At 32.2% G+C, this 72089-nt stretch overlaps 1 protein-coding gene across 1 annotated transcript; it reads right to left on the bottom strand.

Annotated features, from left to right (window-relative positions):
* Positions 1 to 20484: 20484 nt before the first annotated feature.
* On the bottom strand, positions 20485 to 71612 carry mbd2 (methyl-CpG binding domain protein 2). Its single transcript, XM_073840697.1, has 7 exons — positions 71234 to 71612; positions 57660 to 57819; positions 50051 to 50188; positions 44070 to 44160; positions 43820 to 43997; positions 36989 to 37116; positions 20485 to 20694 (listed from the first exon to the last, which is right to left on the bottom strand). Exons 1-6 carry the CDS (start codon positions 71347 to 71349, stop codon positions 37002 to 37004), a joined length of 798 nt encoding a protein of 265 aa, XP_073696798.1. The 5' UTR covers positions 71350 to 71612; the 3' UTR covers positions 20485 to 20694; positions 36989 to 37001.
* Between the last annotated feature and the right edge of the window lie 477 nt (positions 71613 to 72089).

Genomic DNA, 72089 nt, shown 5'->3' with positions numbered 1-72089 from the left:
CATGGAAGAATCAAAGAAATTCTAAATGAAGAAAAGGAGACATACATACAACATTGGAAAGAACAGACCAAAGACCAAAGTCGTCTCCAATGTTATGTGAAACTCAACAGAGAGTACAGTCTAGCTGAGTATCTGGTCTCAGTCAGGAATATAACACACAGACATTTACTGACCAAATACAGACTGAGTGACCACCAGCTAGCCATAGAAAGAGGACGGCATAAAAAGACATGGTTACCTAAAGAAGAGCGAATCTGTAACGAATGTAGATCAGGAGCAGTTGAGACAGAGGAACACTTTCTCCTCCACTGTGACAAATACACATCCCTAAGAGACTCACTGTACAGTCAAATACAGCAGATTATTCCTGAGTTCCAGTCACTCCATGAAAATAACAAACTAAAAATACTACTTGGTGAAGGACCTACTTCCTCTTTGGTAGCACAACATATTTACAAATGTCATAAAATAAGAAGTAAAGAGTGAACACATCTGTATTAGTAGAACCATTAATGTTTATATAAATATATATATGAATGTATTTTTATTTTTTATGGATGTATATTATATGTAATTTTGTTTTGATTCTATTCTGATGTATAGAATGCTTTGGCAATATGTATCCAAGTATGTCATGCCAATAAAGCAATATGAATTGACAGACAGACGAACGGACAGACAGATAGATGGACAGAGAGAGACAGACAGATGAACAGACAGACAGATAGATGGACAGAGAGAGACAGACAGACAGATAGATAGATGGACAGAGAGAGACAGACAGATGAACGGACAGACAGATAGATGGACAGAGAGAAACAGACAGATGAACGGACAGACAGATAGATGGACAGAGAGAGAGAGACAGACAGATGAACGGACAGACAGATAGATGGACAGAGAGAGACAGACAGATGAACGGACAGACAGATAGATGGACAGAGAGAGACAGACAGATGAACAGACAGACAGATAGATGGACAGAGAGAGACAGACATATGAACGGACAGACAGATAGATGGACAGAGAGAGACAGACAGACGAACAGACAGACAGATAGATGGACAGAGAGAGACAGACAGACGAACGGACAGACAGATGGACAGAGAGAGAGAGACAGACAGACGAACGGACAGACAGATAGATGGACAGAGAGAGACAGACAGATGAACAGACAGACAGATAGATGGACAGAGAGAGACAGACAGATGAACAGACAGACAGATAGATGGACAGAGAGAGACAGACATATGAACGGACAGACAGATAGATGGACTGAGAGAGACAGACAGACAGATGAACAGACAGACAGATAGATGGACAGAGAGAGACAGACAGACGAACAGACAGACAGATAGATGGACAGAGAGAGACAGACAGACGAACGGACAGACAGATGGACAGAGAGAGAGAGACAGACAGATGAACGGACAGAGAGAGACAGACAGATGAACGGACAGACAGATAGATGGACAGAGAGAGACAGACAGATGAACGGACAGACAGATAGATGGACAGAGAGAGACAGACATATGAACGGACAGACAGATAGATGGACAGAGAGAGACAGACATATGAACGGACAGACAGATAGATGGACTGAGAGAGACAGACAGACAGATGAACGGACAGACAGATAGATGGACAGAGAGAGACAGACAGACGAACAGACAGACAGATAGATGGACAGAGAGAGACAGACAGATGAACAGACAGACAGATAGATGGACAGAGAGAGACAGACAGACGAACGGACAGACAGATAGATGGACAGAGAGAGATAGACGAACAGACAGACAGATAGATGGACAGAGAGAGACAGACAGATGAACAGACAGACAGATAGATGGACAGAGAGAGACAGACAGACAGATAGATGGACAGAGAGAGACAGACAGATGAACAGACAGACAGATAGATGGACAGACAAATGAACAGACAGACAGATAGATGGACAGAGAGAGACAGACAGATGAACAGATAAATGGACAGGCAGATGGACAAATATAATGATAAAACAACATCCAGACAGTAATAATACTGAATACAGTGTAAACTCTAAAGGTACATGATCTCAGGCACATCAGCTGATATAATATTCCCTTTCTCTCTCTGTAATAAAACAACAGCCACAGAAGGCCAAACAAAAGCAGTGGAGCTGATTCAAACATATTTGTTTAACAGCAGCAGTATGTGGATGAGCATATTCGCTCATGGGGCGTTACACAAACAAACCCTAAAAATACAACAGCGCATCATCATGGCCTGCTGCTAATGAGGGCCGATCAAATGCATGAGAGTTTCCTCTGGTACGAGCAGCTCTGGATTCTATATTATTACTGTCCACGAGCCTCTTTCACCCCGCGAGACGCTCCTCAGATGTTGTCACTGTAGATATATGAAACCAGCCCCACATACGCAAAAGCAATTTGAGAGTCTGCCGCGTTCACATCTCGACCCGCCGGCAATAAAGCCACGTTCACGACTGGCTAACTTCAGCCAACTTAATTCATCTTGAAACGCGCTTGGCGTGCCTTAATGCCGTGTTGTATGTACTTTAATAAGACATTTTTCATCTGCATAATCAAGCGGAGCTCAGGCCGACTCAGTGTTTCTTCCTTAATTCTGGCTCTGCCTCGCAGGAAGACGTTAATGGTTTCATTTCCTGTTGCGGGTGGTGGTTATCTCCTGATTAATGTCTCGGGCGTGAATTGCGTCTACATCGCTGCATTTTAGCGGAAAGACACTGAACGCAAGGTTCTTCTGGAACGACGGTGACGTGATCGTGACATTATCACGAAGGAAATGACACCTGATTTTAGGGCTTTTATAAAAAACAAACTCAGGGCATGAAAGAACTGCATAAAAGCTGAATCAATCACATGGGAGACACGTCCCACAATGCTCTGCTCTGTTGTTGACTCATTAATTAAAAGAGGCAAATCAATTCTCTAATTTATCTTCATTCCACAGAGCTGGGCTGAATAGAAGCCTGTTTCAATACAGAATAAAAACATCATCTCACTTAAAATTGCGACTTTACTTGACAATTCTGACTTTTCTGATATTAATTTAGAATTTAGACTTTCCTTTTGACAATTCTGACTTTACATCTCACATTCATAACTGCAAATCTGTTTAAATCTCAGAATTCTGAGTTTGTTGAAATTCTGACTTTATATCCCACAATTATAACTTTTATATCTCATAATTCTGATTATGGTTCTGACAATAAAAAGTTTTTATTTTGCAATTATTTTTTTTCATCAGAATTGCAAGAAAAAGGTCTAAGCTGTGATATATAAACCATTTGTAACCCTGGACCACAAAACCAGTCATAAGGGTCAGTTTTTTTAAATTAAAATTTATACATAATCTAAACAATGAATAAATACGCTTTCCATTGATGTATGGTTTGTTATGATAGGACAATATTCGAAAATCTGGCATCTTAGGGGGCAAAAAAATCTAAATATTAAGGAAAATCACCTTTGAAGTTGTCCAAATGAAATTCCTAGCAATGCATATTACTAATCAAAAATTAGATTTTGTTATATTTACAGTATGATTTTTGGCATAAATACCCATACAATGTAGTGTTGACGATTGCTACAGATTTTGACATTTTTTCTTCTTTTTTGATAATCTCTTACACACTTGTATGTCATAGAAGAAGAATTTGAAGAAAAAGTTGAAGAAGCATAAGTCGAAAAGGTAGAGAAAGCAAAAGTCGAATAAGTCAAAGAAGCAAAAGTTGAAGAGGCAGAAAAAGAAAACGTCCAAGTAGAAGTCATTGAAAAAATCTAAAAAGCAGAAGTCATAGAAGTAGAAGTCGAACAAAAAGTCAAAGATGCTGAAGTAGAAGAAGAAAAAGTCTAAGAAGAAGTCAAAGAGACAGAAGTCAAAAAAAGTGGAAGAGTGGAAGCCATAGAAAAGTCGAAGGAGCAGAAGTCGAAGAAAAAGTAGAAGCAGACGTTGAACAAAAAGTTGAAGATGCAGAAGTAGAAGTCGAAGCAGCAGAAGTTGAAGAAAAAGTCAAAGAAGTTGAAGTCGAAGACACAGAAGTCATAGAAATAATGAAAGAAGCAGAACTTAAAGAAAAGGTTGAAGAAGCAAAGTTCAAAGAAAAAGTTGAAGAGGCATTAGTTATTAAAGAGGAAAGAAGCAGAAGGTAGAAGCAGAAATTATAGAAGAACTCCAAGAAAAAGTTGAAGAAAAAGACAAAGAAGCAGAAATCGAAGAAAAGGTCAAAGAAGCAGAATTCATAAAAGAAGACAAAGAAAAAGTTGAAGAAGCAGAAGTCATAGGAGTAGAAAAAATCTAAGAGGCAGAAGCAGAAGAAGTAGTAGAAGAAAGAGTTGAAGAAGCCGAAGTCGAAGAAAAAGTAGAAGCAGGCGTTGAACAAAAAATTGAAGATGCAGAAGCAGCAGAAGTTGAAGAAAAAGTCAAAGAAGTTGAAGTCGAAGACGCAGAAGTCATAGATGTCAGAGAGGCAGAAGTAGAAGTCAGAGAAATAAAAATCGAAGATGCAGAAGTCATAGAAATAATGAAAGAAGCAGAACTTAAAGAAAAGGTTGAAGAAGCAAAATTCGAAGAAAACGTTGAAGAGGCATAAGTCATTAAAGAGGAGAGAAGCAGAAGTTATAGAAGAACTCAAAGAAAAAGTTGAAGAAAAAGTCAAAGAAGCAGCAGTCATAGAAGTCGGAGAAGCAGAAGTAGAAGTCAGAGAAAAAGTCGAAGATGCAGAAATCATAGAAGTCAAAAAGCAGAACTTGAAGAAAAAGTTGAAGAAGCAGCAGTCAAAAAGTCGAAGATGCAAAAGCAGAAGAAGGTGAAGAAGCAGTAGAAGAAAGAGTTGAAAAAGCTGAAGTCAAAGAAAAGGTCGAAGAAGCAGTTTTCGAAAAAAGTCAAAAAAGCAAAAGTCGAACAAAAAGTCGAAGATGCAGAAGTCAAAGAAAAAGTTGAAAAAGCAGAAGTCATAAAAGTAAAAGTCGAAAAAAAAACGCAGAAGTAGAAGTCGAAGAAGATAAAGTCTAAGAAGTCAAAGAGGCAGAAGTCGAAGAAAAAGTGGAAGAGGCAGAAGACATGAAGAAGTCAAAGAAAAGGTTGAAGAAACAGAAGTCGAAGCACAAATCGAAGTAATGGTCAAAGAAGCAGAATTCATAAAAAAATGAAGAAAAAGTTGAAGAACTTAAAGAAACTAAAGAAAAGGTCAAAGAAGCAAAATTCGAAGAAAAAGTTGAAGACGCATAAATTATAGAAGAAGAAAAAGTCGAAAATGCAGAAGTCATAGAAGAAGTAAAAAAAAAAGCAGAACTTAAAAAAGTTGGAAAAAAAAGTCGAAGAAATCAAAGATGCACATTTTTCTATGTATGTCACAATACAAAAGAAAAGATCTGTCACTGTTCTGTTGCATGATACATTTAAAGAGACAGTTCACACCGAATAAAATTGCAATTTTAATGTATGTATTCTCAATAAACACCATGGACATGAGGCTAGATAAGTTCTTAGGACAACTAATCTGTCACTGACTTGTTAGTCCTCTTCCAGCACTACAAACTCATTCCAGCGTCAGAGAAAGGCAGTAATGTGAAGCAATGTCTCTTTTCTTGTGTTTTTCTCTGGGTTAATAGCTGATCAAAGCAGATGTTGTGTCGCATTTATTCCTTAAGCAGAGGCTTTTATCCAAAGCGACTTAAAAATGAGGAACAACACGAGTGGTGCGGCCAGATGGGGAATAAAAGAGAGTTGAACAGAAATGAACACTAATTTGGTCAAAGGCGGTTAAGTGTGCTGAGCTCTGAGAGTGTCAAAACATTGTTACGCTGGCCGCTAATTAACACACACACACACACTCACACACACACACTCGACCCTGTTATTCATTGGCTGTCACTCTCACTGAAGAGTTTAATTAGAGCTGCAGGTTTTCACAGGTAGGTTAATAGGATCTAATGAGGGTCCTGACAGATCGGCAGCTTTATGATGTTCGTTTGGACGAACTCAACCGATCGGACCGTATCAAACACATCATACAGTCCACATCAGGAAGTCATGAATCAGCTGAAAGAACCAGCTATCATTCATTAGCTGAGGATTGGTTTGGCACACAGACAGCAATTAAACCAGCGCCTGTGTCAGACTTTAATTTGGAGAGTAATTGGTGTAACAAGACTATGAACCAGAATGATGTTTGATCTTCTGGTTATGGAAGATCAACTCAGACTTTTCTATGAGTTTTGTATCTCACAATTCTGTTTTTTTTTTTTTTCGGACTGTAAAAAACAACCCAAAAAATTTAAATAAATAATTGTGACTTTTTATCTTGCAATTCAGATTTTTTTATTAGAATTCCAAGAAAAAAAATCTGAATTGTGATATATATATATATATATATATATATATATATATATATAGTAGATATATAATATGGTATAGGAATATATATATATATATATATATACATATACATACACACATACATACATACATTTTTTATCTTACAATTTTATTTTTTTCTAACAGTAAAAACAAAAAATGTAAAATCATTAATTGCACATTTCTATCTTGCAATTCAGTTTTTTTAGAATTTCAAGAAAAAAAGAGTTGTGATATATAAAACGTATTATATATCAACTATATAATATGATATATACATTTTATAATATGTTATAATATAATGAAGCTTTTTTAAACTTTACATCTCAAACTTTTGACTTTTTTCTTGCAATTTTGAGTTTATATTTTGACTTTCTCATTTCATCCTGTTCTTTTTTTTTTTTTTTTTTTGGTTTGGATTTTCTGCCATGGAATAAAAAATTGCAAATAAAAAGATTTTAAAACTTGGTAAAACATGGCAAAAAAAAAAAAAAAGCACTTATATCAGACAGTTGAATACAGAAAATGATACTGCAATTGGTTTAAATATTTCAGATTTTAAACAACTAAAAAACATTTGAAACATCTAGTTTATAAACCTTTGAGAATAGAAGATTTTTTCAACTTGCAGTAATATGTTCGCAAATAAAACCTAATTTGTAAAACATAGTTGAGTAACAGATCAGTAGTTTATTTACATTCAAAAGATTAATTACTATTTAATTAATAATTATATTATATTATATAAATACTTACATAAATACTAGTTTTAATATAATTGAGATATATTTTATTTTATTGTTATATTTACTTTTATATTTATTATTTTATATTTTTTACATTTTTATACTTTAATGTTAATTTTAATTACAGATTTATTTGTTCATTTTTAATTAGTTTTAATTGTTGTGGTTGTTTTTTAAATATGCAACTTGCATTACTTTTTATTTCCAATTTAGTTTTACTCATTTTTTTACATCAAGTTAAACTAGATGAAAATGAGAAATATTTCTTTGGCAACTAGCTGAAGTAAAAAAATATATATATTTTATTTCAAGTATGTACCATATATTTACGTTCAAATGCATCGCATTCATTTGTAAACCGCTGAACAGATCAGTGGATTATTTTGAAGATATATTAGACTCAAATATATGCAAAGAATATAAACTGCTAGGGAACCATTAATGATGTTTATAAATATATGAATGAATATGATCTGATGCATAACAGAAAGTCAAAATATTTGTTAATGACTTAATGAAAGCTATTATACTGTTGATATACGGCGAGTGTTTTATGATTGAATGATTTAGTATTCAGACAAGTGAAGCTGAGTTTGTCTATGAAGACGAATGCAGCAGTTAATGATAGTTTGTGTGTTTCTGATTGAACGTGTGATTTGCTGAACGTCACAAACACATTAACCAGAGACTGATGAGTGTTATAAGAGAAAGCAAAGCTCAGTGTTCTTTCATCCCTCATCCACAACCGTTCACGCTCTCAGAACATCAGACAGATGAAGAAGAACGACAAAATGGGTTCGCTGGGTTTAGAAACGCTGCTATCAGCCTAAAATCTCAATCTGCTTCTCATTTAACACACTGTAAAAATAAAAAAACACAATTTGATGAATCAACTTAAAATATTTTGTTACCTGGCTGCATTCAAATTTTAAGTTGAATCAAATCAAATATTTAAGTTGTCACTTAGTACAAAACTTAACATTTTGAGTTGACTGAACTTAAAATTTTAAGGCAGTCAGGTAACAAATTGTTTTAAGGTAACTCAACAAATTGGTTTTTTTTTTACAGTGCATACATTTCAGACAAAAAATATTCACACAATCACAAAAAATGAGCAAAAAATGTTTAAAAAATCAGAAAAGAGTCACATTTTTATATCATTTCGTTCATTTTCAGATTTTAACCATGTTTTGCATATGATCCAGTGTTGTTTTAGTATCACTGTTACCATAATAAACTAAAGAAAAAACATTTGTCTTAAGTAGCATGGGTATATTTGTAGCAATAGCCAATAATACATTGTATGGGTCAAAATTATTGATTAAAAACCATTAGGATATTAAGTAAAGATCATGTTCCATGAAGATATTTTGTACCTTTTTTTTCCTGCCGTAAATATATCAAAACTTAATTTTTTATTAGTAATATGCATTGCTAAGAACTTCATTTGAACAACTTTAAAGGTGATTTTCTCAATATTTTGAATTTTTTGCACCCTCAGATTTTAGATTAATAAATAGTTATAGTTGTATCTCGGCCTAAATATTGTTCTATTTATTATTATTTTTATTTATTCAGCTTTCAGATGATGTGGTGCAGGGTCACATTTCATTACCTGAAATAAAATAAACTTTTATTAAAATTAATAATAAAATTAAATAAATAAAAAATTTAAAAGTAAATTAAAATAAATTTTATTTCAGCAAGTTTTTTAAGGCAACATTTCTCATTGTCATTTAGTTTAACTTGGTGAACTAAAATAACTAAATAAACGCTAATAAAAATAACAAAAAAACTTTACATCTCAGACTTTTGACTTTTTTCTTGCAATTTTGAGTTTATATTTTGATTTTTTTTTTTTTTTTTTTTGGTTTGGGTTTCCTGCCATGGAAAAAAAATTGCAAATAAAAAGATTTTAAAACTTTGTAAAACATGGCAAAAAAAAAAAAAAAAAAAAAAAAGAACTTATATCTGACTTATATCTAATACAGAAAATTATCATTGCATTTTGGTTTAAATATTTCAGATTTTACACAACTAAAAAACATGTAAAACATCTAGTTTATAACCTTTGAGAATAGAATATTTTTTAACTTTTAATTTTTTTTATTTTATTTTAATAAAATAAAAAAACAAATTTGAAAAAGTAAAAATAATTTTTATTTCAGTAAGTTTTTTAAGGCAACATTTCTCATTGTCATTTAGTTTAACTTGGTGAACTAAAATAACTAAATAAAAAAACGTGAACTAAAATGACATTAAAAGACTAAATTGCTGAAAAATTAAAACTATTAAAACTTTAACTGAAATTACAATTAAACAATAACAAATTCTAAAAATAAAAACATAAAATATGAACAAAAACTATATTAGTATCTTAATTATACTAAAATAGCAATGCACTTATATACAATTATATTTTTTATTCATATTATTATTTTTATTAATTTACAATTATTTAATTATTATTCATTTTACAATTAAATAGTAATTGTTTTGTGTGTGTGTGTGTGTGTGTGTGTGTGTGTGTGTGTGTGTATATATATATATATATATTTTTTTTTTTTTTTTTTTTTTTTAAGAATTATTTTAATACTTAAAATGGGAAATTTTGCTTTAGAAACTAGCTTTAGTTGACAACAATAACTTTGATATGATTATACCTGGCTTTGATAGAATGACAGCATGATGTTGACTAGATAAACAAAAATGCAATATTTGTAATAAAAGTGTTATTATTTTTTATTATAGAAGACAGAATTGAAATAATTCAGAGTTCACTATGATATTTACACGGGGAACAAGAATAATGCAGTGACCCAGTGGAGCAGTGTTTCAGCTCATTGATCTATAATCAATAATCCAGCAGACGAACGGCCGATTCGCTCCACTGAGCCTCATGATCAACTTCCTGTCTCCACAGAAACATAAAGCTGCATTCTTCAGTGAGGAAACAAAAGCATCTGATTGATGTAGATATCAGCTGACCCCGCCCCCAACACACCGCTCTGACTGATTGGACAATCAACTGGAAACAAAAAACACTGCTGGCCAATGATTTTCTAATAGTTGTATCTCAGACAAATATTGTCCTATCCTAACAAATCAGACATCAGTGGAAAGCTTATTTTGTCAGATTTCAGATAAAATATTAATTTATATTTTTAGCTTGTGAAGATCTAGACAGACGATAGATAGATAGATAGATAGATAGATAGATAGATAGATAGATAGATAGATAGATAGAGCATGATTAGCAAGTTACTAGCATGTTTCTAGCATGATTAGCAAGTTATGTTTCTAACATGTTTCTAGCATGTTTCTAGCATGATTAGCAAGTTACTAGCATGTTGCTAGCATGTTTCTAGCATGATTAGCAAGTTGTTTCTAAAATGTTTCTAGCATGTTTCTAGCATGATTAGCAAGTTATGTTTCTAGCATGATTAGCAAGTTATGTTTCTAGCATGATTAGCAAGTTATGTTTCTAGCATGATTTGCAAGTTATGTTTCTAGCATGATTAGCAAGTTATGTTTCTAGCATGATTTGCAAGTTATGTTTCTAGCATGATTAGCAAATTATGTTTCTAACATGATTAGCAAGTTACTAGCATGTTTCTAGCATGATTAGCAAGTTACTAGCATGTTGCTAGCATGTTTCTAGCATGATTAGCAAGTTATGTTTCTAAAATGTTTCTAGCATGTTTCTAGCATGATTAGCAAGTTATGTTTCTAGCATGATTAGCAAGTTATGTTTCTAGCATGATTTGCAAGTTATGTTTCTAGCATGATTAGCAAGTTATGTTTCTAGCATGATTAGCAAATTCTGTTTCTAACATGATTAGCAAGTTACTAGCATGTTTCTAGCATGATTAGCAAGTTATGTTTCTAACATGATTTGCAAGTTATGTTTCTAGCATGATTAGCAAGTTATGTTTCTAGCATGATTTGCAAGTTATGTTTCTAGCATGATTTGCAAGTTATGTTTCTAGCATGATTTGCAAGTTATGTTTCTAGCATGATTAGCAAATTCTGTTTCTAACATGATTAGCAAGTTACTAGCATGTTTCTAGCATGATTAGCAAGTTACTAGCATGTTGCTAGCATGTTTCTAGCATGATTAGCAAGTTATGTTTCTAAAATGTTTCTAGCATGTTTCTAGCATGATTAGCAAGTTATGTTTCTAGCATGATTAGCAAGTTATGTTTCTAGCATGATTTGCAAGTTATGTTTCTAGCATGATTTGCAAGTTATGTTTCTAGCATGATTAGCAAATTATGTTTCTAACATGATTAGCAAGTTACTAGCATGTTGCTAGCATGTTTCTAGCATGATTAGCAAGTTATGTTTCTAAAATGTTTCTAGCATGTTTCTAGCATGATTAGCAAGTTATGTTTCTAGCATGATTAGCAAGTTATGTTTCTAGCATGATTAGCAAGTTATGTTTCTAGCATGATTTGCAAGTTATGTTTCTAGCATGATTTGCAAGTTATGTTTCTAGCATGATTAGCAAGTTATGTTTCTAGCATGATTTGCAAGTTATGTTTCTAACATGATTAGCAAGTTGGTAGCATGTTTCTAGCATGATTTGCAAGTTATGTTTCTAGCATGATTAGCAAGTTATGTTTCTAGCATGATTTGCAAGTTATGTTTCTAACATGATTAGCAAGTTGGTAGCATGTTTCTAACATGATTAGCAAGTTGGTAGCATGTTTCTAGCATGATTTGCAAGTTATGTTTCTAGCATGATTAGCAAGTTATGTTTCTAGCATGATTTGCAAGTTATGTTTCTAACATGATTAGCAAGTTGGTAGCATGTTTCTAACATGATTAGCAAGTTGGTAGCATGTTTCTAGCATGATTTGCAAGTTATGTTTCTAACATGATTAGCAAGTTGGTAGCATGTTTCTAGCATGATTAGCAAGTTACCCCTTCAGTCGAGTCACTTCGACGTTACATTGGGAATCGCCTGAGAGACCGATCATCTCTGAGCCTTATTATAAAAGGCCAATTCAAAATTGGCGAGTGGACGTTCACTCAAACAGACTTTCGCTTTCAGAGCCGGTATGCTCAAGCCTTTTGACTTCATCAAAACAAGACTTCACGTTCCTGCTGCTGCTGCTCTTCTCTGCTGGCGTGCGCCCATCGAATAAAAGACAATTCTACTGAAAGAGTGAGTTTCTCGGCGCCGCCAGCAGGGTCCTGCGGGCGGCTGTTTTCACGGCCACAAAAAGCATCCTGCTCTCCAGCGAGCAAAGCCCCATTGAGTGCACACTGGTGCCGCGGTTTCCTCCCTGGGCAGACCGGGACTAAAAGAGCAATTTCTCACGGCCGTGTAAAGACGTTCTTTTCAGAAGTTTTCCTGCCGCTGTGGCGAGGCACGAGGGGGATTTACAAGTCACGGTGCCGAACGTTCCGCCGGCCCCAAAGGCCCTGCGGTCTTCCGCCCGTCAGGTTAAGACCTGGCGGGCACCCTTTTCATCTGGCCCGCTGCCCAGCTCCTCTCCCCTCGCCACCCTTGATGGCGGGGCGGCCAGGGGATATGTGTCGGTTCCCCAGGTCGAGCGTGCTGTGGCGGTGCCCCCCGCGGAGGCCCACGACGCCAGGTTGGCAGTAGGGGCCCGCAAGCGCAGAGCCAGCCGCAGGAGAGCGGCGCCGCCCGATTGGCAGATGTGTTAGCTTGTTTTAAGCAAAAATGAACAAAATTTTGATATTTTTTTTTAGAAAACAAAACGTAATATCTTAAATGGTTTTACTTGTCAAATAAATGCATCTTGATTTAAGGATGTTTAGATAAACTAGAAAACAAGACAAAAATACTAAGAAAAGCATTTTTTGTATTCTTTATTATTTATAAATTATTTTTTATATTCAAAAAAAAAAATTTTCTTATCTAAAAATTTACTTTACAAGTAAAACGACCTAAGATATTAGGTTTAGTTTTCTAAAAGTCATCTTTTTGTTTAAAACAAGCAAAAATATCTGCCAGTGGGGTAAGAAAAAAAATATTGTTTAGCCTTTGAATTAAGATTATTTTTCTCACCCCATTGGCAGATATTTTTGCTTGTTTTAAGCAAAAACGAATTTTTTTTGATAGTTTCTTAAATCTTAAATGATTTTACTTGTCAAGTAAATGCATCTTGATTTAAGAATGTTTAGATATTTATACTAGAAAACAAGACAAATTTGACTGAAATAAAATAGTATCTGAATAAAATATAATATTATAATTTTACCTGAAATTAACATAAAAAAGCAAAAATGATTTTCAAATATTATTTATTTAAATATTTAAATTTATTTTTTTTTTACTTGTTTTCTATTATAAATATCTAAATATTTTTGAATCAAGATGCATTTATTTTACAAGTAAAACAACTCAAAGATATTACGTCAAAATATTGTTAGTTTTTGCTTAAAACAAGCAAAAACATCTTGTTTTGCGCCTTTGAATTAAGATTATTTTTCTCACCCCATTGGCAGATATTTTAGCTTGTTTCAAGCAAAAGATGACTTCTCAGAACATTTCTGACACTCACACACATAAAACTACTAAAAGCTCAAGACAATCCTTCAGACGCCTCCTTCAGCGTTATTAATCATCACACAGCGAACCAGATAAAGTGAGAGGAACGTATCGCTCGGACATTATTTAGGTGAGAGCCGCTGCTGCTTTCTGACATGGCATCAATAATGCAAATGGCTGGATTATAAACACTCCCATCTGTAAACGAGCAGACTATGAAAGCGTATGAAATATAACTCATTACGAGACTGTGATTTGTTCATTCAGTGGTTCAGTCAGTCAGGCTGATAATCGGATGTGGCGGCGGTAATAAGAACGGCTAATTATGAGTTCAAGCTTCGTAGCGTTGAATCATTTCTTCAACAAACAGAGATGGCATTTAAAAATAAGAGACTAAACGCACATCACATTATGATTCTAGATATCAAACCTCAAGATTCATCTGTCTGCATGGCATTAGTTGCATGAGTCTGAATTTGAATTGAATTAGACACAATACACAGGAAATAAAATTAGTATGACAGGAAGGGGAATTCACTGAACTGCAGTGTAAAGAAATTCAACATCATTCTGGGAAATGAAGCATTTTATTATAGTGGATGTTGTGGTTGGACTTTTACATTTCTAGTTTAAAATTACACTGAATTTCTTTGCATTTCAGTTCTGAATGGAGCAAAACTCTAATCAACGTCAGGATCGTCATCCTCCAGATGAAATATTCCGGTTTCGCAAAACATGCATTGTAAAACATTATTTTTGTCTTCAGTTTTTTTGTTCTTTCTTCTCATACAAATATCTAAACATCTGTAAATCAAGACACAAGCAAAATGACATAAGATATTAAAGCTTGCTTCTGAAAAATGTACCAGAATGGAGTAAGTTTATGTGTAAAACAAGAATAAAGTTAATACAGTGCCTTGCGAAAATTACTCAATCATTTTTTTCACATTTTGTTATGTTGCTGCCTTATGTTAAACTACTTTAAATTACTTTTTTCCCACATCAATCTACACTCCCTACTCCATAATGGCAAAGCAAAAAATAGGTTTTTAACATTTGTGCAAATTTATTAAAAACATACCCTTTTCTGGGACACTGGAAATGTATCTCAGGAGCATTCATATTGCTTCTAGATGTTCCTGCACTTGGAGTGGAGTTAAACTGTGGCAAATTCATGTGAATGAGTCTGATTTAGAAAGACACACACCTCTCAGAAAAGGTCTAACAGCTGAAAATGCAGATCAGAGCAAAAACCAAGATAACTGCCTGTAGAGCTCAGTGACAGACTTGCGTTAAGGCGATGATCTAGGGATCATTTTTGGGTGAAGCCTGCGTCATTTCCGGTCCAAAAAAAAAAACTTGCTGGTTGAATAAAAGTAACTTTAAGTCAGAATTTGCCAGGGGTATGAATAATTTCAGACTTGACTGTATATATATATTTGACTGTATTATATTTGTTCTGTATTACTCTGTGTTTGTTTTCTTTTTCTGTTTCGAAGATAACTGAGCCTTTAAATCTCGTTTGTAAAAGCTTTACGAAGCATAAAAAGTCCTTTAGATGAGCTCAAAGAAACAGCTAACTGACAGCTACTAAATGTTTAATAACTCGAACCTGAATTAATCATTAATTACTGTAGGAAATGTGTTAATAAAGCATTTATTTATAACAAGCTATTACTAAATAACATATAAATGTACTTTAAATGGTTTATTAATCATTTACTTACACTTTCTAAATGATCTTATGAACCACTGACAACGCCTAAATAACTGGTTTGTTAATTATGTAATACTTAACAATTATGAATTGATAATTAATTAAATATAAAAAAAATTAATTATTAAACACATTATCAATATGCTCATAAATCACGAACAAAGCATTTATAGCTGTATTTATAAATGGCTTACTAATTGTAGGGACAATGCTTTATAAATGATAAATTGACTATGTATTAATGCTTAACTAATGGATCATAGCTTGCAGTTATTATAAAGTTTTACCAATCAATAACTCTACAAAAAAAACTAAATTTTTACAAGCACCAGAGGAATCCATTTGTACTGGACAACAAGTCAAAGATCCTAATGCAGAAGATAATCTTTTGCTGTGTAGATACTAGTATGGCTAAAGTCACTCCACAGGCTGTATCTGAAAATCGTCTAAAGGGAGAAAGTTCTCATGAACTGAGAGCAAACGCTCGACGGTTTGCATTAACACATGCTAATGAGTTCCTGAAGAGCACAGGAACCCGCTTCAGTCCTAATGAGAGCAGATGAAGCTCATCCTGGTGTTCGGTGACTCTCATTACACACATTCCTGCAGCACACGTCCATTCTGATGCAGCGGCCAATTAGCAGGAGACTTGAAGACACACGAGCGTCTCAGGAGATGCTGACATACTGTTCATAATGGAGACCAAAACAAACACACATCACACGCCAAATGAGAAAACAAACTAGTTTTGGTTATAGTGAATAGAACCAGTAGGCCAGAAACTGAAAAAAGAGGCAAAATGCAACAATATTCAAATTGCAATCCAAGATCGTCTGATCCATGGCCAAATGTTTCTTCCAAATATCATTAAAATAGTCCAAGTGGCAGAACATTTATAATTCCACCAAAACCAAATTTAGATGTTAGTAAAAAGATATTATTACAAACTGAACTTGTAATAATTGACTCCTCTACAAAATAAACAATAAATGCAAATTAATATCTTTAAAAAAATTTACATGAAAAAAACATCTAAAAAGGTGCAAAAACACAATTGTTTACATATTAGTTTTTTAATAATATATAGTATGTAATATATGATATAATAATATATAATAATAATATATAATTCGAAACACTAAGAGAGTGGAAATACTACGAGAGTAAAGTCGGAATACTACGAGAGTAAATTCGAAATACTACGAGAATAAAGTCGAAATACTACGAGAGTAAAGTCGAAATACTACGAGAGTAAAGTCGAAATACTACGAGAGTAAAGTCAAAATACTCTGAGAATAAAGTCGGAATACTACGAGAATAAAGTCGGAATACTATGAGAGTAAAGTCGGAATACTACGAGAATAAAGTCGGAATACTACGAGAGTAAAGTCGGAATACTACGAGAGTAAAGTCGAAATACTACGAGAGTAAAGTCGGAATACTACGAGAGTAAAGTCGGAATACTACGAGAGTAAATTCGAAATACTACGAGAGTAAAGTCGGAATACTACGAGAGTAAAGTCGAAATACTACGAGAGTAATGTCGAAATACTACGAGAGTAAAGTCGAAATACTACGAGAATAAAGTCGAAATACTACGAGAATAAAGTCGGAATACTACGAGAGTAATGTCGAAATACTACGAGAGTAAAGTCGAAATACTACGAGAGTAATGTCGAAATACTACGAGAGTAAATTCGAAATACTACGAGAGTAAATTCGAAATACTACGAGAATAAAGTCGAAATACTACGAGAATAAAGTCGAAATACTACGAGAGTAAAGTCGAAATACTACGAGAGTAAAGTCGAAATACTACGAGAGTAAAGTCGAAATACTACGAGAGTAATGTCGAAATACTCTGAGAATAAAGTCGAAATACTCTGAGAATAAAGTCGGAATACTACGAGAGTAAAGTCGAAATACTACGAGAGTAAAGTCGAAATACTACGAGAGTAAAATCGAAATACTACGAGAGTAAAGTCGGAATACTACGAGAGTAAAGTCGGAATACTACGAGAGTAAAGTCGGAATACTACGAGAGTAAAGTCGAAATACTACGAGAGTAAAGTCGGAATACTACGAGAGTAAAGTCGGAATACTACGAGAGTAAAGTCGAAATACTACGAGAGTAAAGTCAGAATACTACGAGAGTAAAGTCGAAATACTACGAGAATAAAGTCGGAATACTACGAGAGTAAAGTCGGAATACTACGAGAGTAAAGTCGGAATACTACGAGAGTAAAGTCGGAATACTACGAGAATAAAGTCGGAATACTACGAGAGTAAAGTCGGAATACTACGAGAATAAAGTCAGAATACTACGAGAGTAAAGTCGGAATACTACGAGAATAAAGTCGGAATACTACGAGAGTAAAGTCGGAATACTACGAGAGTAAAGTCGGAATACTACGAGAGTAAAGTCGGAATACTACGAGAGTAAAGTCGGAATACTACGAGAGTAAAGTCAGAATACTACGAGAATAAAGTCGGAATACTACGAGAATAAAGTCGGAATACTACGAGAGTAAAGTCGGAATACTACGAGAGTAAAGTCGGAATACTACGAGAATAAAGTCGGAATACTACGAGAGTAAAGTCAGAATACTACGAGAATAAAGTCGGAATACTACGAGAGTAAAGTCGAAATACTACGAGAATAAAGTCGGAATACTACGAGAGTAATGTCGAAATACTACGAGAGTAAAGTCGAAATACTACGAGAGTAATGTCGAAATACTCTGAGAATAAAGTCGAAATACTCTGAGAATAAAGTCGGAATACTACGAGAGTAAAGTCGAAATACTACGAGAGTAAAGTCGAAATACTACGAGAGTAAAGTCGAAATACTACGAGAGTAAAGTCGAAATACTACGAGAGTAAAGTCAGAATACTACGAGAGTAAAGTCGAAATACTACGAGAGTAAAGTCGAAATACTACGAGAGTAAAGTCGAAATACTACGAGAGTAAAGTCGGAATACTACGAGAATAAAGTCGGAATACTACGAGAGTAAAGTCAGAATACTACGAGAATAAAGTCGGAATACTACGAGAGTAAAGTCGAAATACTACGAGAGTAAAGTCAGAATACTACGAGAGTAAAGTCAGAATACTACGAGAGTAAAGTCGGAATACTACGAGAGTAAATTCGAAATACTACGAGAGTAAAGTCGGAATACTACGAGAGTAAAGTCGAAATACTACGAGAGTAATGTCGAAATACTACGAGAGTAAAGTCAAAATACTCTGAGAATAAAGTCGGAATACTACGAGAATAAAGTCGGAATACTACGAGAGTAAAGTCGGAATACTACGAGAATAAAGTCGGAATACTACGAGAGTAAAGTCGAAATACTACGAGAGTAATGTCGAAATACTACGAGAGTAAATTCGAAATACTACGAGAGTAAATTCGAAATACTACGAGAATAAAGTCGAAATACTACGAGAATAAAGTCGAAATACTACGAGAGTAAAGTCGAAATACTACGAGAGTAAAGTCGAAATACTACGAGAGTAAAGTCGAAATACTACGAGAGTAATGTCGAAATACTCTGAGAATAAAGTCGAAATACTCTGAGAATAAAGTCGAAATACTACGAGAATAAAGTCGAAATACTACGAGAATAAAGTCGAAATACTACGAGAGTAAAGTCGAAATACTACGAGAGTAAAGTCGAAATACTACGAGAGTAAAGTCGAAATACTACGAGAGTAAAGTCAGAATACTACGAGAGTAAAGTCGGAATACTACGAGAGTAAAGTCAGAATACTACGAGAGTAAAGTCGAAATACCTCGAGAGTAAAGTCAGAATACTACGAGAGTAAAGTCAGAATACTACGAGAGTAAAGTCGAAATACTACGAGAGTAAAGTCAGAATACTACGAGAGTAAAGTCGAAATACTACGAGAGTAAAGTCGAAATACTACGAGAGTAAAGTCAGAATACTACGAGAGTAAAGTCGGAATACTACGAGAATAAAGTCGAAATACTACGAGAGTAAAGTCGAAATACTATGAGAATAAAGTCAGAATACTACGAGAGTAAAGTCGAAATACTACGAGAGTAAAGTCAGAATACTACGAGAGTAAAGTCAGAATACTACGAGAGTAAAGTCAGAATACTACGAGAGTAAAGTCGAAATACTACGAGAGTAAAGTCAGAATACTACGAGAGTAAAGTCGAAATACTACGAGAGTAAAGTCGGAATACTACGAGAGTAAAGTCAGAATACTACGAGAGTAAAGTCGGAATACTACGAGAATAAAGTCGAAATACTACGAGAGTAAAGTCGGAATACTACGAGAACAAAGTATAAATATTTCGATAATAAAGTCAAAATTACAATAATTATTTTGTAGCAATTACAGGTTTAAGTTATAATATTTTGAGTATATTGAAGCCTATTGCGCATGCAAATAGCCCAGATTGGGAGATATTCCAAAGTCTCAGCTTTCAAAATCTGTCAGTTTTATGGAGAAATACAAACATGTATAACGTATGTTATGTACAATGAGCCCACTTCAACCTTTAGAACGTTTTATTGTTGTTTTTAATGAAACACATTTGTGGAATGAAAGGTTGGACGCCACAGACGATTTAGCTGAATTTTCAGAATTAATTTAATGAATTGATTCACATGAATACAGCTTGAAAAACACATTCTCAAAACTTTATTTACTTTTTTTTTCCGTGGAACTGAAACGCCATTGTATGTGTGTGTGTGTGTGTGTGTGTGTGCGCGTGTATGTATGTGTACATATATATATTTTAATATATTAATAGTGTACGGTGTACAGTGCTGTACTTCAAACGTATTTAAAGCATTTCAAAGAACAAAAGACAAAAATCTGTTGAAGTAAAACATAAGATCATTATTTTTGTGAATATAATCATTTATTTACTCTAGAATGATGCAAGAAATGTACACATTTTTATCTCAAGGTATAAAATTTTTTTCTTAAATAAGTTTTTTCATTCATACGTTTGCAGATGTATTAATCATTTGTTACAAACCCTGAAGAGAGCGTCGACACCAAACGAAAGTAAAAAGAGTTCGCCATACAAACCCAGCGACGGTGACCTGATTTGACGTGAGGAAGTATTGCTGTGGATTCTCCCGTATAAAAGCTGAGTTTTCTTTCTTCTGTCTGACACAAAATAAGCATTGTTCTCAATTATATATAGATATGTACATCAAAATATATGCTCTAGTTGAAAAAGGCCTTGGTTGAAGCTATGGGTAATGGGTTATTGAACGTGTGCCGCTGACGCAGACTGATGACGTCAAATCCGGCCGTCCACGACTCCAGTGCACTGAACAACCTGCGAAATAAAACACAATCCAACATCAGGAAATGAGCAGCTAAAACTAAGATAGCAGTTGTCTATTTCCATTATATGGACCAAATGTCCCCACAAGTATAGTGATTGCAATCAATGTTATCCTTGTGGGGACATTTTTGGGTCTTCATGAGGAGAATAATCTTATAAATCACACAGAATGAAGTGTTTTAAGAAACTAAAAATGACTATAGTTTTGTGTGAGGGTAGGTTTAGCTGTAGGGTTTCTTACTTAGTATTTTTGTCTTGTTTTCTAGTATAAATATCTAAACATTCTTGAATCAAGATGCATTTACTCGACAAGTAAAATCTTTTAAGATATTAAGTCTTGTTTTCTAAAAAATAAAATGATCAAAATTGTATTAGTTTTTGTTTAAAACAAGCTAAAATATCTGCCAATGGGACAAGAAAAATATCTTGCTTAGCCTTTGAATTAAGATTATTTTTCTTACCTCATTGACAGATATTTTAGTATGTTTTAAGCAAAAACTAACAAAATTTTAATATTTTTTTATAAAACAAGACTTAATATCTTAAATGATTTTACTTGTCAAGTAAATGCATCTTGATTCAAGAATATTTAGATATTTATACTAGAAAACAAGACAAAAATACTAAGTAAGAAAATCATTTTTTGCAGTGCGCCTATGGAATGAACCATACGTGTGTGTGTGTAACAGAGAAAGAGAGGAGTCAGATGATGAAGATGAAGCGTTACAGTAGCAGAAGAGTCACTCAATACAGCTGATGGTAAAAAGCCCTCAGAGATCCGCACAGATCAATACGGGCTGCACTGAAAATCCACTCGACATGAAAGAGCGAAGCAGGTGAAACGAGAGACCGACAGAAATACACAAAAGAATATTCAGGGTCAATAGAACTGAATGGCGTTTCTAAAAGCTCCATTGACAGAATTTTCTGTGTAATCGACATTATGATTTCACTCACGCCTGTCTGAAAACAAACATTTACATCGGCCTCCCCAATGGATCCTCTGTAGTGAATGGGTGCCGTCGTAATGAGAGTCCAAACAGCTGATAAAAACACCACAATAATCCACACCACTCCAGTCCATCAGTTAACATCTTGACAAGACAAAAGCTCAAACAAATCCAGCATTAAGACCTTTTTAACTCAAATACATTGAGTCTGTAATCCATAATAATGCTTTCTCTTGTTGTTTTCTCACATCAAGATCCAGCCACATATTTGTTTAGAGCTATTTTGGCTTGTAAACGGTGTTTGATCTGTGCAGATTTCTCTCCTGATTTAGACCAGACCACTTTTTTTTAGGAAGCGTTATTATGGACTCGATGTATTTTAGTTAAAAGTGTCTTCATGATGGATTTGTTTGAGCTTTTGTCTTGTCAAGATGTTAACTGATGGACTGGAGTGGTGTGAATTATTGTGATGTTTTTATCAGCTGTTTGGACTCTCATTCTGACGGCACCCATTCACTCCAGAGGATCCATTGGTGAGACAATGATGGAATCACACATTTATACAAACCTGATGAAGAAACAAACTCATTTCGGCAACATTACAACTTCATCTTGATTACAATAATTCCAACACGACAAATGCAGCATTTAATCTGAATCTGCTCACCAATGGATCCTCTGGAGTGAATGGGTGCCGTCAGAATGAGAGTCCAAACAGCTGATAAAAACATCACAATAATCCACAATAACCCACTCCAGTCCATCAATTAACATCTTGACAAGACAAAAGCTCAAACAAATAGTTACGTTTCGTAGTGTTTTTTTTTGTGCTTTTTAAAGTGCAATGTTTATTAGTTGCCATTTTTACTATATACTTAAAAAAGGTCTTAATGCTGGATTTGTTTCAGCGTTTGTCTTCTCAAGATGTTAATTGATGGACTGGAGTGGGTTATTGTGGATTATTGTGATGTTTTTATCAGATGTTTGGACTCTCATTCTGACGGCACCCATTCACATTAATTGGTGAGCAACTAATGGAATGACACATTTCTACAAATCTGATGAAGAAACAAACTCATCTTAAATAAACTAAAGATGAGCACATTTTCAACACTATTCGTTTAACGTTTATCAGTAAGATGCTATGTAAACATGATTCCTGCCTGTTCTAGAGCTCCACAGAGCTTTAATTCATCCCATTCAGTAAGCTGCCATATTCAATTACAAATAAATGATATAAAAACACTTTTATCTCTCTGTGTGGGTGTTTTTTCTGCAGTAATTTCGCCTAATACACGAAACATATTTACAAGCACAATTAAACCTAATCATCATAAAAAGTGTTTTTAATTACCCCAGGAAACACAAATCATCTTGCACACACAGAGTGTTGAAGAAATAAGACGTAACGTACATAAATACAACGCTTTTAAGTTCTAATGCGCGTCCATCACGGAATAAAGAGAGAGCGCTACAATCAATCCACGAGCGGCGCGGGTAATTTGCATCTTCATTAGCAGAAGCTTTTCACTTACGCTGAGATTTCAGGATAAAGGGGGTAATTAACACAAACTGCCCCACAATTTAAGAGTTTGCCTGAAAGCACAAGCATTAATTAAACATTCACGGGGTACAAACACACACAGCGTTCTGGGGCAGATAACGGCTCGCTAGTATAAAGCGGCTCATTGTTTTTGGTCAATGCACTGCTTTTAAAACATACCTTTCTTAGGACTTGCACAAATAAAATGAATACCGCATGCCGTTGCAAAACAAACATACAGTCTCAAAATAATCAGGTTTCTCAAAGTCGATTTCTACACTGCAAAAAATGCTTTTCTTACTTGGATTTTTTTGTCTTGTTTCCAGCCAAAATATCTAAAAATTCTTAAATCAACAAGGGTTTTCTAGACGAGTAAATATTATTGTCATTATTGTCATAAAAGTTTACTATACCTGAGACTACTTGCACAGTTTCAGCACAGCGCCACCTAGTGGTCAGGAGATATGAACAATTTTTGCTAATAACTTCTGAATGCTTCGGCCAAAAATCACAAAACTGGTCTCTTTATCTCCGCAATGGTTTGGCGCATTGGGATCCAACTTGGTGTGTGTTATAGCAAGCATGGCCTGAGACTACTTGCACAGTTTCAGCACAGCGCCACCTAGTGGTCAGGAGATATGAACAATTTTTGCTAATAACTTCTGAATGCTTCGGCCAAAAATCACAAAACTGGTCTCTTTATCTCCGCAATGGTTTGGCGCATTGGGATCCAACTTGGTGTGTGTTATAGCAAGCATGACCTGAGACTACTTGCACAGTTTCAGCACAGCGCCACCTAGTGGTCAGGAGATATGAACAATTTAATATTTTTTCTAATAACTTCTGAATGCTTCGGCCAAAAATCACAAAACTGGTCTCTTTATCTCCGCAATGGTTTGGCGCATTGGGACCAAACTTGGTGTGTGGTATAGCAAGCATGACCTGAGACTACTTGCACAGTTTCAGCACAGCGCCACCTAGTGGTCAGGAGATATGAACAATTTTTGCTAATAACTTCTGAATGCTTCGGCCAAAAATCACAAAACTGGTCTCTTTATCTCCGCAATGGTTTGGCGCATTGGGACCAAACTTGGTGTGTGTTATAGCAAGCATAACCTGAGACTACTTGCACAGTTTCAGCACAGCGCCACCTAGTGGTCAGGAGATATGAAAAATTTTTGCTAATAACTTCTGAATGCTTCAGCCAAAAATCACAAAACTGGTCTCTTTATCTCCGCAATGGTTTGGCGCATTGAGACCAAACTTGGTGTGTGTTATAGCAAGCATGACCTGAGACTACTTGCACAGTTTCAGCACAGCGCCACCTAGTGGTCAGGAGATATGAACAATTTTTGCTAATAACTTCTGAATGCTTTGGCCAAAAATCACATTGACCATAATTTTGAAATAAAAATAACCGATCATTTCGCTAGATAAGACCCTTCTTCCTCGGCTGGGATCGTTTAGAGCCCTTTGAAGCTGCATTTTGGAAGTTCAAACTCACGAGCACCATAGAAGTCCACTATATGGAGAGAAATCCTGAAATGTTTTCCTCAAAAAATTTAATTTCTTTACGACTAAAGAAAGAAACGCATGAACATCTTGGATGACAAGGGGGTGAGTAAATTATTTGTAAATCTGTAGACGTTTTATGGCCTTAAATTTGAATTTGAGACAAAATTTGAGGACCCTTCTACATCACCAATCCACAGGGCCGGTCCTGCCAAAGCCATCATGTTATCATGTTTTTTATTGCAGTGCAACAGTCAGTAGAGTCATAAACATGATATCTGATGATCTAAACGTGTCTGTTTCTCATTTGAAATCATGGTAACACGCGTCTAAAACTCGCTCTAATTAGAAGTCAGTGAATGAAGCCACGCTCTGCCAGCAATTACCCGATAAAACTTTCATATCAGAGCAATTCTGTGAAAGACTCATTTTATCTTCCGCTCGCCACAAAGCGCTGACACAGACGCCTGTGGATTTCTGCTCGCGTTCACGTACGTGACAATGTGCTGATCCGCCCGCCGTTTGTGCCTGTTTTTACAGTAATGCAGACTGAGAGGCGCTCACACAATCAGGAGTTTAGAAGATCAGATATTCATTTGATACTTCAATCAATCAGATACATTACAAAAACCTGTTTTCGCACTAAACAAATACATTTTGTGCAATGTTTGTAATTCCTTGTGTAAAAATCTAAATAAAATTTATACATACATATAATACTTACACATTTCCTTCATTAAATCTTGTAAAAATTCAAATAATTCAAGAAAACGGCAGCATGGTGTTGAGATACAAAACTTATAAATGTCTGAAATCACAACACACCAGTTATTTTCTTAGTTTTCATTTACTTATTTTAATTTTAGTTAAAGTTTTACTAATTTTGTTGTGTTTTTGCCATTTTTAGGGGTTTTGTTTTTTTAAATCAGTGTTATTTTAGTATTATTGAGATACTATTATAGTTTATTAACACTTTGAACTATTTTAAGATGATTTGTCCTGTTTTCATGTTCATTTTAGTTAAAGTTTTAGCAATTCTGTTGTGTTTTTCATCATATTTAGTTTTTTTTTTTAAGATGATTTTTCCTGTTTTCATGCAAATTTTAGTAAAAGTTGAGCAATTTTGTTGTGTGTTTTTGTCACATTTAGGGTTTTTGTTTTTTTAAATCAGTATTATTTTAGTATAATTAAGATACTATTATAGTTTCTTACTTTTAAATGATTTTTAAGATACATTTTCTTGTTTTTAATGTAAATTTTACATGTAAGTTTTAGCAATTAGGTTGTGGTTTTCTCATTTTTAGGGTTTTTGATTTTTAAATCAGTATTATTTTAGTATAATTAAGATACTATTATAGTATTTTCATATTTTGGATTAGTTTTAATTTTATTTTTTGCATTTCATGTTCATTTTAGTTAAAGTTTGACTAATTTTGTTGCGTGTTTTTGTCATATTTAGGGTTTTTGATTTTTAAATCAGTATTATTTTAGTATAATTGAGATACTATTATAGTATTTTCATATTTTGGATTAGTTTTAATTTTATTTTTGCTGTTTTAATGTTCAATTTAGTTAAAGTTTTACAAACTCTGGTGTGTTTTTTCTCATTGTTAGGGTTTTTGATTTTTAAATCAGTATTATTTTAGTATAATTGAGATACTATTATAGTTTCTTACTTTTAAATGATTTTTAAGATAATTTTTCTTGTTTTTAATGTAAATTTTACATGTAAGTTTTAGCAATTTTGTTGTGGTTTTGTCATATTTAGGGGTTTTGTTTTTTTAAATCAGTATTAATTTTAGTGTAATTAAGACTATTATAGTTTATGAAAATTTTGTATTATTTTTAAGATGAGTTTTTCCTGTTTTCATGTTAACTTTGGTTACATCATTAGTTACATTTACATAATAATTTTGTTTTGCCATTTTTTATTTTTAGTTCAAGTAAATAAAAAAGAGAAAATAGCTTAAATAATTTTCAAAATATATTTTAATTTCAGCTAATGTTTATATTATATATATATATATATATATATATATATATATATATATATATATATATATATATATATATATATATTATATATCATTTTTATTTTTAAATAGCACAAAAACACATACATTTTGAGTAATTCATGAGAAAATCTTGATATGATCCACCCTCATCAACAAACACAAAGCCAAGCAAACATGTGGACAAAAGCGAGTGAAAGTGTGAAGCGGGTCTGCAGCTCATCTGAATGAAAGGAAACATGCTCTGGATTGTGAAGACAGACTCATTTATCTTACAAACACACCAGTGGAATTAATGCAAATGCTATTGGTTTCCGTGTGCTGGCTAATTTGTATTTAAATTGTGTTTTGTGTCGGAGCTCCTCTCGCAGCCGTCGCCTCATAAACACATTCAATCCCGACCACAGATAAACAACATTTCAGCATCAATTCACTGATGGACGGCCTGGTGAAGCAGGTTCAGAGGAGAACATCAGCAAACAGAACACACACAAAAATAATAATAAATAAATACATTTAGAATTTAAAACAAAATGTTTAAAAAATGCTGTATTATAGAAAAACAAGGCCGTCAAATACATTTTAAAAAATGTTCTCATGTTTACTTTTTTGTAATGTGTATTACTGTAAAAAGAAAAATTAAAATGTAAAAAAAAAAAAAGGGAGCAAAATATTTTAGTGTTTACTTTTCTGTAATGTGTGAGAAGTATTCATGCAAAAAAAAGGAAAAAAGCAAAAATTTCTTGTACACTTATTAGGTTTAATTTATGTTTATTTTCATTTCAGTTTTAGTTTATTTATTTTTAGTGCATCATTTTAATACTTCAACATAAAACTTTTTTCTGTTAGTTTCCTAATTAACATTTAAATTTTGTTTGTCAATTTTTGTTTAAATTTTGTTTCATCATTTCTATTTTAGTTTAATTTTTAGTAGATTTTTTTGTGCTTTTTTAATTTCAGTTTTATTAGTTGCCATTTTTACTTTATTTATTTTCCAATGCAACATTTCTAGTATTCATTCAGTTTGTTTTACTGATTATTTATATTTTATTTCACTTTTATTTTAAATGCTTTTTAAATCAGTTTTAGTTTATGAGATTTTAATTTCAATTTTATTTTATTTTTTAATAAAATGTCATTTTTATTCAGATTTTAATTATTTATTATTATTATTATTATTATTATTATTATTATTATTATTATTATTATTATTATTATTTAGGTAGTCATTTCAAAATTATCTTAATTTCTTGTAATTTTGTTAGGTACTTTTATTAGCTGTCATTTTTACTATTAGTTTTAATTTCTTTTAAATTTCAGTTTTAGTTTTTATTTATTTTCAGTGCAGAATTTTAGTGCTACAACATAAAAGTATTTATATTATTTTTGATTTTCAATTTTTGTTTAATTTTTAGTAGATATTTTTATGCTTTTTTAATTGTTTATTTATTTACGTATTTATTTATTTATTTTCCAAGGCAACATTTATCGTATTCATTCAGTTTGTTTTATCAATTATTTATATTTTATTTTACTTTTATTTTAATTAATTTATTATTTATTTTAGCTAAAACATTTTCCCAATTATTTAGGTAGTCATTTCAAATTTATTTTAATTTCTTGTAATTTTGTTAGGTACTTTTATTAGCTGTCATTTTTACTATTAGTCTTAATTTATTTTAATTTCAGTTTTAGTTTTTATTTATTTTCAGTGCAGAATTTTAGTGCTTCAACATACAAGTATTTATATTAGTTTAAAAAATTTCTGATTACATTTTTTCATCATTTCAATTTTATTTAATTTTTAATAGTTTTTTTGTGTGTGTGTGTATGTGTGTGTGTGTGTGTGCTTTATAAGTGCTATGTTTATTAGTTGCCATTTTTACTATAAGTTTTAATTTCTTTTAATTTCAGTTTTAGTTTTTATTTATTTTCAGTGCAGAATTTTAGTGCTTCAACATACAAGTATTTATATTAGTTTTAAAAATTTCTGATTACATTTTTTCATCATTTCAATTTTATTTAATTTTTAATAGTTTTTGTGTGTGTGCTTTATAAGTGCTATGTTTATTAGTTGCCATTTTTACTATATAGTTAAAAGTGTCTTGAGCTTTTGTCTTGTCAAGATGTTAACTGATGGACTGGAGTGGTGTGGATTATTGTGATGTTTTTATCAACTGTTTGGACTCTCATTCTGACGGCACCCATTCACTGCATTAACATTATATAAGGGTTAAGTTGAGCACTATGCTTTTAAAACAGCATATCATGCACACAATGCTGCAAAACATGTTCATAATGGTCAAAGTTGTCCATCTAATGCATGTTTACATGTTAAAACGCTGAAAAAAGCCGCACAAAGCAATGCAAAATGCATTCAGTCTGAAAGAGCACATGATGTGCATTAGAGTTTTTATCATGGCAGAAAATAAAATAACGATAAGCTCTTCCACCCAGCAGATATTTCTGATATTTTATTGCTCAGAAAGAGAGAAAGAGCTCAGCGGAGCGGCGAATGCAAAACAGCCGACTGATTATTCAAAAAAGCATGTTTCTGTGGACAAACATCAGCGTTCAGACGGAGCCGCGTTTCTGAAAACCAAAGCCATGCGGTTACCGTCTGACGTGGAGGAGCAGATCTCACTGACGGCTGATGGAATCAACCCATATTAACTATTCATTCCTTTTAAACAGAATCAGAGGAAGAGGACGATGATGAAGAGGCTCTCTTAATGAGGCTCTGAATATTTGATGGCGGCGTGAGCTCAGAGCTGCTCTTCTGCTGGATTTCACCATTACACCATCACACAGATCACATGTTCTCATCAACACACGTGTGCTGCTGCTACACATATAGAAATATGGAATAGCCACAGACTGTAAACAGCACTCGATGTGTTAAAAAACCATTGATAAAGTCAGTTACTGAGGTCTTGAGCTGCAGCATAAATCTCATATCTACTCAATGTAGAATTTAAAACTAAATGCATAAAATACACATGAATATCATAACAAGACAAATACATTTTGAAAAAGTATTAATGTAAAACAAAAATCTACAACTGAAATAAAATAAAGCTAAATATTTAAAATGTTTATAATATTCACATTTCATAAAAATGGTTTAAAGATTTTTCAAATACAGTTTTAAAAATGTTTTCATGTTTACTTTTTTGTAAAGTGTAATATATATATATAATGCTTATATCTCACAATTCTGACTTAATAACTTGCAATTCTGTGTTATTAAATCATAATTGCGTGATATAAACTCAATTTTGTCAAATAAAGTCAGAATTGTGAGTTTATATCTTGCAATTCTTAATTTATTAAAAAAAAAGAGTTTATATCTTCCGATTATGACTTTATAACTTGCAATTCTGACTTTATTTCTCAAAATTGCACAATACTGACTTTTTAACTTGCAATTGCGAGTTTATATCTCTCAATTCTGAGAAAAAAAAGTCAAAGTTGTGAGTTTATATCTTGCCATTTTAACTTTATAACTCGCAAATGCAAGTTTATATCACAGTTCTGAATATTATAACACAATTGCAAGTCAAAATTGTGAGATATAAACTTGCAATACTAAGGAAAAAGTCACAATTGTGAGTTGTATAACACTTGTATAACACAATTGCAACTTTATATCATGCAATTCTGACCTCATTTCTCAGAATTGTTTTTATCACACAATTTTGAGAAAAAAAAACAGTCAGAATTGCGAGTTCATATCTCACAATTCTGAGAAAAAAGCCACAATTGTGGGTTTATATCTCGCAATTCTGACTTTTTTCTCAGAATTCTAAGATATAAACTTGCAATTTTGAGTTATAAAGTCCAATTCCAAAAGACTATGTTCAAGTTTATATCACACAATTCGGACTTAACTCCCAATTCTGATTTTATAACACAATTGCGAGTTATTAGGTCAGAATTGTAAGATATAAACTCACAATACTGAGAAAAAAAAAAAAGTCTATATTGCAATTCTGACTTTATTTCTCAATTTTTTTTTTTTTTACTTTTTAACTCGCAATTGCGAGTTCATATCTCTCAATTCTGAGAAAAAAAAGTTGTGAGTTTATATCTTGCCATTTTAACTTTATAACTCGCAAATGCAAGTTTATATCTCACAACTGTGACTTTATAAGACAATTATGAGTTAAATCAGAATTGTAAGATTTGAATTTGCCATTCTAAAAAAAAAAAAAGAGTCAATGAGAATTGACAAATATGTGATTTTATATCTTGCAATTTTAACTTTATAACACACAATTGCAAGTTTATATCACAGTTCTGAATATTATAACACAATTGCAAGTCAAAATTGTGAGATATAAACTTGCAATACTAAGGAAAAAGTCACAATTGTGAGTTGTATAACACTTGTATAACACAACTGCAACTTTATATCATGCAATTCTGACCTCATTTCTCAGAATTGTTTTTATCACACAATTTTGAGGAAAAAATTGCAAGTTCATATCTCACAATTCTGAGAAAAAAGCCACAATTGTGAGTTTATATCTCGCAATTCTGACTTTTTTCTCAGAATTGTAAGATATAAAATCGCAATTTTGAGTTATAAAGTCCAATTCCAAAAGACTAATGTTCAAGTTTATATCACACAATTCGGACTTAACTCCCAATTCTGATTTTATAACACAATTGCGAGTTATTAGGTCAGAATTGTAAGATATAAACTCACAATACTGAGAAAAAAAAGTCTATATTGCAATTCTGACTTTATTTCTCAAAATTGCACAATACTGACTTTTTAACTTGCAATTGCGAGTTCATATCTCTCAATTCTGAGAAAAAAAAGTCAAAGTTGTGAGTTTATATCTTGCCATTTTAACTTTATAACTCGCAAATGCAAGTTTATATCACAGTTCTGAATATTATAACACAATTGCAAGTCAAAATTGTGAGATATAAACTTGCAATACTAAGGAAAAAGTCACAATTGTGAGTTGTATAACACTTGTATAACACAATTGCAACTTTATATCATGCAATTCTGACCTCATTTCTCAGAATTGTTTTTATCACACAATTTTGAGAAAAAAAAACAGTCAGAATTGCGAGTTCATATCTCACAATTCTGAGAAAAAAGCCACAATTGTGGGTTTATATCTCGCAATTCTGACTTTTTTCTCAGAATTCTAAGATATAAACTTGCAATTTTGAGTTATAAAGTCCAATTCCAAAAGACTATGTTCAAGTTTATATCACACAATTCGGACTTAACTCCCAATTCTGATTTTATAACACAATTGCGAGTTATTAGGTCAGAATTGTAAGATATAAACTCACAATACTGAGAAAAAAAAAAAAGTCTATATTGCAATTCTGACTTTATTTCTCAATTTTTTTTTTTTTTACTTTTTAACTCGCAATTGCGAGTTCATATCTCTCAATTCTGAGAAAAAAAAGTTGTGAGTTTATATCTTGCCATTTTAACTTTATAACTCGCAAATGCAAGTTTATATCTCACAACTGTGACTTTATAAGACAATTATGAGTTAAATCAGAATTGTAAGATTTGAATTTGCCATTCTAAAAAAAAAAAAAGAGTCAATGAGAATTGACAAATATGTGATTTTATATCTTGCAATTTTAACTTTATAACACACAATTGCAAGTTTATATCACAGTTCTGAATATTATAACACAATTGCAAGTCAAAATTGTGAGATATAAACTTGCAATACTAAGGAAAAAGTCACAATTGTGAGTTGTATAACACTTGTATAACACAACTGCAACTTTATATCATGCAATTCTGACCTCATTTCTCAGAATTGTTTTTATCACACAATTTTGAGGAAAAAATTGCAAGTTCATATCTCACAATTCTGAGAAAAAAGCCACAATTGTGAGTTTATATCTCGCAATTCTGACTTTTTTCTCAGAATTGTAAGATATAAAATCGCAATTTTGAGTTATAAAGTCCAATTCCAAAAGACTAATGTTCAAGTTTATATCACACAATTCGGACTTAACTCCCAATTCTGATTTTATAACACAATTGCGAGTTATAAGGTCAGAATTGTAAGATATAAACTCACAATACTGAGAAAAAAAAGTCTATATTGCAATTCTGACTTTATTTCTCAAAATTGCACAATACTGACTTTTTAACTTGCAATTGCGAGTTCATATCTCTCAATTCTGAGAAAAAAAAGTCAAAGTTGTGAGTTTATATCTTGCCATTTTAACTTTATAACTCGCAAATGCAAGTTTATATCACAGTTCTGAATATTATAACACAATTGCAAGTCAAAATTGTGAGATATAAACTTGCAATACTAAGGAAAAAGTCACAATTGTGAGTTGTATAACACTTGTATAACACAATTGCAACTTTATATCATGCAATTCTGACCTCATTTCTCAGAATTGTTTTTATCACACAATTTTGAGAAAAAAAAACAGTCAGAATTGCGAGTTCATATCTCACAATTCTGAGAAAAAAGCCACAATTGTGGGTTTATATCTCGCAATTCTGACTTTTTTCTCAGAATTGTAAGATATAAACTTGCAATTTTGAGTTATAAAGTCCAATTCCAAAAGACTATGTTCAAGTTTATATCACACAATTCGGACTTAACTCCCAATTCTGATTTTATAACACAATTGCGAGTTATTAGGTCAGAATTGTAAGATATAAACTCACAATACTGAGAAAAAAAAAAAAGTCTATATTGCAATTCTGACTTTATTTCTCAATTTTTTTTTTTTTTACTTTTTAACTCGCAATTGCGAGTTCATATCTCTCAATTCTGAGAAAAAAAAGTTGTGAGTTTATATCTTGCCATTTTAACTTTATAACTCGCAAATGCAAGTTTATATCTCACAACTGTGACTTTATAAGACAATTATGAGTTAAATCAGAATTGTAAGATTTGAATTTGCCATTCTAAAAAAAAAAAAAGAGTCAATGAGAATTGACAAATATGTGATTTTATATCTTGCAATTTTAACTTTATAACACACAATTGCAAGTTTATATCACAGTTCTGAATATTATAACACAATTGCAAGTCAAAATTGTGAGATATAAACTTGCAATACTAAGGAAAAAGTCACAATTGTGAGTTGTATAACACTTGTATAACACAACTGCAACTTTATATCATGCAATTCTGACCTCATTTCTCAGAATTGTTTTTATCACACAATTTTGAGGAAAAAATTGCAAGTTCATATCTCACAATTCTGAGAAAAAAGCCACAATTGTGAGTTTATATCTCGCAATTCTGACTTTTTTCTCAGAATTGTAAGATATAAAATCGCAATTTTGAGTTATAAAGTCCAATTCCAAAAGACTAATGTTCAAGTTTATATCACACAATTCGGACTTAACTCCCAATTCTGATTTTATAACACAATTGCGAGTTATTAGGTCAGAATTGTAAGATATAAACTCACAATACTGAGAAAAAAAAGTCTATATTGCAATTCTGACTTTATTTCTCAAAATTGCACAATACTGACTTTTTAACTTGCAATTGCGAGTTCATATCTCTCAATTCTGAGAAAAAAAAGTCAAAGTTGTGAGTTTATATCTTGCCATTTTAACTTTATAACTCGCAAATGCAAGTTTATATCTCACAACTGTGACTTTATAAGACAATTATGAGTTAAATCAGAATTGTAAGATTTGAATTTGCCATTCTAAAAAAAAAAAGTCAATGAGAATTGACAAATATGTGATTTTATATCTTGCAATTTTAACTTTATAACACACAATTGCAAGTTTATATCACAGTTCTGAATATTATAACACAATTGCAAGTCAAAATTGTGAGATATAAACTTGCAATACTAAGGAAAAAGTCACAATTGTGAGTTGTATAACACTTGTATAACACAACTGCAACTTTATATCATGCAATTCTGACCTCATTTCTCAGAATTGTTTTTATCACACAATTTTGAGGAAAAAAAAACAGTCAGAATTGCAAGTTCATATCTCACAATTCTGAGAAAAAAGCCACAATTGTGGGTTTATATCTCGCAATTCTGACTTTTTTCTCAGAATTGTAAGATATAAAATTGCAATTTTGAGTTATAAAGTCCAATTCCAAAAGACTATGTTCAAGTTTATATCACACAATTCGGACTTAACTCCCAATTCTGATTTTATAACACAATTGCGAGTTATTAGGTCAGAATTGTAAGATATAAACTCACAATACTGAGAAAAAAAAGTCTATATTGCAATTCTGACTTTATTTCTCAAAATTGCACAATTCTGACTTTTTAACTTGCAATTGCGAGTTCATATCTCTCAATTCTGAGAAAAAAAAGTCAAAGTTGTGAGTTTATATCTTGCCATTTTAACTTTATAACTCGCAAATGCAAGTTTATATCTCACAACTGTGACTTTATAAGACAATTACGAGTTAAATCAGAATTGTAAGATTTGAATTTGCCATTCTAAAAAAAAAAAGTCAATGAGAATTGACAAATATGTGATTTTATATCTTGCAATTTTAACTTTATAACACACAATTGCAAGTTTATATCACAGTTCTGAATATTATAACACAATTGCAAGTCAAAATTGTGAGATATAAACTTGCAATACTAAGGAAAAAGTCACAATTGTGAGTTGTATAACACTTGTATAACACAATTGCAACTTTATATCATGCAATTCTGACCTCATTTCTCAGAATTGTTTTTATCACACAATTTTGAGGAAAAAATTGCAAGTTCATATCTCACAATTCTGAGAAAAAAGCCACAATTGTGGGTTTATATCTCGCAATTCTGACTTTTTTCTCAGAATTCTAAGATATTAACTTGCAATTTTGAGTTATAAAGTCCAATTCCAAAAGACTATGTTCAAGTTTATATCACACAATTCGGACTTAACTCCCAATTCTGATTTTATAACACAATTGCGAGTTATAAGGTCAGAATTGTAAGATATAAACTCACAATACTGAGAAAAAAAAAAGTCTATATTGCAATTCTGACTTTATTTCTCAAAATTGCACAATACTGACTTTTTAACTTGCAATTGCGAGTTCATATCTCTCAATTCTGAGAAAAAAAAGTTGTGAGTTTATATCTTGCCATTTTAACTTTATAACTCGCAAATGCAAGTTTATATCTCACAACTGTGACTTTATAAGACAATTACGAGTTAAATCAGAATTGTAAGATTTGAGAAAAAAGTCAGAATTGTGATTTTATACCTTGCAATCCTGACAATGAGAATTGACAAAATTGTAACTTTATAACACACAATTGCAAGTTTATATCACAGTTCTGAATATTATAACACAATTGCAAGTCAAAATTGTTAGATATAAACTCCCAATACTGAGAAAAAAGTCTGAATTGTGAGTTTATATCATGCAATTCTGACTTTATTTCACAAAATTGTTTATACCACGCAATTTTGAGAAAACACAGTCAGAATTGCGAGTTCATATCTCACAATTCTGAGAAAAAAGCCACAATTGTGAGTTTATATCACACAATTCGGACTTAACTCCCAATTCTGATTTTATAACACAATTGCGAGTTATTAGGTCAGAATTGTAAGATATAAACTCACAATACTGAGGGAAAAAAAAGTCTATATTGCAATTCTGACTTTATTTCTCAAAATTGCACAATACTGACTTTTTAACTTGCAATTGCGAGTTCATATCTTGCCATTTTAACTTTATAACTCGCAAATGCAAGTTTATATCTCACAACTGTGACTTTATATGACAATTACGAGTTAAATCAGAATTGTAAGATTTGAATTTGCCATTCTAAGAAAAAAGTCAGAATTGTGATTTTATATCTTCTAATTCTGACAATGAGAATTGACAAAAATGTAACTTTATAACACACAATTACAAGTTTATATCACAGTTCTAAATATTATAACACAATTGCAAGTCAAAATTGTTAGATATAAACTCCCAATACTGAGAAAAAAGTCTGAATTGTGAGTTTATATCATGCAATTCTGACTTTATTTCACAAAGTTGCGAGTTTATATCTCACAATTAGGACTTCATAACTTGGAATTGCAAGTTTAATCTCATAATTCTGAGAAAAAAGTAATGTAATGTGAAAAAAGATTGTGAGCTAAAAAGTTGCAATCACCTTTTTTTATTATTTAGTGGCGGAAGTGGGCTTCCATATAATAATGACTGTATAGTCTTGAGTAGAGCTGATTAAGATTAATAACTGAGTAATTGTGCATTTTGGACAGCTGCGGTAATAAAGTCGTGCTGTGGTTTGGTCACCTGTGTCTTGTCTCTACGCCGCTCTGCCCTCCGTGTCTCGAGTGGATTCTGCGGCTCGTGCCAAACTGTCGGCCATCAGAGCTTCTTCCAGACTGCGTCGGGCCTGATGGACCTTCAGCTCCTGCTCCCTGAGGAGGAAGAGGACGAGAGGGGGATGAAGGTCTCTGACCTGGCTTTATCTGCGTCCTGCGGCCTGTCAATCAATCTCCTGACCTCTACACACCATCAAAAGCAGGTTTTTGCTCTCTTTTGAGATGGAGTTTGATGGTATTGACATGCTGTCCAGACAGGAAGCAGGAAAAGCAATCCCCGAATGCATTTTGAACCAAAAAACCTGTATGGAAGCATCTAAAACGCCTCATGTCTAATTAAAAACGGTTTCATTTGTGTCGTTCAGATCAGCGGCGCTCCAAAACCGTTAAAAATAACAACTAAAGCATCAAAGTCACGAGATGGTAAACATATTGACACATTAACACCTATTCGTTATTCAGGAGCTGATGAACGATGGTGCACTCTTAAAGCTACAGGACTGTATAATATTAGCCTTCAGTTCAGACAAAATGATCAATTATATTGTTTTAAACCTGCATGACTTCCTGTCTTCTGTCAAACACTAAAGAAAATATTTAGAAAAATTTCTGTTTTTTTTTTCATTCATTGAGAGCCAATGTGGTCCAGTGCTAACTTAGTATTATTTATATAGACTACTATATTTTATTTAATATTTTGAGTAGTATTTTTCGATTTTTATATACAGATTTTATATAATTTCGTTATCCACGGTCAGTTTTATTCAGATTTAAATCGTTTAATTTTTTGTAGTATTTTTGTGCTTTTTAAGTGCAATTTTATTAGTTGCCATTTTTACTTAAATTTTTTATTTATTTTCCAAAACAAACATTTCTAGTTTCCATTCAGTTTGCTTTCTCTCTAATTCATATTTTATTTTACTTTTATTTAAATAATATCAGTATTAGATTATTATTAGTTTATATTATATATATATATATATATATATATATATATATATATATATATATATATATATATATATATATAATTTTAGTATGCGTTGTCGTTTTTATTCAGATTTAAATTATTATAATTATTATTTTTTTATTATTATTTTATTTTTAGCTTAAATTTTTCTCCCCAATTATTTACATAGTCATTTAAATTTTAGCTTAATTTCTTGCAATTTTGTTAGGTACTTTTATTATCTATAATTTTTACTATTAGGTTTAATTTATTTTAATTTAGTTTTTATTTACTTTCAGTGCATAATGTTTAATGCTTTGCCATAAAACTATTTCTGTTAGTTTCCTAATTAACACTTTTAGTAGTTTTTTTGTGCTTTTTTAAATGCAATTTTTCTTAGTTGCCATTTTTACTTCATTTATTTATTTATTTATTTATTTTTTCCAAGGCAACATTTCATTTTATTCAGTTCAGTTTGTTTTATCTATTATTTATATTTTATTTAACTTATATTTTAAATAACTTTTTTAGTTTGAGATTTTATTGAAATTTTTGCTTTTTTATCATTTTGTTATGCGTTGTCATTTTTGTTCAGATTATTATTTTTTATTTTTTGGGGGGTTTAAAAATTTTCCCCCAATTATTTAGGTAGAAATTTAAAATTTTACCTTAATTTCTTGTAATTTTGTTAGGTACTTATATTATCATTTTTACTATTTGGTTTAATTTATTTTAATTTAGTTGTAGTTTTTTTTTTTTCAGTGCATAATTTTTATGCCTCATCATAAAACTATTTCTCTTAGTTTCATTTCTAATTCATCATCATTTTAATATTAGTTACATTTTTTTGGTGCTTTTTTGGTGCAATTTTATTAGTTTCCATTTTCACTTTATTTATTTCTAGTTTTCATTCAGTTAGTTTTATCTATTATTTATTATTTTATTTACTTTATTTAAAATCTTTTTATAATTAGTTTTAGTTTATGAGGGCTTTTTTTGTTTAGTTTATAACCCTGATGGAATCCACAGTTATTTGTCTCTAATCTCAATCACAGATTTGTGTATATAGTGTTTTTTACAATAATTTGTTTTGAAGCAGAAACGTTTGGTTTCAAAACATCTTTTATGTTCCATTGAAGAAAGACTGGTCTGGAGCCACAAGAATAGTCGTTTTTGGCTGAACTTTTGGCCCAGTTTTTGGCTTTAAATGTAAAGGTCAGAGAGAAGAATGATCAAGAAATATTAAATCTGTTTGTTGTATCTTTGAGGGAAGATCTGAGAGAATGCAGAAGCACAAGGTTGTGGCGATGATGATGATGATGATGATGAACACACATACACACAAACACACACACATATACACACACACACTCTCCAACGGAGGCTTGTTGGTGTCGTCTCTCATGGAAGTCAGTATTAGCATCAGAAGCGTTAGGAGACGCAGAGGAAGGAGCACGTCCTGAATGATAATGATGCACACGTGAACCCGTTTCCATCTGCACACGCATGCATGCGACACGATGAGAGATCTGAGCTACATATGAACACATGAACACACTGTTACTGACACCTGCTCATTTACACCAATCTACTGCTTCCTTCTTACAAAATGAAGAAGGCAGAGGCTGAAATCTCTCCAGCCTTCACTAAAGAACACACACACACACACACACACACACACACACACACACACACACGCTGCATATATGTGCATCTACTGCCATCTTGTGTTTTTTGCATTTAGCATTCATTTTACATTTGGACTGCTATCAATCTAACAGCTATATTTCAGTATATATCTGCGTGCAACAATAGCACAACTAATAGACTTTAGTCAAATCAGTTAGAATAAATAATAGAAATGCAAAATAAATAAATAAAAATAATAAAATATACATGAGGTAATTAGATTATTACGTAAATGAAAATACATTTCTAAACAAATATAAAAAAATCATCCCAATATTTTGTTTAAAACATTTGCATCAAGACTAGCAAAAAATAAATTGTAAAATAAAAAATTAAACAAATTTAATAAAACAAAAAAGCTAATTAATTGTTTAAATAATAAAATGAAATGTCAAAAAATAACATTTAGAATAAATAACTAAGAAAAAAATTAAATAAATAAAATATACAATAATGTATATTATAATTTCAAATAAATAATATAATAAATAATAAAAATGTAAAATAAATACTAAAATAAGTACATTTACATTTTAATATACATGAAATAAACTTTAAATAATAAAAAAAAAAATTCTAATCAACCATCAAAGAAACATTTGCATTTACAAAAAATAAAATTAATTGTAATATATATATATATATATATATATATATATATATATATATATATATATATATGCATATGTATGTATGTATGTATATATATATATATAAAATAAAAATGAATAAATAACATATTAAAAAGCTAAATTTACAAAAATTAAATTAATTTTAAAATAAGTAAAATTTTAAATAATCAATTTAATAAGTATTTTATTGAATTAAATATTTAAAAACACATAATTAAATATAATTTTTTTCTCTGTTATTTTAAAACCTATAATAATGAAATCTGTTATAATAAATAAGAAAAATGTAAAATAAATAAGAGAATAAATACTATTACATTTTAATAAACATTAAATAATTACACTTTTAAATAAATCAAAATACATTTCTAATCCACCATTCAAAATATTTGGTTCAAAAAATTTGCATTGACAAAAAATAAATCAATAAATTGTAAAATATATAATAACAATAAATAAATCAAGTAAAAAGTAAAATTAAATAATTAAAATTCATAATAATTAAATAAATAAATAACATTTTTAAAAACTAAAATTTACAATAATTAAATGAAATTTAAAATAAGTCAAATTTAAAATAGCTTAATACAATTTTAAATGAATTAAATATTTAAAAATACATAAATATTTATTTTATTTGAAAACCTCAACCCTACATTAATGAACAATATAAATAAAAAAAAATAAATACAATAACTTTTAAATAAAAAAATAAAAAGCATTTCTAATCAACCATCAAAGAAACATTCAAAAGATTTGGTTCAAAAGATTTGCATCAACAGGACTGGCAAAAAAATAAAACAAATCAATAAATTGTAAAATATATAATAAAAAAATTAAATGTCAAATAAATAAATAACATTTAGAATAAATACAATTAAAAACATTATTTTTACTTTTTAAAAATGAAAAAGTAAAATTAAATAAATAAATAACATTTTACAAAGGCAAATTTAAATTAAATTGGAACAAGTCAAATTTAAAGCAATAAGCATAAGCAATTTATTAAAATTTTAAAAAACATAAATATTTAATTTTCTTCTAAATTATTTTAAAACCTCAAATGTCCAACATGTGATTTCCTCTGACAGAGATACTGAAATGCGTCTCATCAGAATGCTGAACAAAGTCCCGACTCTAAACAAGTGCGGCAGGACAATCTTATTTGGCTTGTGTTTTTCATTCAGCAAGCATCCAATTTAGCATCGGAGCCGGAGCGAAATGACTCTGGCGCATCAATCTCAGGAGAAGCGGGAAGGTTTTTAGCTCGGCTTGAACTGTGACAGCGATTCCCCATTGAGAGGAACTCCAGCAATACATAAAACATTCACACCTTCCCTCGCCTCGCCTCACAATCGCCCAACAATATCACACTTTCAACAACACCACAATTACTCCTGAGATCATGTGATCAACACACAATTAGCTTACTTAAGCCTTTTATTCTTCTTAGACTCAATTTCTGGACGCTACTCCTCCTAGAGCTTTCACCAAACTCAGCCCAGCTCTTCAGACTGATCTCACTTTAGACTTTAACAAACTGAAGATTAAAAATAATCAACATCTCATAGACTTACATTGACGGAATGTTCAAATGATCTACACTATTCAAACTCCAACTGTCAAAATTCAAACTCCAACTGTCAAAATTCAAACTCCAACTGTCAAAATTCAAACTCCAACTGTCAAAATTCAAACTCCAACTGTCAAAATTCAAATTTAAACTCCCAGAATCCCTTGAGACTCAATCAACCTGCCCAACTATCAACTATTTCTATTTATTGTCTATTGAATTATCTAGCCTAGCCTAGCAACTACAATCACGCTAGTAACTTGCTAATCATGCTGGAAACATGCTAGTAACTTCTCAGTCATGCTAAAGACATGTAAATAGCATGCTAATCATGGTAGCAACTTGATAATCCTCCTAGAAACATGCTAACAACTTGCTAATCATGCTGGAAACATGCTAGCTACTTGCTAATCAGCCTAGAAACATGCTAGCAACTTGCTAATCATGGTAGAAACATGCTAACAACTTGTTAAACATGCTAGAAACATGCTAGCAACTTGCTAGTCAGCCTGGAAACATGTTAACAACTTGTTAATCATGTAAGAAAACAGGTTGGAAACATGTTAGCAACTTACTAATAATGATAGAAACATGTTAGAAATGTGCTAGCAACATGCTAATAATTCTAGAAACATGCTAGCAGCTTGTTAATCATGTTAGAAGCATGCTAATGACATGCTAGAAACAGGCTAATAAAATGCTAAAAACTTGCCATCTATTCTAGAAACATGCTAGCAAATTGCTAATGACATGCTAATAATGCAAGTAACATGTTAATTATGCTAGAAACATGCTAACAACATGCTAACAACTGCCAATCATGGTAGCAACTTGTTAATCATGCTAGAAACGTGTTAGAAACGTGCTAAGAAATTGCCAGTCAGCCTATAAACATGCTAGCAATTTGCTAATAATGCTAGAAACATGCTAGCAACTTGCTAATCATGTTAGAAACATGCTAATGTCATGCTAGTAACTTGCTGATCATGTTAGAAACATGCTAACAACTAGTTAATAATGCAAGTAACATGTTAATTATGCTAGAAACATGCTAACAACTTGCTAATCATGCTAGCAACTTGTTAATCATGCTAGAAACATTTTAGAAACGTGCTAGCAACTTGCTAGTCAGCCTATAAACCTGCTAGAAACTGGCTAATCATGCTAGAAACAGGCTGGAAACATGCTAGCAACTTGCTAATCACGCTGGAAACATGTTACTTGCATTATTAGCAAGTTATTAGCATGTTAATTATGCTAGAAACATGCTAGCAACTTGTTAATCATGCTAGAAACTTGCTAATGACATGTTAGTAACTTGCTAATAATGCAAGTAACATGTTAATTATGCTAGAAACATGCTAGCAAATTGCTAATCATGCTAAAAACAGGCTAGCAACTTGTTAATCATGCTAGAAACTTGCTAATGACTTGTTAGTAACTTGCTAAAAATGCAAGTAACATGTTAATTATGCTAGAAACATGCTAGCAAATTGCTAATCATGCTAAAAACAGGCTAGCAACTTGTTAATCATGCTAGAAACTTGCTAATGACATGTTAGTAACTTGCTAATCATGCAAGTAACATGTTAATTATGCTAGAAACATGCTAGCAAATTGCTAATCATGCTAAAAACAGGCTAGCAACTTGTTAATCATGCTAGAAACTTGGTAATGACATGTTAGTAACTTGCTAATCATGTTAGAAACATGCTATAAAAATGTTAGAATCATGCTAACTACATTCTAATCATGCTAGCAACATGCTAATCATCTAATCTATCTATATAAAGTTAAAGACTTTTACAGCTGCTTTAAAGTTTCAAGCTAGGCTTTCTCAAGCCAACCTAAAGTTTATCTTGACAAACTTTTTTTTTAATCTAGTTAACTCACTAACATTGAAAACAACATATAACATGACAAAATATAAAATTTGACCTCTGAGCCGTGTCTTACCGTATGTCTTCGTCGGTGACGGTGAAGGCTTTGCAGAGCGGCTGTGAGGTGTTGAGCCAGATGGCGGGGTTCTTCTCGGCGGCGGTGGACGTCTGACCCGTGATGGGGGCGGAGCTCATGTGCAGAGCGCTGGCGATGGCCGACAGAAGCGTCTCGTCCGACGAGTCCGGCCCGATACCTGCGCGACAGCACCGACGTTAGCCAGCCATCAGCGAACGCCACACACGGACGCTCACCGCTACAGACTTACTCTGTAAACCTTTGGGCAGATCCATCGTCCGCAGCGCTTCCTCCGACACGTCCGACGACCGCAAACCCTTCAGACGCTTCTCCCAGAACAGCTAAAAGGTGACAAATACAGTTAAAATAAAGCTGAAATTAAATGAAATTAAATATTAAATTTAATTAAGTTAAATATCAAATGAACTATTAAATATGATATTAAACCATTAAATTAAATATTAAACTATTAAATTAAACAAAATTAAATTAAATAAAATACCTGCGCAATGAAGTTAAAATAAAGCTGAAATTAAATTAAATTAAATATTAAAGTTACATTAAATTAAATATTACATTCAATATTAAATTTAAATATTAAATCAAATAAAAACATATTATATTAAATATTAAATAATATATTACATTAATAATACCTTTAATTAAATTAAATTAAATATTAAAATGACATTAAATTAAATTAAATATTAAATTAAATATTACATTCAATAATACATTTAAATATTAAATTAAAAATATTATATTAAATATTAAACAACAAAATATTGCATTATACATGTAATTAAATATTAAGTTAAACTAAATATTAAATACAATATTAAATTAAACTAAATATTAAATACAATATTAAATTAAATAATTTAAATTTAAATGAAATTGAATATTAAATAAAATATTAAATTAAAATAATATTAAATTAAATAGCAAAATTTGTAATATATATATATATATATATATTTATATATATATTAGATACAATTTTTAACTTGCAATAGAAATAGAAAAACAAAAATGTTGCCTTGGCAACTAACTGAAATAAGTTTGAAAAAGTTGAATTAGTAAAATTACTCAAATTGAAATAATTTAATACTAAAAAAAATTATTTAAACAAAAACTGACATGAAAACTGAAAATATAAAACAAAAAGATACTTCATAGCTAATTAATAAATGTTAGTAGAAGTACTACAATTGCTCAAATTGTAAAAAAATAAAATAAAGCTAAATAGAAATAATAATAAAAAAATGTAATGATAAAAACACAACTAAATTACTAAAACTAAAATTCAAATGACAACTGGAAATATAAAATAAAAGGTAATTCAAAACTAATTAATTGATAAAATTTATAAAATTTTCATTAAAATTGATAAAATTCAAATAAAACAAATTACAACTGAAAAACAAACTGAAACAAAACAGAAATATTTGAAAATGACCAAAGAATACATTTGCAATTTACCCAACAAATAAAAAAAAAAGAACACTTTCAAAAGTTTTGTTCAAAGGATCTGCATTAACAGGACTGGCAATAAATAAAATAAATAATTAAACTATAAAATATATAATAAAAAAATAAACGTAAAATATTTTGAACAAAAAAAGCGAAATAAATTGAAATGAATAAGAATCAAAATAATTAAAATGTGAACTAAATCACATTTAACATGAATAAGTAAAACTCAAAATAAATTAAATAATTAAAATAAATAAATAAATATATAAAATTCTAAATAAGTAAAATTAAAATTAAAATTAGTCAAATATAAATATAAAACACATTTTTGAAAATAAAAAAAATTATTATATTAAATTATATTTGTTATTAATTTAAAAATATAATAAACACTACATATCAAATGTAATACATAAATAATAAATATAGTAAACAATACTAAAATAACTCTGGATAGTGTACGGATCAGAGCTGTGAGAAGATTCTGCTGCGCTCCACAAACACATTCAAACAGCTCTGGATCGACATGAATGATAATAAGTCAATCATAAATGATAATGATGGTGATAAATGATAGATAAATAAATGCTGACAGATCTTTCATTCCTTCAGTCCCACACTAACATTAATGAATGTTCAAGGATTTTAAGAGATCTAATTATCCACGTCCTCCAGATACAAACCGCTTGAATGAGGTCAGAATGATGGTAAAGGTCAGGCATTCGGCTGAATCACGTCACACATTAACGGCTCTCAGAGCGTCTCTAATCAATTAAACGCCGCAGCTTTATTCGGCCTGGAGGAGCGTTTGTGTGTTTGCCGGTCAGACGGCGGCCCGTGGGACACGTAAACCGCAACAACTGCTCATAAACACTTACTGAAGCGGAGACTTAAATACAGATCGTCCATGAGCGCCGCGGGGCCCGTACAACTAAATCCACCCTCAGAACCACAAGATAATCACTCTCTTCTGCATCAAAATACTGTAAAAATAGCTTAATATTTTTAAATGTCAAATATCTGTTTTCTATGTGAACATCTGTTCAAATGTCATTTATTTCTGTGATGCGCTGCTGAATTTTCAGCATCATTTCTCCAGTCTTCAGAGCTCAGACCAGCACTGAACGTGATCCTCATCAGCATCTTTATGACTGAATAATAGCTACATTTGTGAGAATTAATCAATTCAAAATTATTTAAAATTGATTAAAGAATTAAACTCAGAAATCCCAAAATAAATGAAAAACACAAAGTTAAAATAAAACTTAAATGAAATTAAATCAATTATTAAAATTAAACTAAAATTACAGCTGAAAAAAGCACAAAACATAAATGTAAACTAAAATAGAAATGAATACTGAAAATATAAAACTAAAGGCTAATTCAAAGATAATTAATAAATGTTAGCAGAAGTGCAAAAATGACTAAAACTGAAAAATAAAGCTACATAGAAATTAAAATATAAAACAAACTGAAGATATAAAATAAAAGCTAATTCTAAACTAATTGATAATTGTTAAAGTTGAAGTAATTAAATTAAGAAAACTGAAATAAAACTAATTAAAACTAATAAACTAATTGAAACAAGATAGATTTAAATTATTTAAAAAGGACAAAAGAACAAATTTTTAAACAAACTAAAATTTAAACAAACTAAAAGCTAACACAAAACTAATTAATATATGGAAATAAAAATAAATAAAAACAGTAAATAGAAACATTTTAAAAACTTTAATTTTTTTAAATAAAAAAATAACGCTAAACAGAAATATTTAACAAAATTACTAAAACAAATTAAAATTAAAAAAAGAAAAAACTAATCTCTCAAAGGGTGTTTTTTAAAACAAATAAATAAATAAAAATCCAAGTCATAGATCAATGTATAAATAAATATTTAAAAAATAACTTACATAAACCAATATATTAATAAACTAAATTAATTAATTAAATAACATTCATAAAGACATGGTTAAATAAATAAATAAATACTGAATAATAAATAAAATAACTAAAACTAACTGGAAAAAATTAAATAATAAATATAAAAAATAACTTACATAGACCAATAAATTAATAAACTAAATTAATTAATTGAATAACATTCATAAAGGCATGGTTAAATAAATAAATAAATACTGAATAATAAATAAAATAACTAAAACTAACTGGAAAAAATTAAATAATAAATATAAAAAATAACTTACATAAACCAATATATTAATAAACTAAATTAATTAATTAAATAACATTCATAAAGACATGGTTAAATAAATAAATAAATACTGAATAATAAATAAAATAACTAAAACTAACTGGAAAAAATTAAATAATAAATATAAAAAATAACTTACATAGACCAATAAATTAATAAACTAAATTAATTAATTGAATAACATTCATAAAGGCATGGTTAAATAAATATTGAATAATAAATAAAATGACTGAAACTAACTGGAAAAAATAAAATAATAAATATAAAAAAATAACTTAGATCAATATATTAATCAATTGAATCAATTATTAAAATAACATTCATAAAGGCATGGTTAAATAGATAAATACTGAATAATAAAATTAACTGGAAAATAATTAATAATAAATATAAAAAAAATGACTTAGATCAATATATTAATAAATTAAATTAATTAATTAAATAACATTCATAAAGACACGGTTGAATAAATAAATACTGAATAATAAATAAAATGACTAAAACTAACTGGGAAAATAAAATATTAAATATAAAAAAAATAACTTACACAGACCAATAAATTAATCAACTAAATTAATTAATTAATTAAATAACATTCATAAAGACATGGTTAAATAAATAAATACTGAATAATAAAGAAAATGACTGAAACTAACTGGAAAAAATACAATAATAAATATAAAAAATAACAGATCAATAAATTAATAAATTAAATTAATTAATTAAATAACATTCATAAAGGCATGGTTAAAAAAAATAAATACTGAATAACAAATAAAATGACTGAAACTAACCGTTTGAACTAAATTAATTAATTAAATAACATTCATAAAGACATGGTTAAATAAATAAATAAATACTGAATAACAAATAAAATGACTGAAACTAACTGGAAAAAATACAATAATAAATATAAAAAATAACTTACATAGACCAATAAATTAATAAACTAAATTAATTAATCGAATAACATTCATAAAGGCATGGTTAAATAAATATTGAATAATAAATAAAATGACTGAAACTAACTGGAAAAAATAAAATAATAAATATAAAATAATAACTTTGATCAATATATTAATCAATTGAATCAATTATTAAAATAACATTCATAAAGGCATGGTTAAATAGATAAATACTGAATAATAAAATTAACTGTAAAAAAAAATTAATAATAAATATAAAAAAATGACTTAGATCAATATATTAATAAATTAATTAAATTAATTAAATAACATTCATAAAGACATGGTTGAATAAATAAATACTGAATAATAAATAAAATGACTAAAACTAACTGGGAAAATAAAATAATAAATATAAAAAAGTAACTTACACAGACCAATAAATTAATCAACTAAATTAAATAAATTAATTAAATAACATTCATAAAGATATGGTTAAATAAATAAATACTGAATAATAAAGAAAATGACTGAAACTAATTGGAAAAAATACAATAATAAATATAAAAAAATAACAGATAAATAAATTAAATTAATTAATTAAATAACATTCATAAAGGCATGGTTAAATAAATAAATACTGAATAATAAAGAAAATGACTGAAACTAACTGGAAAAAATACAATAATAAATATAAAAAATAACTTAGATCAATAAATTAATTAATTAAATTAATTAATTAAATAACATTCATAAAGGCATGGGTAAATAAATGCCACTCTATATAGGTATATAGCTATAGCTGGTAAGAAAATAGAGCACAGTCTGCAGATTTCTGATTCAATTTGCATCAAGACTTTGGTTTTAAAATATCCAATATCCAAAAACGTATGAACCTCTGTGCATGTTCTGTTAGGAATAAAAAGAATCAGAAATTGAACATTTCTGCAGCAGGGCCTCAAAAACGTGACTTGAAACAAACAGTCAGAAACACTCACTTCATGCAGCGTTCAGCTTTAATAAGTGTTCATTCAGCATCCTCTAGTGGTCAATGTAAGATATTGCTTTAAAAATCAAAACTAAATGCATGTGATTGGTTATGTAAAGATCGGCAAGACCTCATTCCAATCTGTTTATAAAACCTGACCAATAATTATCAAATATTACAGTGAGATGAGTAATCTGTAGTATTCAGACTAATCTGTATTAACATGCTGTCTAATTATGGCTGCATTTAAGCAATAATGTACAACAGGATGATGTGAAACAAGCTTCAGCTTTTATTGACTGAAATAAAGCTGAAATAAAATCAAAAATAAATATTTGAAGAAAAACTTAAACTAAACAAAATGTTAAATTTTGCATTGCATCTAACTGAAGCAAAAATAAGAATAAACTGAAGTACAAAAATTGCTCAAATTGAAATAAAAACACATAAGAGCTAAATAGAAATATAAAACAAAACTAAAAAAATAACTGAAAAAAACAAAAAAAATAGAAGACAAACTTAAAAATTCTAAACGTTGCTTTGGAACTGAAGTAAAATAAGTACTAAAATTAAAAATGAAAAGGGAAATACAAATAAATAATTGACATTTAAGAATGAAAAACTCTAAAGGTGAATGATGATGGAGTCACCTGTCGCGGCTGCTCTGTGCCTCTCTGAAGGTCTGTCTTGACTTTGTTGTTGGGATGATTGACCACTTTAGTGACCGGCTGCTTGAAGATGGAGGCCGTCTGTCTGATGGGCAGCGCTGTGTTCAGATCCGGCTTTCCCTGCAAACACAGAAACACATGCACATGTTAAAATAAACCAACCAAGAACAGAACAGCCAGCAGAATTCAATTTGACAGTTTAGAAAATAAAAGAAATAAAACAAAGATATGCAGTAATAAAAACATCACGTCAATTAACAAGAAATGGTTTTAAAAAAATTAAGCAACTCCACAACTCTACACAATTGTTTGCATCTCCACACAACTCTATGCATTTCCACACATCTCCATGCAATTCCACAACTCTACACAACTCCTCTACTAGGGATGCACCGATCCTTATCGGTCGATAACTTGCGCGTTTTGTCAGTAAAGCCGGTTCTGTAATCAGCGGTAAATGCCATCAGGTGCGTGATTTCACGTTGAGCCGTATATACTACACACAGCCGTTGTTTACAGACAAGCTGCGCACATTCACACTGATAATGAACATTGCTATGCGCAGCTCGTCGGTAAACAACGGCTGTGTGTAGTATATACGGCTCAACGTGAAATCACGCACCTGATGGCATTTACCGCTGATTACAGAACCGGCTTTACTGACAAAACGCGCAAGCTTAATCGGCCGATTGGTATCGGTGCATCCCTATCCTCTACACAACTCTATGCATCTCCACGCATCTCCATGCAATTCCACAACTCTACACAACTCTATGCATCTCCACGCATCTCCATGCAATTCCACAACTCTACACAACTCTATGCATCTCCATGCAATTCCACAACTTTACACAAGTCCACAACTCTACACAATTCTTTGCATCTCCACACATCTCCACGCAATTCCACAACTCTACACAAGTCTATAACTTTACACAATTCTTTGCATCTCCACACATCTCCATGCAGTTCCACAACTCTACACAACTCTTTGCATCTCCACAAATCTCCATGCAATTCCACAACTCTATACAAGTCCACAACTTTACACAATTCTTTGCATCTCCACGCATCTCCATGCAATTCCACAACTCCTCTACACAACTCCTCTACACAACTCCTCTACACAACTCCTTTACACAACTCCTTTACACAACTCCTTTACACAACTCCTTTACACAACTCTTTGCATCTCCACGCATCTCCATGCAATTCCACAACTCCTCTACACAACTCCTCTACACAACTCCTCTACACAACTCCTCTACACAACTCCTCTACACAACTCCTCTACACAACTCCTCTACACAACTCTTTGCATCTCCACGCACTTCCACAACTCTACACAACTCTACACAACTCTTTGCATCTCCACAAATCTCCATGCAATTCCACAACTCTATACAAGTCCACAACTTTACACAATTCTTTGCATCTCCACGCATCTCCATGCAATTCCACAACTCCTCTACACAACTCCTCTACACAACTCCTTTACACAACTCTTTGCATCTCCACGCACTTCCACAACTCTACACAACTCTACACAACTCTTTGCATCTCCACAAATCTCCATGCAGTTCCACAACTCTACACAACTCTACACAATTCTTTGCATCTCCACACATCTCCATGCAGTTCCACAACTCTACACAACTCTACACAATTCTTTGCATCTCCACAAATCTCCATGCAGTTCCACAACTCTACACAACTCTACACAACTCTTTGCATCTCCACACATCTCCATGCAGTTCCACAACTCTACACAACTCTACACAATTCTTTGCATCTCCACACATCTCCATGCAGTTCCACAACTCTACACAACTCTACACAATTCTTTGCATCTCCACACATCTCCATGCAATTCCACAACTCTACACAACTCTACACAACTCTTTGCATCTCCACACATCTCCATGCAGTTCCACAACTCTACACAATTCTTTGCATCTCCACACATCTCCATGCAATTCCACAACTCTACACAACTCTACACAACTCTTTGCATCTCCACACATCTCCATGCAGTTCCACAACTCTACACAACTCTACACAACTCTTTGCATCTCCACAAATCTCCATGCAATTCCACAACTCTATACAAGTCCACAACTTTACACAATTCTTTGCATCTCCACGCATCTCCATGCAATTCCACAACTCTACACAACTCCTCTACACAACTCTTTGCATCTCCATGCAATTCCACAACTCCTCTACACAACTCCTCTACACAACTCCTCTACACAACTCCTCTACACAACTCCTCTACACAACTCTTTGCATCTCCACGCACTTCCACAACTCTACACAATTCTTCGCACCTCCGCACAACTGTACACAATTCTACACAACTCTATGCATCGTCATGCAATTCCACAACTCTACACTGAGTTAAGTGATTTACATGTTTACAGATAATTCACATTCAGCACTGTTCTGCAGGCCTGCGTCACATTTGCTGTCACTAAACTATAAGACTGGAACTGCGTGTGTGTTTTCGGTGTCCCCATAAAGAGGGCAATATCCAAAATCCTTGTCTTTTTGGAAACATTTATTGGTCTCTTTGAGGAAACAAGTTTATAAATCACACAAAATGAAGTGTTTTGAGAATCTAAAGAATGCCTGTGGTTTTGTGCAAGGGGTAGGGTTAGGGTATGAGGATAGAAAATACAGTTTGTACAGTTGAAAAACCATTACGCCTATGGAATCAACCCTTTAAACATGGAAACCCAACATGGGAGTGTTTGTTTGTGTGTGTGTGTGTGTGTGTGTGTGTGTGTGTGTGTGTGTGTGTGTGTGTGTGTATATGTGTGTGTGTGTGTGTGTGTGTGTGTGTGTGTGTGTGTACCTGGTATTCATCACGTTGTGGGGACCAAATGTCCCCACAAGGATAGGAATACCAGTAGATTTTGACCTTGTGGGGACATTTCTCAGGTCCCCATGAGGAAACAGGCTTATAAATCATGCACAATGAGTTTTTTTGAGGAAGTAAAAGTGTGCACAATCTCCTGTGAGGGCTAGGTTTAGGTGTAGGGTAGGTGTAGGGCGATAGAAAGTACGGTTTGTACAGTATAAAAACCATTACGCCTATGGAATGTCCCCATAAAACATGTAAACCCAACATGTGTGTGTGTGTGTGTGTGTGTGTGTGTGTGTGTGTGTGTGTGTGGGGCAAAAGTGTGTCATGGGGCAAGGCGCGTCACCACACCTCTATAACGTCCATCATGACGAACACAGACATGTTGGGTAGTTATAAATATATGATCTCAGAGATCAGACCAAACCTTTCCTAACTCATCATGAGAAATCAGACGTTGTGACTCATCGCATCATGACTCTTCATTTTTAACCAGGTCATTATGAGCAAATGAAGACAGTAAGAGAGTCTGCTGAACTGAAAATGAAAGCGTATAATGGTTGAGATCATATCAGCAGCGAATCCTGAGAGAAAGGTGTGTGGAATCGCATCGACATGCCAACAGCCCACGCAACCAGACGCATCACAGGACCAGCACACAAAACTACAGGACAATCCAGCCGCATGAGCGGGACAGAGGAGAGAACGATTCCACTCGCTTCCACAAACTGGGTCACATGCAGAATGTTGGTGTGCAAATGTTTTTCAAAACTGTTTTTTTCTGATTGGACAATCATTTTATCATGAAAAGATGAGGTGTAAATGCCCTCTGAAACACATTTGAGACAAACTACAATCCGACTGAGATATTTTCCAGATGCAACTGAACAAGTGTAGATGCATCTGACTGTTAAAGTCACATATTCATCACACTCCTCCCACAATTGTAAAAAAATAAAGGCGTGAGAGCGAGTTTTACCGGCTTACAGTAGCAGATATCAAAGCGCTACAGCAACACAACTCTTTGCATTTCCACGCATCTCCACACATCTCCAAACAATTATTTGCATCTCTAAGCAACTCCACCCAACTCCACACAAGTCTACAAAACTCTTTGCATCTCTACACATCTCCACGCAACACCACAACTCTACACATATCCACACAACTTTACACAACTCTATGCAACTCCATGCATCTCCACGCAATTCCAGAACTCTACACAAGTCCACAGAACTCTTTGTATCTCCATGCATCTCCACACATCTCCACACATCTTCACACAACTCTTTGCATATGTACGCATCTCCACACAATTCCACAACTCTACACAACTCTTTGCATCTCCACAAAACTCTATGCAACTCCATGCATCTCCACGCAATTCCAGAACTTTACACAAGTCCACACAACACCTTGTATCTCCCCACAACTCTACACATCTCCACACAATTTCACAACTCTGCACAAGTCCACAAAACTCTTTGCATCTCTACAAATCTCCACACATCTTTACACATCTCCAAACAACTCCACACAACTCTTCACATCTCCATAAAACTCTATGCAACTCCATGCATCTCTACGCAATTCCACAACTCTACAAAAGTCCACACAACTCTTTGCATCTCTTCACATCTCCATGCAACTCTACACAACTCTTTGTATCTCCATGCAATTCTACAACTTTACACAACTCTTCGCATCTCCACGCAACTCTACACAACTCTTTGCATCTCCACGCAACTCTATGCAACTCTTTGTATCTCCATGCAATTCTACAACTTCAAACAACTCTTTGCATCTCCACGCAACTCTACACAACTCTTTGCATCTCCACGCAACTCTACACAACTCTTTGTATCTCCATGCAATTCTACAACTTCAAACAACTCTTTGCATCTCCACGCAACTCTACACAACTCTTTGCATCTCCACGCAACTCTACACAACTCTTTGTATCTCCACGCAACTCTACACAACTCTTTGTATCTCCATGCAATTCTACAACTTCAAACAACTCTTTGCATCTCCACGCAACTCTACACAACTCTTTGCATCTCCACGCAACTCTACACAACTCTTTGCATCTCCACGCAACTCTACACAACTCTTTGTATCTCCATGCAATTCTACAACTTCAAACAACTCTTTGCATCTCCACGCAACTCTACACAACTCTTTGCATCTCCACGCAACTCTATGCAACTCTTTGTATCTCCATGCAATTCTACAACTTCAAACAACTCTTTGCATCTCCATAAAACTCTATGCAACTCCATGCATCTCTACGCAATTCCACAACTCTACAAAAGTCCACACAACTCTTTGCATCTCTTCACATCTCCATGCAACTCTACACAACTCTTTGTATCTCCATGCAATTCTACAACTTTACACAACTCTTCGCATCTCCACGCAACTCTACACAACTCTTTGCATCTCCACGCAACTCTATGCAACTCTTTGCATCTCCACGCAACTCTATGCAACTCTTTGTATCTCCATGCAATTCTACAACTCCACACAACTCTTCACATCTCCATAAAACTCTATGCAACTCCATGCATCTCTACGCAATTCCACAACTCTACAAAAGTCCACACAACTCTTTGCATCTCTTCACATCTCCATGCAACTCTACACAACTCTTTGTATCTCCATGCAATTCTACAACTTCAAACAACTCTTTGCATCTCCACGCAACTCTACACAACTCTTTGCATCTCCACGCAACTCTACACAACTCTTTGTATCTCCATGCAATTCTACAACTTCAAACAACTCTTTGCATCTCCACGCAACTCTACACAACTCTTTGCATCTCCACGCAACTCTGCACAACTCTTTGTATCTCCATGCAATTCTACAACTTCAAACAACTCTTTGCATCTCCACGCAACTCTACACAACTCTTTGCATCTCCACGCAACTCTACACAACTCTTTGTATCTCCATGCAATTCTACAACTTCAAACAACTCTTTGCATCTCCACGCAACTCTACACAACTCTTTGCATCTCCACGCAACTCTATGCAACTCTTTGTATCTCCATGCAATTCTACAACTTCAAACAACTCTTTGCATCTCCACGCAACTCTACACAACTCTTTGCATCTCCACGCAACTCTATGCAACTCTTTGTATCTCCATGCAATTCTACAACTTCAAACAACTCTTTGCATCTCCACGCAACTCTACACAACTCTTTGTATCTCCATGCAATTCTACAACTTCAAACAACTCTTTGCATCTCCACGCAACTCTACACAACTCTTTGCATCTCCACGCAACTCTATGCAACTCTTTGTATCTCCATGCAATTCTACAACTTCAAACAACTCTTTGCATCTCCACGCAACTCTACACAACTCTTTGTATCTCCATGCAATTCTACAACTTTACACAACTCTTCGCATCTCCACGCAACTCTATGCAACTCTACACAACTCTTTGTATCTCCATGCAATTCTACAACTTCAAACAACTCTTTGCATCTCCACGCAACTCTACACAACTCTTTGCATCTCCACGCAACTCTATGCAACTCTTTGTATCTCCATGCAATTCTACAACTTCAAACAACTCTTTGCATCTCCACGCAACTCTACACAACTCTTTGTATCTCCATGCAATTCTACAACTTTACACAACTCTTCGCATCTCCACGCAACTCTATGCAACTCTACACAACTCTTTGTATCTCCATGCAATTCTACAACTTTACACAACTCTTCGCATCTCCACGCAACTCTATGCAACTCTACACAACTCTTTGTATCTCCATGCAATTCTACAACTTTACACAACTCTTCGCATCTCCACGCAACTCTATGCAACTCTACACAACTCTTTGTATCTCCATGCAATTCTACAACTTTACACAACTCTTCGCATCTCCACGCAACTCTATGCAACTCTACACAACTCTTTGTATCTCCATGCAATTCTACAACTTTACACAACTCTTCGCATCTCCACGCAACTCTATGCAACTCTACACAACTCTTTGTATCTCCATGCAATTCTACAACTTTACACAACTCTCCATGCATCTCCACACAAATCCACACAACTCCATGCAATTCCACAACTCTACACAAGTCCACACAACTCTTTGCATTTCCACACAACTCTTCCCAAGTTCACGCATCTCCATGCATTTCTACACAACTCAATTAAAGTGTGTTCACCCAAAACTACTAAAAAGACCCTTAATTTAGGCTTTTACTTGCATATAAACACTGATGAGCTAACAATGTTTACAGCATTCAAATCCTCTCACGAAAGCTCCAGCAAGTTTGTATGAAGCACGAGAACCAGTGAGGTTCATTCTACTGTCACATGTCTTGAGCTTTTGTTCACGTTTGTTGATCAGTGTTTATATTTGAATAAAAGCCTGAATGTTATCCATCCATCATATAAAGCAATCATGTCTCTTCAGAGGACTTGAATTAAACGGCTCAATTCATATTGATTTATTTTTGATCTCTTTGCAAACATTTTGAAGCATCAGAGTTTTGTTTGAACAGATTTTCAATGGAGGGACAGAAATCTCTCAGATTTGATTATTTCAATGTTTCATCTGTGTTCCAAAGATGAATAAAATCACCAATCAATTTCACTGGAGAAAATGAGAAAAGACAACAAAATAACATCACATAAGGACTCCAAACCCAACGAACATCTAAAATGACCCGCGAGATGTGTATTTTGTTCATTACCTTGCTCAGGCTGAGGTTGTCGCTGCGTAGTCTCTGCTTGTTCTTCTGTATCTTGCTGGGCATCATTTTGCCCGTTCGGAAGTCGAAACATCCCAAATCCACAGAGTTGCCGAGGTAGCGGGATAACTGCGGTTTACTGCGGAACTTCTTTCCTGTGGGACTTGAGAAAAACATCAACATTAACTCACTTATTCTTAAAAATCTCTTCTAACTTCAGACTGAACATGATTACGGCGAAGAGAGAACTAAGTGTCTTCTGCTCACAAAGGCTGCATTTATTTGATCATAAAATCACATTTTTAACAACATAAAATTAAGTATTTTTATCATTTAAAATATTGTTTTCTATGTGAATATTTGTTAAACCGTCATTTATTCCTGTGACCAAAACTGAATTTTCAGCATCATGACTTCAGTCTTCAGTGTCACATGATGCTTCAGAAATCATTCTAATATGCTGATTTGCTGTTCAATAAACATTTCTGATTCTTATCAATGTTAAAAACAGATGGAAACATTAATGCACTTTATTTTTCAGGATTCACAGACGAATTGAAAGTTTAAAAGAACAGCATTGATTATTTTGTAACACTACAAATTTCTTTACTGTCACATCTGATCAATTAAATTCTACTAACTCTAAACTTTCAGCAGTGATACTATTAAAAGCTCAGATTTGGATGCTATAACACCTGCGCGCCTCACAGCTGCTGAAGAAGAGGAATAAAAACACACAGATCTGCTTTTCACATGAAATCAGAACTGGTTCTTTAGTATCTCAATGCATGTTCATGATATTAATAAATGATCTGTAAATGATTATTCTGTTTACATTATTACAAACATTAAAAACAAAACAGGCACCAGCTGACCTCATCAATCCCTCATACTTTTTTAACCAGCTTTAATCATACAGACACATTTTCACCATCCATTCAATTCATCATATCAGATCAAGTCCCATCCTGCAGTTTCTTGGAGAACCAGTCATATTACAGAAGTGCAGTGTGTTGTGAACATCGTTTCATGTTTTTTTTTTAACCTTTTTCCAGCTTGAGTCTAAAGCGCTAATCTGCTCAGATAAACCTCCGGTCTACAAGCGCTGACCCTTGGACTGACCGCAGCAAACCAGACTTCAACAGGACTAGTTAACCCGCAGTGACACGTCTGCACGGACTTATTCAGTCATTATGTAACGCCATATCGCCAGCAGAAAGGCTATTTTCACAGTTAGGAGAAATTTAAATAACAATAATAATTCAAATTTCAATTCAAGTTTTATTTGTACAGCGCTATTTACAGCAGCTTCACAGAAAATCCATGTTTCAATCAATTTTTTTTAGTATCACTAACATACTGTACTATTACACACACACACACACACACACACACACACACACACACACACACACACACATATACATGTATAGTATATATACATATATATGGGTCAAAGACAAAAAAGGGGTTAAGCATAAAACAACAAATAAAATCACTACACAACTCTTTGTATCTCCATGCAATTCCACATCTCTACACAACTAACTCTTTGCTTCTTCACACAACTCTACACAATTTTTTGTATCTCCATGCAATTCCACATCTCTACACAACTCTACACAAGTCCACAAAACTTTACAAAACTCTTTGCTTCTTCACACAACTCTATACACCTTCTAGTATCTCCACGCAATTCCACATCTCTATGCATCTCTACACAAGTCTACAAAACTTTACACAACTCTTTGCTTCTCCATACACCTCTACACAACTCTTTGTATCTCCACACAATTCCATGCAACTCTACGCAACTCTACGCAATTCCCGAACTCCACACAACTCCTTCTCTACACAACTCTTTGTTAAGCATAAAACAACAAATAAAATCAGCCAAAAAAAAAAAAAAAAAAAAAAAAAAATTATATATATATATATATATAAATAAAATACTGCTTTAAATTGTTGTTGTTTTTCCAAAAAAAATAAAAATAAAAAATATTAAAAAGTTTTCAATTTCATTTAAAAGCATTTTTGTTTTGGTTTTTCTGAGCGAAAAATAAATATCATACATTTTTCCCTAATTTACAGAAGACACCCACTAAACTGTCATTTAGTGTAACAATCTTGTCAGGCACGTTTACAACAAAAATCTATTATGGCACATTAAAAGAAAGTGAATTACTTTCAGCCCAAATACTAATTCGTTGTAATTCTACATTTTTAAAATGTGCCACTATCCTAGGTTTTGCCCATTTCTCAGTAAGAATTGTTTTACTCATTTAAAACACAATACAACGTAATATGCTCCCTTACTCTTTTATGTATTTTAATATGTGCAAGTCAGAATAAACATGTTGTTTGAATTTTGACATAAATATTGTGTTACACAGAATAACAATGTAACATTATTTTGAGCCAAATTTTGACATTTTATTCTCAAAACTGATTTGAAACCTTAAAGGTAGGCACTTTACTTACATTTAATGTGCTTTCTATGGAAATAAGATCACTTTTGTACATTTCTTTTGGACATCTTAAAGACCCATATTAATAATTGAACATATTTATGTAAGTGATCGTTTACTTATAAATTATGAACAATAACTGGCTCAAATGTGTATTCCGAGTGTCTTTATTCATAAATATTGATCAATAAGTGTTTCTTAACAGGTTCGTCACACGCTGTTTGTTCCTTCATCAGACTTATAGAAACGTGTGTTCTATCACATCAGTGAATGGGTGCCGTCAGAATGACAGTCCAAACAGCTGATAAAAACATCACAAAAAAACACAAAACCACTCCAGTCCATCAGTTAACATCTTGACAAGACAAAAGCTCAAACAAATCCAGCATTAAGACCTTTTCAAGTCTAAAAGAATCTATAATAACGCTTCCACCAGTGAAAAAGTCCACACCGTAAGAGGCTGTAGATTCGGGTGGAGGAGGTTTTGTCGCACCACATAAAGGCGTTTATTCAGAGGTCAAAGGTCATCCTGATTAAAGCGAAGGCTTCTGGGATTAGTCGTCTTCATCCCACACCTCCGCCGACCTGTTTTTCCGCTGACGTCTCTCTGGACGATGTTCTCTGCGCTAATGGAGCTTCATTAGTTTCATTGTTTCTCACTCGAGCGCAAACAGGCATCAAGCCGAGAGGCGACTTCCTGTTAGTGTTGCTAACTGTGAACTGTTTCTGAGTCATTCCCAATAAACTCTGGCACAGCTGCACGCGTTCGAGAGCTTCATTCTTTAGAGCGGCGGCCGAAGCACTTCGGTTTTTACGCGGATGGAAAACTGTAGTAAAATCCTCGGAGTGTTTCCTACAGAGCAAACGTGTGAAATTTACATTTAATGTGAGTTTTCAGCGTAAAAGTGATGCTTATGTATTCCATGAAGACTTTTCACGAGTTTTGACAATACAGTGTCAAACTATTACAATTACTAAGAACTATAAATATGGGCAAGGAATTCGAAAATCTGAAATCACAGCGATTCAGATATTATAGCTGACCTTGATTATACACCGCACAAAATGATTGTCTTACTTAGTATTTTTGTCTTGTTTCTAGTATAAATATTGCAACATTCTTGAATCAAGATGCATTTATTTGACAAGTAAAGTCATTTAAAATATTAACTCTTAAAAAATGATTAAAAAATATATCAGATTTTTGTTAAAAAGTACCTGCCAATGGGGTAAGGAAAATAATCTTAATTCAAAAGCTAAACGAGATTTTTTTTTCTTTCCCCATTGGCAGATATTTTTGTTGTTTTAAGGAAAAACTAATAAATTTTGGATAACTTTTTTAGAAAACAAATCTTAATATATTAAGTCGTTTTACTTGTCAAGTAAATTCATCTTGATTCTAGAATTTTTAGATATTTATACTAGAAAACAAGACAAAAATACTAAGTAAGAAAATCATTTTTTTGCAGTGTATAGAAGAGGCAGTGTTTTCAACCCAGATTTATATTTATTTTAATAATTACATTTTGTCACGACAGGTAAAAAGTCAGAGGTCACTAATTAAATCTTTAATACTATTAATAGTCATTAACATTAATAATTTTTTTGAGTGTATTTATGTGCATACATTAGTTTTTTTATTTTATTAGTGACCTTTGACCTCTTACCTAGCCAAATAAATAAATATTTATTTATATATTTATATATATATCTTTTTTTTTTTTCTTTTTTTTTTTGTCATTGCAAATAAGGTACAGACACAGAAGTGAAATAATACAAATAACACAAATAACTGTAAATAATAAAAGTAACAATTTTTCAATAATTATTTTAATTAAAGATATTATTACAAATGAATACTGTAAAAAATAATATTTTAAAATTATTTAGTTGCAAAAAGTTCACTAATTAAACTATAATATATATCAAATAATAATAATTATAACAGATAATAATTGTAAAAAAAAATCTAAGTATTTAATGCTGTTTTCTTTAATCATTAACATTTATAATTTTTTGAGTGTATGTGCATATATTAGTTTTTTTATTTTATTAGTGACCTTTGACCTCTTACCTAGCCAAATAAATAAATATATATATATAAATATATATATATATTTTTTTTTTCATTGCAAATAAGGTACAGCCACAGAAGTGGACTAATACAAATAACACAAATAACTGTAATTAATAAAAGACATTTTTTTTTTTTTCACAAAACATTTTTTTTATAATTATTTGCATTACTTCAAGATATTATTACAAATGAATACTGTAAAAATAATATATAATTTTTTTAAATTATTTAGTTGCAAGCAGTTCCAAACATCTGCCGCAGCCGCATAATCAGCAGAAGAAAGAATGAAGCAATCTCTGCGTTGTATCTGGATGAATTTCCACACAGAGGTGTGCAATAATATAAGGAGGATGTTTTCTATTTGCTATTTATTTTAAAAAAACATTATTTATATCTATCTAGCCAGGTTTCCCCATACAGTAAACGCCAGCGCAGCAAAGACCGGAAGTAAGTATGCACACAGCCGAAGCTCACCGACGTCATCCTGATTTCAGGAAGAGTGTTTTCAGCTAGGTTTTTTATTAATTGCAATTACAATTTCAAGGGAATAATCAACAATTGTTGTCATAATCGTGTAACGCTACTGCATGCGTCCATGCGTTGGTCCCGTGGATCTGGCTGGCGTCTCGTCTGTGTGACGGTGAGTGGAAACGCCCTGCTGGAGCGTCTCTTGTCTCTCGTGTCTCTGTGTCTCTGCGTCTCTGCGTCGCGGCCTCGGCTCATATCAGCTTTCAGCCGCTCTCCGTCCGGCTGCGGTTTGCAAACTGTGTCTCAGAGCGTGTTAAAGCCAGATAGGCCCAGCCCTGCGCTCAGTTTTGACTCATCTCTGACTCATATAGTGTTTGCGGCTCCATCTCTGCTGTTGACAGATTTTCTGCAGATTCTCAGCACATCGCTGTCAGTGTTCACTTTTGTTCTCCTTGAGTAGTTCTGCTACCTCTATCATATTCCTATATTTGTCACATCTAATGTTGTATTTTTATTTGTCACATCTAATGTCTGATGTGTCTGCAGAGCCTGATAATCATCTCACCAGCGATAGTCTTTAGTATTCGCTACAGAGCCAGAAAGTGTATTTTTATCTGAGCTGCCTGTGGTGGAGTGTTTCCTCATGTTCTCGTCCTCTTCATGGTGAGAAGGAGCAAATGAGAGCGTTACCGCAGGTTTGCACGCCATGCATGCAGATTCACAACGACGATCCAAAGCAAGGCAGCGAATGCAGGTTTGTTTACGTCAGGTTCAAAGGTCGTGAGGTGAATTTTGGCGCGTTTCCATGCGGCCGGGTTGGGATTGTGAGTTTGGAGACAGAAATGTGCCGACTCGGACAAAACCGCACTTGTTTTGTAGACGTTACAGACGAAACGTGAAGAGGAACCGCTGCTGAAAGTGTTGCAGTGATTGCAATCAAATAAAACATTTTTTATTTATTACTTTATTACAGATTTCTTCTCTACACGTGGAGACGTGCACACATTTCATTCGGTATTTGCAAAAATGAAAAATATTGTTACAAATAAATACTGTAAAAACGATTTTTTATTTATTAATAAATATTAAGGATTATTATTTTTAGACTGCAAATGGGTGTTTCATTCGTTGTTTGCAATAATGAAAAATATTATGATTAAATACTGTAGAAAAGATTTATTATTTATTTTATTAATAAATATTAAATATTATTTTTAGACTGCAAATGGGTGTTTCATTCGTTGTTTGCAATAATGAAAAATATTATGAATAAATACTGTAGAAAAGATTTATTATTTATTTTATTAATAAATATTAAATATTATTATTTTTAGACTGCAAATAGGTGTTTCATTTGTTGTTTGCAGTAATGCAAAATATTACAAATAAATACTGTAGAAAAGATTTTTTTATTTTTTTTATTAATAAATATTAAATATTATTATTTTTAGACTGCAAATAGGTGTTTCATTTGTTGTTTGCAGTAATGCAAAATATTACAAATAAATACTGTAGAAAAGATTTTTTTATTTTTTTTATTAATAAATATTAAATATTATTATTTTTAGACTGCAAATAGGTGTTTCATTTGTTGTTTGCAGTAATGCAAAATATTACAAATAAATACTGTAAAAAAGATTTTTTTATTTTTTTTATTAATAAATATTACATATTATTATTTTTAGACTGCAAATGGGTGTTTCATTTGTTGTTTGCAATAATGAAACATATTATAAATAAATACTGTAAAAAAGATTTTTTTATTTATTTTATTAATAAATATTAAATATTATTATTTTTAGACTGCAAATGGGTGTTTCATTTGTTGTTTGCAATAATGAAAAATATTATAAATAAATACTGTAGAAAAGATTTTATTTATTTATTATATTAATAAATATTAAGGATTTTTTTTACAGTTGTTCTTTGTGTATATTATGTATTGGACTTTTCTTTATTGAGTTTTGACCTCATATCTAGTCTTATCTAGACACAAATAATAACTGTAAAAAATAAAATGACAATTTTACAATAATTGCTTCTATTAATTCATAAATATTAATACTGTAAAAACACTATTTGTACTTTTTTTATAATTATAAATGATTATTGATAAAAAATTAATTATAATTTTTTACAGTAGTTGTTTATGTATTAGTGTTTTCTTTATTGCCCTTCAACCTCTTGCCTAGTCAAATAACTAGATTTTTACACTGCAAATGCACGTTTTGACACAGAATGTAACACATTTATTTATATTCATTATTTCTAAATAACTTAACAACAATTAATTGTACAACCCTGAACCCTAACCCTAACCCTAACCCTAAATTGTAGATTTATACATCAATAAATCAGCTTTCCATTGATGTATGGCTTGTTAGGATAGGACAATATTTGGTTTGAGATACAACTACTTGAAAATATCCAATCTCATGGTGCAAAAAAATCTAAAAATTGAGAAAATCACATTTAAAGTTGTGCAAATGAAGTTCTTAGCAATGCATATTACTAATAGAAATTTAAGCTTTCATATATTTATGGTAGGAAATTGACTAAATATGTTCATGGAACATGATCTTTAATTAATATCCTAATGATTTTATTCCGATATTTCATTAATCAATGTTTTTAAAAGACTTTTCCTGCTCTGAAAAAAGGCTTTGAAACTATTTTTACTCAGTAATTGCTTTTGCCAAGTAATTTTCACAAATAATAATTAAGAAACAGCAGGTACACTGCAAAAAATTATTTTCTTACATTTTTGTCCTGTTTTCTAGTATAAATATCTAAACGTTCTTGAATCAAGAATCATTTACTTGACAAGTAAAATCATTTAAGATATTATGTCTTGTTTTCTGAAACAAATATCAAAAGTTTGTTAGTTTTTGCCAAAGACAAGCTAAAATATCTGCCAATGGGGCAAAAAAAATGATCTTGTTTAGCCTTTGAATTAAGATAATTACCCCATTGGTAGATATTTTAGCTTGTTTTAAGCAAAAACTAACAAACCTTTGATATTTGTTTCAGAAAACAAGACACATCTGAAGTCATTTTACTTGTAAAGTAACTTCATCTTGACTGAAGAGTTTTTAGATATTTATACTAGAAAATAAGAGAAGAAAATATTTTTTGCAGTGTAAAAACACAAAAATTTGAAATAGTATTTTCTTGTAAAATTTTAAATTTACAATTTTAGAATTGAGAATCTTAAACTGAAAAAGCTTGTATAATTATTATTTTTATATGGTTGTAAGAAAATATTGTACATTTTATTGTGAAACCGTGGTTATTATAGTTCACTAACTAACTAACTCTATATAACGTAAATCCATTAAAACATTTGCGTTACTTGAAACTAAATAAATGCTAAATTAAATGAACAAATTATATTTTATTTAAATTAGTTTTCAAAACTAAATTTATCATTTTATTGTAGTTTAACTTGATGTACTTTATAACCAAAACTTAAATAAAATAAAAGAAAGCTATACAGACACAGCTCTTAAAGAAGAAGTAATAAAAATAGTTTTGGAGAATAAAATGTCCAAATTTGGTTGTAATAATGTTACATTGTCATTCAGTGGAACACAATATTACTGTAAAAATGCTAACAACATGCTTATAAAATAATAATTTAATTAAGACTGTGTCCAAATTTGTATATATTGTTATCATAAAGTAAACTATTTAACAACAATTTATTCCAAATTTAACAATTTCATAAATTATTAAAATTTTTCCAATAAAAATTAAGTTTCGTTATATTTACAGTAGGAAATTTACAAAATATCTTCATGGAACATGATCGTAATATCCCAATGATTTTTGACATAAATTAAAAAAAAAAATCTATAATTTTGACCCATACAATGTATTTTTGGCTATTGCTACAAATATACCTGTGCTACTAGGGTCACATTTATAAATAAACAAATAAAATTTAAATATTAAATAAATAACTTTAAAAATAATAATGTAAAATTAACTGAAATTTTTTTTTTACAACAGTTAAAAAGGTCTTGATGCATTTGTTTGAGCTTTTGTCTTGTCAAGATGTGAACTGATGGACTGGAGTGAATTACTGTGATGTTTTTATCAGCTGTTTGGACGCTCATTCTGACAGCACCCATTCACTGCAACTGACTCACTGGGTTCCACATGCACTTAATCTGAAGATAACAGGAAGTGATGTCTCTCAGATGTCTTGAGACGCCACAGACGCGTCTAACGCTTGAGGACGGTGGATACATACTGATGGCAGATCAGTTTACAGGCCTTCCTCTGCCATCATGACACCTTATACACACACACACACACACACACACACACACACACAAACACACACAGACACACTTCCCCCACGGAGCGTGAAGTACAGCGAGAAACACAGCGGCTTCATGGCACTCGGCTAAAAACACACACGAGAATCTCTCCAGATGAACTGAAGAAGAGGGTTTGAGTTTGAGTCACAGCGTGGTGTGTTTGATGATGTCTGAGCTGTAATCAGACACCCACAGTAATCTGAGCACCACAGTCTCATCTGCTTCTAGACCTTCATCACACTGCTACTACACACCACATACCCTCATGTACATATACATATACATATACAGTCGTGGCCAAAAGTTTTGACAATTACATAAATATTGGAAATTGGAAAAGTTGCTGCTTAAGTTTTTATAATAGCAATTTGCATATACTCCAGAATGTTATGAAGAGTGATCAGATGAATTGCATAGTCCTTCTTTGCCATGATAATGAACTTAATCCCCAAAAAAACTTTCCACTGCATTGTTAAGAAGGCTTCAGGGCGTCCAAGAAAGTCCAGCAAGCGCCAGGATGGTCTCCTAAAGAGGATTGAGCTGCGGGATCGGAGTGCCACCAGTGCAGAGCTTGCTCAGGAATGGCAGCAGGCAGGTGTGAGCGCATCTGACGCACAGTGAGGACAAGACTTTCGGAAGATGGCCTGGTGTCAAGAAGGGCAGAAAAGAAGCCACTTCTCTCCAAAAAAAACATCAGGGACAGATTGATCTTCTGCAGAAAGTATGGCGAATGGACTGCTGAGGACTGGGGCAAAGTCATATTCTCAGATGAAGCCTCTTTCCGATTGTTTGGGGCATCTGGAAAAAGGCTTGTCCGGAGAAGAAAAGGTGAGCTCTACCATCAGTCCTGTGTCATGCCAACAGTAAAGCATCCTGAGACCATTCATGTGTGGGGTTGCTTCTCATCCAAGGGAGTGGGCTCACTCACAATTTTGCCTAAAAACACAGCCATGAATAAAGAATGGTACCAAAACACCCTCCAACAGCAACTTCTTCCAACAATCCAACAACAGTTTGGTGAAGAACAATGCATTTTCCAGCACCATGGAGCACCGTGCCATAAGGCAAAAGTGATAACTAAGTGGCTCGGGGACCAAAATCCTCAAGAGGCGGGTGGACAAACAAAAACCCACTAATTCTGACAAACTCCAAGAAGTGATTATGAAAGAATGGGTTGCTATCAGTCAGGATAGGACGCATTAAATTAATAAAAAGTGATAGCATAGACATACATTGTTAGAAAAGATTTCTATTTTGAATAAATGCTGTTATTTTAACTTTTTATTCATCAAAGAATCCTGAAAATAAAGAATCACAGGTTACAAAAAAATGTATAATTCTAATAATAAATCAGTATATTAGAATGATTTCTAAAGGATCATGTGACACTGAAGACTGGAGTGACAGCTGATGAAAATTCAGCTTTGCATCACAGAAATAAATTATATTTGAAAGTGTATTAAAATAAAAAAAAACATTATTTTATATTGAAATAACATTTTGCAATTTTACTGTTTTTTCCTGTATTTTTGATCAAATAAATGCAGCCTTTATGAGCATTAGAGACTTCTTTAAAAAACATAATCACGTCAGATATATAAAACAAAGATGATTGGCATGAGGGTTTTGAGAAGTGAAACTCGGTTTTCATTTTGAGCGAGTTCAGTACGGCTCCAAAACAACATCAGCCACTCAGACTTTGCCTTTCAGCATAATGTCAGCCAAAAACCGCCACCGTAGACAGAAATGCAAGTACGTCTTCTTCAAAATCACTCATTTTATAAACCAGGTCCACTGGAAATGTGGCTTTCCAAATAAACAGATGAAGAGTGCTCTGACTGAAGCCGACCAGACTGCACCACTTTTGCACAAAACGCACATCAGACAAACACTGACGTCCATAAGAGACTGAGACCAGCTCAAAACCACAACTGAACATATATGAACTCATAGAAAGACGCCATCTGAGCCTAAACTAACCACGTCAGTTCCTGCAAGATCACCTTCCTCAACCACAGACAACTCTGAGGATCTGATTGATATGATAACTGTTATATATCCAGGCCATTATCTCAGACACATGAGCAGTTCATGCAGCTCTAATAAAGTCTCTTACTTATTTTAACTCGACTGAATCATTCACGTATCAAGGTCACGGCCTCAGCGTGTTCAAACAGGAACAACACTCGGCCTTCTCTTTCACTGGCGAGAAAGAGAAATAACAGCTCATATATCGGATCATATTTGACCAACCAGACACTTTTCACTTCAAAATAAAACTGTGCAGGATTTAGTAAGTGTCACGGAGATACTTTAACAGTGTTTTATAATTGTTGTGAATTTATTTTTATTTTTAAATGCTATATTTAAAATTTTATTTAAAAGTTTTAGTCATTTTGTTTTGTGTTTTTGCCATTTTCTTAATTTCATTTATTTAAAATTTGGTTTAGATTTTTTTGTACATAAATTTGAAGTCAGACAATTTTGCTGAAATCAATTTGTAACATATTTGTTTTATTTTAGTTATCGTGTATTTTATTTAAAGTCATTTAATTTAAAGTACAGAAAAAATTGGCTTTAGTTTAACTCCAATAACCCTGCCAAGAATTATTTTGAAACTATTTTTTTAAATATAGTTTTATTATTTATTTTTATTTTATTTTTTGTCAGTTTAAATGATTTTAATACATCAGTTTTAAAGGAAAAAAATTGCTGAATGTAGTTTTATTTTATTTATTTTTTGTCAGTTTCAATTTTTTAGTACATAAATTTGAAGGCAGAAATTTTACAGAAATAAATGTGTAACATATTTGTTTTATTTTTGTTAACATTTATGTTATTTAAAGCCATTTAATTTAAAGTGATGAAAAATAAATTGGCTTTAGTTTAACTCCAATAACCCTGGTAAGAAATGTTTTGAAACTTTTTTTAATATAGTTTTTAATTAGTCATTTTAACATTTTTATTTTATAAAATAGTATATTTTTTTTTTTGTCAGTTTCAATTATTTTAGTACATGAATTTGAAGCGAGAAACTTAGCCTTGGCAACGAGCTAAATAATTTTTTAACATATTAGTTTTATTTTAGTTAACATTTATTGTATTTAAATTAATTTAAGTATTTAGAGAGATTATTAAAAATTGGCTTTAGTTTAACTCTAATAACCCTGGTAAGATTTTTTTTTCAAACTTTTTTTTGTAAATATAGTTTTAATTTAAATTTATTTATTTTGCAATTTTAATTATTTTAGTACAGGAATTTGAAGTGAGAAAATATTGAAAAATATTTGTATTTATATATATATATTTATTTATAGTTCTATTTTGGTCAACATTTCTTTTATTCAAAGTTATTTAAGTATATAAAGTGGTTCTCTATACAAGTAGTACTCTATATTAATTCTAATAACCCTGATAATGATTATTTTGAAACAGTTTTCAATCAGACATTGCTAATAAATGTCACAAATACTTAAAAAAAATAACAAATAACACACTGAAAAGTTACATTTTGAAGTAGAAAGAGTAAAATGGTAGTTTCTTGTAAAATGTACACCTATAATTTTTTTATTTACAGTTTTGAAAAATCTATTTTTACAGTGTTTACATGAATCAATAACTGAATTTGAATGTGTAGTAAATTCAGAGTCAATATAGTAAAACATATGTACACATTTTTGCTGTCTTTAAGTATGTATGCATGTATAGAAATGATACTGATGATACTTTTATCATTATAATTTTTCTAAAAGTAACTTTTAATGGCAATATTGTTTCCAAAACGCATCTGTCTTACACTACGCTCACACCTTACATAAGAACACACACAGCCTACATAACTGTACTCACATTAATAATTAAACATATTTATGTAAGTGATTGCTTACTTATAAATGATATACTTTAACTGCTTCAAACGTGTATTCTGAATGTCTTTATTCATAAATACTGATCAATGAGCGTTTAAAGCTCGGGACTCAACAGGTGAAGCTCAGAGGAAACGCTCAAACTCATCACACACACACACACACACACACACACACACACACACACACACACACACACACACACACACGTACGTACTGTAATGCAGTGACGTCACTCACAGCGCAGGAGTTACAATGTATCTCTCCCGCGAATTCAACTCTTCTTCTGGATACAATGTAACGCTTGAACACATCCACGCGCGGCACACTTCAAACAAACAAAGTAACACAGAGAAAACAAAAACACACTTACCTGTAATAATACACATCACTCTTCCCAGCGCTCAGCCCGGACTTCCGGATCACTTCTTCCTTCTTCCAGCCGGGTGGAAGCGCCGGACAATCCGTCCTCTTCCTCTCCATGATCATTGATTGATCGATCAGCGCGATCGGAAGTCCTAATATCCGAGACCTGAGAGGTGTGCGCGTGAGGGACGCTCGCTAACGGGCTAGTGGAGTAGTTGCTGAGCTGCTGAGTTATCAAGTAACGTTAAAGGACTAGCTCTCGGCTTAAAGCCGTCAAAGGGCCGCGATCGTTTACCCGAGCTCCTCAGCGATCAGAATCTGCGTGTGATCCGTGTGTAACGCGGCTGTGACGCGTTAAATTTCAGCACTTCCCACACGAGTGACCCAGCGCTTGGCAACCGCACGCCCCGCCCCGCCCCGCCCCTCCGTTGACCCAAAAGCCCCGCCCTCTGATAGAAGCACGCCCCGCCCCTACTGTAATCCGGCACACTTCAACACTTCAGGGCTCTTATGTGACCCCAGAGGTCATTCACTGGAGATACACAAAAACATTTGTGACCCTGGGCCACAAAACCAGTCTTCAGGGTCATTTTTTTGAAATTGAGATTTATTAAGCTGAATAAATAGGCTTTCCATTGATGTATGGTTTGTTAGGATAGAACAATATTTGCTTGAGATACAGCTATTTGAAAATCTGATGGTGTAAAAAAAATCTAAATATATGTAAAAAAATAAAATAAAAATATATGTGACCCTTGAGCACAAAAAAGTCATAAGGGTAAATTTTTTAAATTGAGATTTATACATCAATAAATAAACTTTCCATTTATATAAATTGCGACTTCAATTTATATAGTCATTTT

This window comes from Garra rufa, chromosome 5 (genome assembly GCF_049309525.1).
Source record: "Garra rufa chromosome 5, GarRuf1.0, whole genome shotgun sequence".
Classification (NCBI taxonomy): domain Eukaryota; kingdom Metazoa; phylum Chordata; class Actinopteri; order Cypriniformes; family Cyprinidae; genus Garra; species Garra rufa.
The sequence above is the reverse complement of the archived record's forward strand: the minus strand, read 5'-3'. Positions and strand labels throughout refer to the sequence as shown.

Excerpts from the sequence above, each read along its gene's own strand:
- mbd2 (XM_073840697.1), bottom strand. The coding sequence starts at position 71,349 with ATGATCATGGAGAGGAAGAGGACGGATTGTCCGGCGCTTCCACCCGGC. Across the intron at positions 50,189-57,659 it reads ACAACCTCAGCCTGAGCAAG|GGAAAGCCGGATCTGAACAC; the intron begins GTAATGAACAAA and ends CTGTGTTTGCAG. Across the intron at positions 43,998-44,069 it reads TCTGCCCAAAGGTTTACAGA|GTATCGGGCCGGACTCGTCG; the intron begins GTAAGTCTGTAG and ends GCTGTCGCGCAG.